Below are 72,089 nucleotides of genomic sequence, written 5' to 3' on the forward strand. Positions count from 1 at the left end.
ACAACATAGCGAGGAGACAACATTTGGATGACTTCTCACGGAGAAGAACGATCGAGAAACTGAGAGAAGGACGACGTGTGACGAGTGTAGCCCAGGTCTTTAATAGTGCTCAAAGCATTATTTCACTGGCATGGGGAGCATTCTGAACCACAAGCACTGCTGCCCGAAGGAGAGGAGGTGGTCGACCACGGTAAACTACAGCAGCAAATGACCGTTACATTGTGCTACAGGCAAGGAGTGACCCACATCAAACAACGACCTCAACTGCAAGCACATTTAACATGACTGCAAGGCTCGCAGTCACACGCTCCACAATGGCACGGTGAGGCTACAGGGTAGGTGTCTTTTCCAAACGACCAGTAGGCTGTGCCCTGTTGACAACCGCACATCGGCGACACGGTGTGCGATGGTGCCAAGAGCACAGGGACTGAACCAAGGAAGAGTGGGGTCGCGTGCTGTTCTCGGATGGGAGCAGATTCAGTTCGAGTAGTGGTTTTAGAGGGAGGTGGGAACGTGTAATGCTCCATTTGATATGGTGTGGGGATGCATAACGTGGCAGAGGCGTATTGATCCCTAGATCTCTAAACATGGTGCTCTCACGCGTCAACGTTATTGTGACACTGAACTCCTTTCCCACGTGTGTCTTTTCGTGGGTGCATTCGGCCCTGATTTCATTTTCATGAATGACAATGCGCAACTGCATCGAACAGCGCAGGTGGAGGAGCTCTTGGAACGAGAGAATATTCGGCAAATGGACTGGTCTGTTCACTCCCCCGACTTAAATCCCATCGGGCAGGTGTGAGCTGAGTTTGGGAGAAGTCGTGCAGCACGTCCGCATGAGCCAGCAGTTGTCAGCTGTTCTGGCGGTGGAGTGGAACGTCCTGTCACAACTCCCTACCGAGCGTGTGTGCAACACGTGACGACGTTGCAGTCCATGCGCTGCTGTATGTAGTGATCACACACCCTATTAAGAACGATGTCTTTCCTTTTGAAACGTTCAGTGGAAAATCAGAAATTGGGGCGACTTCTGTATAAGTATAGTCTTTGAATAAATGTATCGTTTCTTCTCCTCTCACTGCGAATTTCTTTCAGTTACCTTCTACCATACTGTAGCAGTTCTTTCTTTGTATGGACCAAGCTTCATCGGATTATGTTATTTGGCAGTGTCACATTGTGCAATAATTACTTTTGCTCTCAAGTTTTGCACACCACCGTATTTTTCCCCAATTCGATTCCTACCTTTTCATTAGCTACCCGATATTATTATGTTGATCATCAGTCCATAGACTAGTTTGATGCAGCTCTCTACGCCAGCCTATCCTGGGCGACCCTCTTCGTCTCTGCATAGCCACTGAAATTTGAACCTGCTTGCAATATTCATGCCTAGATCTCTTTCTACAGTTTTTAACTCTCCTCCGTCACCAAACTAACAAATCATTGATGATTCAAGATGTGTCCTGTCATTCTGTCCTATCTTTTAGTCCAGTTGTGCCATAAATATTTTCTCATCCGTTATTTCATCTACACACCTAATCTTCAACAATCATCCGTAGCACCATCTTGCTAAAGATTCCATTCTCTTCTTGTCCGAACTGTTTATCGTTTACGTTTAACTTAACTACAGGGCGACACTCCAGACAAATTCGAGGGGCATTCAATAAGTAATGCAACACATGTCCTTTCTCGACCAGTTTCGGTTGAAAAAATGCGGTATTTGATGTGAGACATCGTGGAATATTCCCGCTTCAGCCCAAATAGTTCCATGTAGTTCCGAAATGTAGCGGCGCTATGCGTAGCCTCCAAAATGCCATCTGTAACGAATTCGTGTTCCAAGCAGAGAGCTGTCACTGAGTTTCTTTTGATGGAAAACCTGAGCATCGCAGATATTCTTAGGCGCTTGTAGAATATCTATGGAGACCTGGCAGTGAACAAAATCACGGTGAGCCTTTGGGCGAGGCGTCTGTCATCATCGCAAGAAGATCGTGCATATCTGTCCGACCTCCTGCGTGCTGGCCGGCCACACAGCTGTGACTCCTGCAATGTTGAAAGGTGCGGACAGTCTCATTCGAGCTGATCGTCGGATGACAATCGAGACAGCTCGCTGCTAAACTGGACGTCTCTGTTGGTAGTGCTGACACACTCGTCCACCAACTGCGGTACTCAAAGTTGTGAGCCCGGTGGGATCCACCCTACAGCCAAAATCTCGCACCTTCCGATTTCCATCTGTTGGGCCAATGAAGAATGCAGTCAGCGGGAAACAGGACGTGAGTGATGGGGAGCTTATCGATGTAACACGACTTTGGCTCCGACGTCGATCTGTAGAATGGTGCCACGCGGGCATATATACTCTCCCAGTAACTGGTTTAAGGCCGTCGCATTGAACGAAACTAGGGTTTTGTAGCCAAGTCGGGAATAATATGGTGTATTGGAATTCTGAAAAAGCTAACCTGCTTTCAGAAAAAAAATCTGTTACATTACTTATTGAGCGCCTCTCGTACCTTCAGAAAAGAACTTTTAACACATACGTTTATATTCGGTGTTAAGAAATTTGTCTTTTTTAGAAACATTTTTCTTAGCAGTGACAGTCTGCTTTTCATATCCTCTCTGCTCCGGCCATCGTCAGTAATTAAGCTACCAAAATAGCAAAACTCATCTATTATTTTTACTTTCAGTTCCTCATTTCATAATCTAATTTCCTCGGGCCAACCTGATCTAATTCTAACACAGTCCATGAATGTTATTTCATCTGGTACAAGACAAAATCGTAAATAGTGTATGTGTGTCAATTAGTGCCTGAGAAAAAATCCGTAAATTATTGCTGTCATAACGAGCAGAGAAATATGAGCAAAAACGTCATGTCCATACCAGTCAATATACTAAAGCACCTGAAAAGAGCAGTAAACTATAAACAGAAAATGGTTGACAGAAAAAAAGTAACTGGTGCAGCAGCAAAATTGCAAAATTTTGTCCGCTACAAAAGTGTCGCAGTTTTGGATCTGAAGGGAACGCGGAACAACCAACAAAAAATAATTATAAATTTGTACCACTGCTAAAAGCGAAAATTTCATTTTGATTTAACATAAACCATTAGATTTCGTAGGAAAATGCTTGCCAGATCTACTTGCTACCGAAACAAGTCACTACAAAACATCACGTGAATCAGTTAAGAAAATCTAAATACCAAAACAGAAGACTGTAAAACCAAAACAAACAGAAAATGATTTTCAACACTATAAAAAACAAACAGTGCGAATCAGGGCAAGGCGGTAAACTTCTCAGAGCAACTCCTGTGCTTGATGAAATGACTGTGCCACCCGAAAGCCTTTCAACTTATTTCCCAATACCAATAGCAATATAAATTTGAAACTCTGTAGAATACCGCACCCCATTCTGTATCATGTTCAAAAAAGAGTTATCCAATTACAACAAGTACAAATCGTTCTTTCCGGCGAGTGTTTACTGACGGAGTGTGGTAGTTCTTTTTGAACGATGCGGCATTATTAACCACAAATTCAATGAGGGAATGTACAGGGTGTAAGTAAATTCCATCTCAGGCTTTGAGGACAGGTGCCTTACAACAAAACAAGAAGATGCGGCATTATTAACCACAAATTCAATGAGGGAATGTACAGGGTGTAAGTAAATTCCATCTCAGGCTTTGAGGACAGGTGCCTTACAACAAAACAAGAAGAAAATGTAGAAGGAAATGGGTTCTAATGTGCACATTTTAAGAGCTATGAGCACTTGCTCATCTTCGCTACTGTGAAACGTTCTTCTATTGAACAAGGAGGAGAAGGAGGAGGTGGAGGAGGAGGAGGAGGAGGGGAGGGGGATCTCATAGCTCTTAAGGTTTGCATTTTAGAGCCCACGTTTAATGGATTTTTTTCTTGTTTAGGTACATACTGCCTTCTCCCAAAGAATGAAAAGCAAGGAGCTTGCAGCAGTGCAGCAGTAGAGGAGATGTGTTTGACAGTATCGAAGGTGAGCAAGTGCTCATAACTCTTAAGGCATGCAGTTTGGAGCTCATGTTTACTACACATTTTTTTTCCTTGTTGGGTATAAGGAACCTGTCCTAAAAGTCTTTAAAGGGAATTAAGTTACACCCTGTATGTACAGCGATGGCATTGTGAGAATACCAAGACGCTTGAAAAATGGCTTGTAGGAAGTTAACGTGTTAAGGCAGTAGATCGTTGTGACTGCGCTTCTCTGTGATTAGAATATTCGTTTTGAATGCACAGAATTCCCCAAAATACGGTGCTGTAGGACATAATAAGATTGAAATGTGCAAAGTAAAAAGATAAATAAATAAAAAACTTTTGTATTTCAGTGTCACAATCAGTTATTTCTTATACTAAAGGTAGCAGCTTTTAGTTTTTATAGAAGATGGGACTGTGGTACTTCCAGGAGACTTTTTATTCACCTTCAGTACTAGGTATTCGAAAAGTTCGACTTCACAGAATGACTGATTAAATGGTGTAAAAATTTTGCTTCTGCAAGAGGTCCGTGTTTGAAACTTTACGCTCGATGTTTTGTTATAGTTAACCGTCAAACTGTTTCCCGTAATTCAAGATTTAATGTTGTCTATTACCTTAGTAGGCTGCTTTTCATAATAATACTTGTCACCTGCAAGCAGAAAAATTTCTGAATCGTCTACCATATTTAGGGACAGGTCGTTGAAATACATATAGGTTGGTCAAAAATGTTTGCAATGCTTGTAGACATGTTGAAGGCCAGGTTGTATTGAGACATAAATGTTTTGAACAAAAATTCGATACGTTGCGCCGTTTCCGAGTTATTTAGCATTGAAGGTCGCTAATCAGGTCGCTGCACTCGCAGATTCATGTTTCAGCTAACCAGTCGTTGAGAAACATCGCTCCTGGCAGGTCGCTCGAATGTGAGCGTGCGACGCAAGCGTTTCAGGCACTTCAGTTCATTGTTTGTTAACAATGAGGTACAGACAACCTTCTGTTTCCTATTATCTTGATGTGATATGAAATATTGTTCAGCCTTTTTCCTTATTTCCTTATGTTCCAGATTATATCAAAGTAATATTGCTTGATTCACACTGTCAAATGCTTTTCTAAAACAAACCAAAAACTTTTGCGAAAATCTTTCAGGAAATCTCAGGAAAGTTCACTCATGTCTAACATGACTCATTGTACATGTTGCTTAGAAACAACAGATAAAAATCTAAAGGAGCAATTTAAAGTTGAAGATTAAGTAGTTTATACTTAAGTGGAAAGCACGTGATAGGCTCTATCTCTTCTTCAATCACCAGAGTGCGAAAATGGAACGCATAGAAATAAGAGCTATTGGTGCAACAACAACTGAAACTTGTTAAAAAAAGGAACGTGAGAGAAACCTCTCGCGTCCCTCTCTGAATTCGCTGTTAAAATAGCCTCCACTATTTATGTACTGAAATTTTTACCAAGCGAATTGTCCTTTGCGATAGAAAAACGTCGCAGGTCACTTTTATCCCTACCTTGTTGAGGGAACAAAGCTTTTATCTGACACTCGGCATGATTTTTCTGCATCTCAGAAGAGTGTCGTTTCATCAGAAATTCTAAGGTGAGAGTATTGTCGTACGTATATGTTTAGATCACATATTTCTAGATTAGAAGCATATATTCCCTACACCAAGTCAAAACAATAAATAGAATTTTTAAAATGATCTGGATAATACCATCATGTGCAGAAAGAGAAAGCAAAAAGGCAAGTGTGTGTGAGAGACTGCGTGTGTGTAAAAATAACGTTTATTCCATATGCATGAGCGGCCGAAAGATACTGTAAAGGTCGTAAGTGATTAAGATGCGGGGAGACGGCGTAAATGTAGACTCAGCAGCAACCTCCATTGTATGACTGGAAATATCAGAGTTACATCAAATGAAGAGTCATCAGACGGAGTGGAAATGTGAAAGCAAGTACCAGTATGGCTCGTTGACGGTAAAGAGAGCAATATCATAAAGTGTGTTAGCTGAAACGGAGCAGAGTATCGGTGGGTTCGGGGAAATGGATTTTTCATGCCGCGAAATATCGGCTGTACATGGCAACCTGGTGCGACAGTGAAGCGTGAATGCTGATAGTAGGAAAATAGGGGTTTACGTAGCGATTGGTTAGTACTCCACCGAGCAATGAGATCGCAGTAAGGAATGATCGCCGTCTTACTCACTGTATCGTAATGTACCGTCCATCTTCGTACATACTGTTAAATAGGTACTGGAATTTTGGAACGGAGGTTGGCCTGTCTTCGTTGACGGCTGGATCACCGGCAGTTGTGGACGGTATTGTCAGTTCTGGGTCCGCTTCCATCGTCCAGAAAAAGCAGGCTGAACTGGGAGCGAGGAGTGCTGATTGGAAAAATTAAAATTGTCTATGTATGTATCATAACATCTTCACCTCTGATGAACGCCACATACATATTGGATACTTTTGTGACGGCAACAATCTGGCAGCAGGTATTCTTGAACAATAAAGCGAGCAAAATCAAAGTGAAATGTTGTGGAAAGCTATGAGGTTCAACATGTGAACTCCTCTAACATACGCTGAGGGCAATCTGAACAGCAACCACTATTTCAGGAAAGTGGTAGAGTCTGAGGTACTCTCCTTCAGGCAATTCCACACGCCATATTTCAGTTAGTCAATGTTCGGCCAGTGGAATGTCGTAGCCATCTCTGAAGAACGACAGCTATCACCGGTTCCCTGACGTGCGCGATAGTTCCATATATTGCCCATCATACATGCACTGACTCAGCTGGTTGGTAGTTTATTTGTCGTGCTCCTACAGGAGACAGTAGATGTTTTCCAGGGCCACATAAATAGCGGGGAGGTACTTTCCTCAGAAACGTACCTAGGTGTTCTTTGATTCCATGCTAAGCCATTTAGTTTATTTCAGTTTCATACAATGCATTAAAATGTGTCGAATACTACCAGAGCTATTAGTACTAAATGAAACAGGGAAAAAAGTGCAATAAACATGTGTCTGGCAGCACCTAATTTCATCCATTTTCACTTCTACGTAAGGAACCACAGAACCTTTTAAGATGCCCGTGTATTTTTTTTTCTTTAGTGAGGTATAAGAGAGAGAGAGAGAGAGAGAGAGAGAGAGAGAGAGATAGACAGACAGAAAAAGAGATTAAATTCCGCACATGTGAAATGAAATTTAATGGTGAGGCAGAATTCATCTACATTTACATCTACATCTACATCCATACTCCGCAAGCCACCTGGCGGTGTGTGGCGGAGGGTACCTTGAGTACCTCTATCGGTTCTCCCTTCTATTCCAGTCTCGTATTGTTCGTGGAAAGAAGGATTGTTGGTATGCCTCTGTGTGGGCTCTAATCTCTCTGATTTTATCCTCATGGTCTCTTCGCGAGATATACGTAGGAGGGAGCAATATACTGCTTGACTCTTCGGTGAAGGTATGTTCTCGAAACTTTGACAAAAGCCCGTACCGAGCTACTGAGCGTCTCTCCTGCAGAGTCTTCCACTGGAGTTTATCTATCATCTCCGTAACGCTTTCGCGATTACTAAATGATCCTGTAACGAAGCGCGCTGCTCTCCGTTGGATCTTCTCTATATCTTCTATCAACCCTATCTGGTACGGATCCCACACTGCTGAGCAGTATTCAAGCAGTGGGCGAACAAGCGTATTGTAACCTACTTCCTTTGTTTTCGGATTGCATTTCCTTAGGATTCTTCCAATGAATCTCAGTCTGGCATCTGCTTTACCGACGATCAACATTATATGATCGTTCCATTTTAAATCACTCCTAATGCGTACTCCCAGATAATTTATGGTATTAACTGCTTCCAGTTGCTGACCTGCTATTTTGTAGCTAAATGATAAAGGATCTACCTTTCTGTGTATTCGCAGCACATTACACTTGTCTACATTGAGATTCAATTGCCATTCCCTGCACCATGCGTCAATTCGCTGCAGATCCACCTGCATTTCAGTACAATTTTCCATTGTTACAACCTCTCGATACACCACAGCATCATCCGCAAAAAGCCTCAGTGAACTTCCGATGTCATCCACAAGGTCATTTACGTATATTGTGAATAGCAACGGTCCTATGACACTCCCCTGCGGCACACCTGAAATCACTCTTACTTCGGAAGACTTCTCTCCATTGAGAATGACATGCTGCGTCCTGTTATCTAGGAACTCCTCAATCCAATCACACAATTGGTCTGATAGTCCATATGCTCTTACTTTGTTCATTAAACGACTGTGGGGAACTATATCGAACGCCTTGCGGAAGTCAAGAAACACGGCATCTACCTGTGAACCCGTGTCTATGGCCCTCTGAGTCTCGTGGACGAATAGCGCGAGCTGGGTTTCACATGACCGTCTTTTTCGAAACCCATGCTGATTCCTACAGAGTAGATTTCTTGTCTCCAGAAAAGTCATTATACTCGAACACAATACGTGTTCCAAAATTCTACAACTGATCGACGTTAGAGATATAGGTCTATAGTTCTGCACATCTGCTCGACGTCCCTTCTTGAAAACGGGGATGACCTGTGCCCTTTTCGAATCCTTTGGAACGCTACGCCCTTCCAGAGACCTACGGTATACCGCTGCAAGAAGGGGGGCAAGTTCCTTCGCGTACTCTGTGTAAAATTGAACTGGTATCCCATCAGGTCCAGAGGCCTTTCCTCTTTTGAGCGATTTTAATTGTTTCTCTATCCCTCTGTCGTCTATTTCGATATCTACTATTTTGTCATCTGTGCGACAATCTAGAGAAGGAACTACAGTGCAATCTTCCTCTGTGAAACAACTTTGGAAAAAGACATTTAGTATTTCGGCCTTTAGTCTGTCATCCTCTGTTTCAGTACCATTTTGGTCACAGAGTGTCTGGACATTTTGTTTTGACCCACCTACCGCTTTGACATAAGACCAAAATTTCTTAGGATTTTCTGCCAAGTCAGTACATAGAACTTTACTTTCGAATTCATTGAACGCCTCTCGCGTAGCCCTCCTCACACTACATTTCGCTTCGCGTAATTTTTGTTTGTCTGCAAGGCTATGGCTATGTTTATGTTTGCTGTGAAGTTCCCTTTGCTTCCGCAGCAGTTTTCTAACTCGGTTGTTGTACCACGGTGGCTCTTTTCCATCTCTTACGATCTTGCTTGGCACATACTCATCTAACGCATTATGTACGACGGTTTTGAACTTTGTCCACTGATCCTCAACACTATCTGTACTTGAGACAAAACTTTTGTGTTGAGCCAACAGTTACTCTGAAATCTGCTTTTCGTCATTTTTTCTAAACAGAAAAATCTTCCTACCCTTTTTAATATTCCTATTTACGGCTGAAATCATCGATGCCGTAACCGCTTTATGATCGCTGATTCCCTGTTCTGCGTTAACTTTTTCAAATAGTTCGGGTCTGTTTGTCACCAGAAGGTCTAATATGTTATCGCCACGAGTCGGTTCTCTGTTTAACTGCTCAAGGTAGTTTTCAGATAAAGCACTTAAAAAAATTTCACTTAAAAAAATTTCACTGGATTCTTTGTCCCTGCCACCCGTTATGAACGTCTGAGTCTCCCAGTCTATATCCGGCAAATTAAAATCTCCACCCAGAACTATAACATGGTGGGGAAATCTACTCGAAATATTTTCCAAATTATCCTTCAGGTGCTCAGCCACAACAGCTGCTGAGCCAGGGGGCCTATAGAGACATCCAATTACCATGTCTGAGCCTGCTTTAACCGTGACCTTCACCCAAATCATTTCACATTTCGGATCTCCGTCAATTTCCTTCGATACTATTGCACTTCGTATCGCTATAAACACGCCTCCCCCGTCACTGTCCAGCCTGTCTCTGCGGTATACATTCCAATCTGAGTTTAGGATTTCATTACTGTTTACGTCTGGTTTCAGCCAACTTTCTGTCCCTAGTACTATATGGGCGTTGTGACCGTTTATTAATGAGAGCAGTTCTGGGACCTTTCTGTAGACGCTCCTGCAGTTTACTATTAGCACATTAATATTGTTATTCCCTGTTGCATTTTGCCTACTCCTACCTTGCCGCGTCTCAGGAGGCGTCTTGTCGGGCCTAGGGAGGGAAGTATCTAACCTAAAAAACCCCCATGTGCATTCCACACGTACTCCGCTACCCTTGTAGCCGCTTCCGGTGTGTAGTGCACGCCTGACCTATTCAGGGGGACCCTACATTTCTCCACCCGATAGCGGAGGTCGAGAAATTTGCACCCCAGATCTCCGCAGAATCGTCTGAGCCTCTGGTTTAAGCCTTCCACTCGGCTCCAAACCAAAGGACCGCAATCGGTTCTGGGAACGATACTACAAATAGTTAGCTCTGATTTCACCCCGCGAGCGAGGCTTTCCGCCTTCACCAATTCCGCCAACCGCCTGTACGAACTGAGGATGACCTCTGAACCCAGACAGCAGGAGTCATTGGTGCCGACATGAGCAACAATTTGCAGTCGGGTGCACCCAGTGCTCTCTATCGCCGCCGGTAGGGCCTCCTCCACATCTGGGATGAGACCCCCCGGCAAGCAGACAGAGTGAACATTGGCCTTCTTTGCCGACCTTCCCGCTATTTCCCTAAGGGGTTCCATCACCCGCCTAACGTTGGAGCTCCCAATAACTAATAAACCCTTCCCCCCGTGTGCCTGCTCGGACCTTGCTGAAGGAGCAGCCACATGTCCACTCACAGGCAGAGCGGGCGATGCCACACGGCCAGCCTCCACATTGACCCTCCGCCTCGTGCGCCGCGAACGCCACTGAACCCGCCACTCCCCTTGGGGAGAGGGTGGCCCAACCGCGCCCAGTACACGCGAAGATGTCTCGACAGCAGGGACAGTGGGTGAAGCATGTAACACCTGGGGTGTACCTTGCGACGCACCAGACTCCCCACTGCCGCTACACTCCGAGGCAGCAGCCTGAAGACGGCTGACCGCGGCCATCAACACGCTCAGCTGTTCGCGAACAGTGGCCAGCTCCTCCTGCGTCCGTACACAGCAGTCACACATCCTATCCATCCTAAGGAATCAATTTACTGAAGAGAGTTAATCAACCTTTAACTAGACTGCTAATTCACTAAAGGCGGCTGTTTATTCACTAAACCGTGGTTGCTAGGCACTTCTTGTAGAAAACAATGAAAATAGCACTACCTGTCTCTGGACTGTATTGAAAACAATCACTAGCACTACTGGCACTATGGTTGACTAAAGGGACTCTCTGACTGTGTTCAAAACAAATACGAAATCTATGGAACACTATTAATAGCACTCGACAATTAAAGCTTCCTAAAAGCAAATACACACGGAAGAAGAAGTGACAAGTAAGAAAAATACAGTTAATACTTAAATTAAGGTAGCTCGCTGCACAGCAGACGTGAAGCAGACGGCAGTTACGACGACACTGACACTATTTTAGTGCTTACGTATTTTTTATAAGTATTCAGAGTAGCCGCTGAGCTGCACGCAGACAGACACGGGTAGATGATGTGAAATTTGTTTCAGATTTCTGCTAAGTCAGGCAGGTTCAGACTTAATAAAGCTATCGACAAAAGCATCAGGCTGCTCTCCTTGCCACCACCTGCGTGCTGAGTTACATAATTGCTGACGCGAATGGCATCATCCTTGACGTAGGAAGCTCTCTGACTGGCTGTTTCGTTTTAATGGCTGGTAAAAAAGTAGGCTATGATTTGGAGATTAAAATGTGTATCGGTCTGTGTGTGTGTGTGTGTGTGTGTGTGTGTGTGTGTGTGTGTGTGTGCGCTTACTGTTTATATACATGGTGTGTGTGCTGTGTTTGCGCGTGCACACTTACTGTATGTATATATATCAGGCCCTTTCGATACTTTTGAACATGGCGCAGAATCCAAATCATTCGGATACTTTCGAACACCGTGGCTACATACCGAATGGCCTGTTTCATTTTAATGCCCATGAAAATATTGCACTGCGATTGTCTCTTTCGTTTCAATTCCAGTTTTCCAGTAAAATACTGCACTCTGATTAGTTGTTTCATTTTAATGGCCGGTAAAATGCCACAATAACGTCGTAGAAAGAAGACATGGCTCCTGACACCACAATGATGACGTCATAGACAGGCGCGGTGCTTTTAACGTCATGAGTAGGATGCACATCTGCACACGTGATGTCAAAAATGTAAACAAACGAGCACAGAGTCGCTATGGCGTTTTCACGACTTACAGCACAGTAAGAAGCATCCATTATTATATTTGTAGGCGATTTGCGGGTATGCAGAGTGACATATTTAGTACTCAGAGCTCCCATCTTTGACAGCAATAACGGCTCTAACACGCTGGGCACCGTGACGGCCAACGATTGAGTGGTCAAAATGGGTATGTTAATCCATGCTGCTTCCACTCTGTGCCAGAGTTGACAACTGGTGTCTTGGGAGTGTTTCTGTAGAGTATGTACCGATCGTATGAATCATTGGAGTGAGAACAGTAGCATTTGCTTAAAAAAATTGCCCGCCAAATTCGAGACGAATATACTCTACCCCAGGTCATAAAGTTTCCTTTGGCCCATGAAACGTAGGGCAAGAGAGAAAGCATATATTCTTTTCATTCCAGCTCCGTTGATGAAAGAAACAGTGAACTGGGGATATAACATCGATACAGAGTTCCTCCTTAACAGCTGTTTCGGAAGAAGAATGTAGGATGGGATACAGTCTTATACGTCTATATAGTTCGACCACTGTGCTTATCAGGAAAGGGAACGCAACGATCAGTCCCTGAAGACCACGCTATGCAGATCGGCTACCTGACCTGCGTGTCGTTTCGATGGGATGAGCGCTACATTCTGCCATCCATTATCGCTTACGAACCTTGGAGGCGCAGCTTCTCTCCCAAGCAGTGCTTCAGTTGGCATCACGAGGTTGAATGCTCCCCATCCCTGTTCTCCCACCGAAGAGAATCTCTGAAAATACTTCCTCTGCGTAGCAATCAGACATGATGACCGCTAAGCTGAGAAGGCGGACTGAGATTAGCTACGGATGAGCAATGTTTGCTTTGGTAACAAGGACTACGGGTAACATAAACAGTGTCTTTGCCTTACAAACAGTGCTAAAGAATTACCACTTGCCGTGCTAAAATCCTAAGGGGTTATTACGGCATGCGTAAAAAGGCTGCGCGCACGACACTGTGGCGGGTCAACACAGAAACACGCGACATACATGGCACACCAGTACACAGTCACTCGTAACGCTCCATGCGGGCAGAGCTTTTGGGTGTGGTGGCTGTGAGTGATAATTTCATGTGATTCGTACGCAGTATTAGAGTCATAAGAAGGCAGTATGGCACACAGGACTTACGGGGATGACATGGCTAGCGCCTGGACAGATAATAGATCAGCTGTAATCAGTCTTAAGTGTGCTGGGAGTTTTGTATCACTTGTATCTTTAGTGAAGATTCGAGGAGAGAGGATACATTCAAAGGGATAAAGACTAAGCAGAGGCATAGTTATCTCACACTAAATGCCCAAAGACATTCAAGTACTACAGAAGCTGGTTAGAGACTACACGACAGTCGCTGCGTTACACAACGTTCTTCAGGCTGTGTATCATAGGGTTGGAATCATTGCTCTGCGTAGCAGGATACCCTCCAAATGCGCTTCCAACATACAAGGGCACCGCATGTACCGGTGAATGTGATGTCTCGCCCACGGTGAGTATACACACGAAGAGTGGCGATGTTGTGTTCACGGGTGAGTCGAATATAACCAGGAGAATGATTCTGGTCACCTGTCCATCTGAAAAACCGCTGGGAGACGTCGTAGCCGGCCGCGGTGGTCTAGCGGTTCTAGGTGCTCAGTCCGGAGCCGTGCGACTGCTACGGTCGCAGGTTCGAATCCTGCCTCGGGCATGGGTGTGTGTAATGTCCTTAGGTTAGTTACGTTTAAGTAGTTCTAAGTTCTAGGGGACTCATGACCATAGATGTTAAGTCCCATAGTGCTCAGAGCCATTTGAACCATTTTGAGACGTCGTATTGCAAGGGGCAAATCTGGAGGGTAAGTACACTCGTCCTGCCTGGAACAGCATCCTCCACGACTACTCGAGTTTCCGAAGGATACTGTGAAGGCTGCGGTTTAGACAGATGACTTCCTGTAACGCTTTGTGAGCCGTTTTCGTGGTACGTTTGGATCTGCGTTGCACCTGCTGTATGATAATAGATGACTTGGGCGCTAGCCTCACTAAGAAAGAGACTCACAGGAATTCTTGTAAGAAATGATCTTCAGCGAGACAAGGAATTCTAGTGCAGCGAGAGCATGGCTCGTTCATGCTTGATTCGGTCTTACCTATATATTTTGCGGTATGAGATGATGATACATTTTGCGTTGTCATTATTTATTTATTTTCACGCTATATTATGCTTTTGCACTGTTTATTTATTTTCTTGGGTGCCTTGGGACCATCACAATCGAGTTACTCACCCATGAAACGATTCAGCGTATGCGTAATTCACAGTATGCGATAACAAGGCAGCTTCTATAGTAGACATATAAAAGAAACACAATATTGTGAAAGGATACTCAGATTAAGGTATAAAATTGTTATTTTACGGGGAATCCTTTTAACACAAATTTGAAAATTTGGTATTTATCATATACGTTCATCATTTCTGCTTAGCAACGAAGTATTGCACAGAGAAATGGACTGTGCTCATCCTACTCTTTCAACGTTTTTGAGAAAGACAGAGCTGGTCCCACTCAAGATAGATGCAAACCACTCCACCTTTTTTTCATAGGACATACGCTTGTTTAATCTTAAATCGACAAGTTCTGAACAGCATAACAACAAACTGAAATGCGGGCCAAAATCTCGATATTGGAGGAATTCGTGTGACGGTCAGAAATGATACCGTGCTCCACAGTGACGGACTTTCTTCGCTGTATCTTACCCTTGTTGAATCTCGATGAATTCTCTAGTGTTATCGGGATATGGAGAACGAGAGGGTTATTATTTTATTTTGCTTACATGTTTGTCGTGTGCCGCCCCGCCTGCAGTGGTATGAAATAACGATGAAAATACCTCGCATCTTCTTCTTGCAGTGGTTTAGACCAGGGCCGTCTGCTGAATGCCAAACAAAACTCGAGCATGATGTGCAAGCGCATGCAGGCCGAGGATCGGCATGTCTCAGCGTTGCTCGATCATTCTCGAAAGTACGCGGTGCAGAGCAACATTTCATTTAGAATTGCGGTGTGGCACATTTCGGTCAGCATTACCCTCTTCGATTCTGCAGACTCGTGGTGTCGGCGCTCTTTTCTCTTCACTATTTGTTCGTCGTCTGAAGGACGCCCACAGGTCCAGTAGCTGTCTACACGAAAAGAGGCAGTCTAACGATATATCGTCACAAGCCATTGAAACTGAATGGGAATGACAGAAGAGAGGAATGATACTCCTCAATACCTATTATGCAGTCACATAATCGATGGGTACTGCATATTTACTATGAAACTACATCAACAATATCACGCAGAAAGAATTTAAAGATTTAGTCGACAATACTGCGAGACCTCCGGCATTCTCGTAAACGTCGATCGCCGTTGCGCTTCGGCAGCCGAACGTGACTAGTCTATTCCAGTAGCAGATCTCTCCTCAGGGTAAGACGATAATTTATGAAGTTACGTAACGGATTTTGGATAAGCGATCTGGCATAAAAGGCTCTAATCAATATAGCAGCGTTTCCTTAACTATTGTCTAAATCTTTAGTGCGACATGGGATTTAAAATCTACGAAATTAGAGTCAAAGATTGCAGTCTGTAGAACTACTCCATAATCAACGTTGTAGTTTTCAAGAATTGATAACTGTGATTTACAATGCCGTCTCAATTAATATACGACAGCTCACATTAACAATGTTCGTTATGTGTTGACAAGACGTGGAGACGAGTAAGGATCTCAAGTAGCATTGCCGCGATCTTATCATATTTACAGACTCGCGAAGTTGTATGGTAGGCAAGCAGTGATGGCACGGCGAGGAACTAAAAGCGAATGAAGATAATGTTATTATTATGGAAGAACGACCATTCTGGAGGCCGCCGCGTCCAGCCGAACGAATGAATCGTTACGCCTATCTGTCCAGGGCATGTTGCTACAGCAAAGTTTTCTTACCGTGAGCTGCACTGACTGCTGTTGAACAGTAGTGCCTTAGGTGGACGTCCGCTACTGCCCGTTGTGTGGGTGTGCTTTGCTGATCCCTGCACCTACGATCTGATCGTTAGTCTGTTCTACTCTGCATCTCCCTGGATCGAATCTGTCTATTCCGAGTCCCCTAACAGAATCTCCTCTCTTCTGCTCCTTTTCAAGCGTCTGTCCTGTCTCCTGTTGTGCTGTCAACATTGGCCAATAGTATAAATTAATAAAGTCTCTTAGTCCCTCCTCTTCCAATTCCCTTCTTTATTTCTCTTCTCTGATCAAAACGTGGAACGTGCGTGTTCTTTCCGCCCACTAGAGAGAGCTTAGCGAGGAGTAAACTCATTGAGAAGCAATAGATACTGGCAGTAAAGATGTGCCAGAGAGGGAAAAATGGATGGAATTCTTTCAATGATAATGTCAGAATTCAAGTAATACCTGTTTAGTCAGTTTACGAGCTGCATTAGTAACTAGAGGATGAGGGAAATAAAAATAGCCGGGAGAACAGAGTTTTATGGTATAAAAAGCACAGCTTTAGAAGGGAAATACAGTACTAACCTGACTATAGTAGATGTTGACAACACTCATCACTGATGTTTTGGCACTTTTGGGCCATAGTCTGCGAATTGCTGAATGCGGATAGTAGCTGGACTGCTGGAATTGCTGCAATCTCATCCTAAATGTTCTGCTGTAGTTCTAGAAGACTGTGAGGGTTGTTGTGATATACCTTAGACTTGAAGGTTCCCCACACAATGTAACCGCACACTGACAGATCAGGTGAGCTGCGTGACCAGCTAGGGCAGCGATCAGACTGGCCTCTGTTAACAACTGTATCAGGCGTGAAGATTATGTGAACGTGCTCCAGGATTCGGCTGGCTGTATGGGCAGTTGCTCCATCTTGTTGGAAGTAACTGTAGGTTTTTTCCTCCTCTGTTAATGTTGCCACAAATTCACATCCAGTCGTATCCACTCGTCCTATATTTGAAGGATTCCAAGGAACATGTAAGATTTCGGTTACTTTATATCGATGGTATCCCAGCACACAATATTAGGAATCTACCAGATTGAGACACAATTCGTCCATCATTTGACTGAAATTCAGACATAGCGTGTCTACGTGTCTACGAAACGAATAATTGTTTTGAGGCAAATTCCAACGAATTTTATTCTCATGGAAAATTTTCGTCCTTCAACGTTCAGCTTCAGATGTGTAGCCAGACTCAAGGTGCTTCTGTTCTCCCATTTTGATGAAATACGTAATCTGTGAAGTACAGATATCATTCACGAACACTGTGTTAGACTCTAAGCAAAACCCTGATTGTGTGAAAGGCTGATGTTGACTGACTCAGAACTAAGCGTGATGGAGACATAACCTTAAGACCCAGCGCTAGTAAAAATGTATGCAATGGAATAATAAACGCTGTGAAAGATGGTGGCCCTAGCAGTGAATCTTAAGGAGAGGCATATACACTGTATCACTGAAAAATATTCAATATTTTCAGGGAGGCGTCGCCTGATTGAATCAAAGAAATTATTTAAATAAGCTCTTTAATTTACTACAGAAGAGGACGTGAACGAATAAGCATGTAAGTCATGGAACGATGAGAATATTATCTATGAGAAGCAGATAAGTGAACTATCGCTTGGCAAAGTTACTCGGTGGGGGTCAGAATTTGATTATAAACATATGCCTGAATTCGTGAAATTTAACTCGACCTGCCTACACAACAATTACAGTGATTATTTGTCTGACCAAAGAAATAAGGAAACCTATGCAACTGAGAATGCTCTGACGAATGTCGGGAAGGGAATTCTGAAATTCTAGTTCGTGATGGCCCTAACACGCCGAAGCTGCAAGCTATGCTACAATTATCAGCGGTGTGGTATAAGCAGACCGTGACACCATGTCTCGCTGCCATCAAGTACGTCACTAGAACCGCTCTGTTGAAGACTCGAAGATTGGACCCACTCTGCTAATGTAGTCTGACGTTCCAGTTGAGAGCAAAGCCTGCGGACCACTGAATCGTTCAGCCCCAAGTTCGAAGATAAAGTCCTCACTTCTAGTCAGTCTGCACCCTTATTCCTACCAAGAATCTCAGCAACCAATCGTCTTAAAGTTATATCGGTCGGCCAGTGGCGTTCTGTTTCCTAGTAACAAAATCTCCCTTCAGAAGATGGGAAACGATAAAAACCAGTAATCTCGATTTTCTCCGCACTTTTCCGAAAAAGCTTCATGTTGCATGTTACATTCTCTTGACGTCACATCAATTTCTCCAATCGGTGCCCTCTCAAGCTGCAGTTAGCCTCGCATCACTGGCCACGGGGAAGTCTAAAAAACAGTGCCCGAAGCTATCCGCCAACTCTCTGGTTTCTTTTTCACCTGTAATAAGTCAGAGCTGTTTCCTTTTTTTTTAAACGACCGGGAGATGTTTTTCTGAATGCTTTTTTCATATCATGGCCCGGACGACTGCCTCCTGCCAACAGAGTATTAGTTGGAACGAATACTTTCAGCTCTGTCGCCCTAAGTCGATATGTTCAATAAACTGCACATTGGGCCAGGCGGAAGTATGACGATAATTAAGGCGACTTTCTCCGTGACAACATGAGGGCAGCTTCTACCTGTCTGTCCCCTGATAGTAGTTTTGTGAAAGCTGTCTTATCTCGCCCCATTGGGGATCGGTTTTGGCATGCTACATTTGCAACTCTCCTATCCTGTTTCCTCAGTGCTTAAAATTCACCCAGAAAGATATTGAAATAGCAAGGAACAGGTTTAGTGAAAGCACGTTAAAGAAGGAACTGAAATCAGTGCACACATCAACTGTAATATCATTAATCAATTTGAAGTAGACCAAGTATAACTCAATTCGCATACGATCGAATTATTTTATCAAATATCCCGCTTGATCAGAAATTTTGCACAGGAGGTGTCACATTGAAGAAAGGTGGTGGAGGACAAAGAAGCAAAGTTCCCAGTAAATGGGGCAAGTTTATGTAGTTAACTCCTAATATCAATGGCTGAATAGAGGGTAACAAACACAAGGTATCATTTCCAACCCGAACATGGAAATAAGGGTCCCAAAGCAAACAAGACACATTCATCTACAGGGAAGCCACCTGACACATTCATCCTTATAGCTAGTCATGTTGCTGAGGGCAGTTGCTAGATTCTGCTCCTCATTCCCGGATCTACGGAGTAAGGGGGCGAGCGGAGTTTTAAACAGAGCGTAGCACACAATGCATGCCGTTCTATCGATTATTCATTTGATTTTGAAACTCATCCCAGTTGGTTTCTGAAAACATCCTAAGCTGATTTGTGAACGTAATCCTAAGTTGGATTTTGAACGTGTGCATAGTGTATGTGATTTCCCTGCCAAGGGAATTCCCGTTGCATCAAGAAGAAAATCTTTCGTGCAGACAAAAGGAGACGGGGCTACACGAGCTGAGCCCAATAAACACGAACGATTGAACGTCAACCGCCGATATTGCTGTTTGTTTATGTGGTTGATTGGGGGTGTGAATAGTCAGCGTCATCATAATTATTAATGAAATTCATAGTGTTGCGTTGTGTGCAGTCGATGGCTTTGGAATGCACAAATAGATTTAAACTTCCGTAGTGGAAGTAAACGATTAACAGGAATGGCAGGTAAGAAAGATTACGTAATATATTATCTTACCGTTGTAATAGTCCAGTAAAGTAGCCCCAAAAAGACATGAAATGTATCCAAGAAAATGAAATTTTGGCAGAAAACTACACTAGTAAACAGGCTAAAATAAAAAGTGCTTGTCTGATATTAATATAAAAGACATATACATATGCACATACGATCATGATTTTGTATGTAAGACCAATTCGTCAGGGTTGAAATATATGTTTGTTTATATTTGTAGGCAGTAAAGGGCAAATGATGAATACACCAAGGAAAAAACTTTATAGGGCTCAAAACAGAAAAAGAGCTAAAGATAAAACCGAAGAAGTTAATAAATCGGCTTCTAAGACGGAAAGATGGCTTTATGAAGTAGGCACATCATTAAGCTCCACTGATACTTACGATACTACTATTTCAGGTATTTCGGGTAATTCCTGTAATTTGGAGATTCAAAATAATGCTCCCAAACAGTCGAAGCTACAAGGTTCAGATGAAGCTAAAAAATCTTCATCGTCGGTATTATCTCAGCAGGAAAATCTCGCTAAGGTAATATCAAATGACCTATTGCACTCGAGTAACAATGACAAAATTGTAGATCTAATGCATCCAGGCATATGGCCGGACAACGAAAGAATTACAGCTGAACAAAAATCATTCTTCAGCAAACAAACTGCATTAATAAACGATAAACAAACAAATAACAAGACGTTATGTCCACTGAAGGGAACGATACGCATTTGAAACATCACATGTGGTTCGGAACAAAGGCAGATAACGAAAACTAAAAAAATTCTGACTTATTTATTCTAAAACAAGAAATGCAACTTGCTGTACAGCTTGCAAGCTGTACGACAGCACTTCTTCATCAGCCTCGTGAACAAAGGGTACCATTAACTGGAAAAAGGCTTCAGAAGATTATATGAGCATAAGCACCACAAACACGTAAAGAACGTTTTATCAAATAAAAAACCCGTCTGCAGCAAATGAAATCGTGTCAGGGCATCCATCGTGACAGCGAGCGATTAATTCACTCTGAGAAAGGAAAATGGAGACATATTCTACCTGTACTAATGGACGCAGTCACGTATCTTGCCACCAACTGTCTCTCTTTTAGAGGTTCTAAAGCGACACTCAGTGATCTCATTGTAAATTTTCCTCATCCAAGACAAAGAAATTTCCTTGATTTGATAACACTGCTCGCCAAATACAATCGTACTCTCAAGTACCACATAGACACCTAAAAAAGGGACAATTATGCTATTTGTCGAAGACAATGCAGAATGAAATCATCGGTGTAATGGCAAACCAAGTTCGAAATACCATTATGAATGCGTTCAAGAAGACCAACTATTTCACCGTCATGTTCGACTGCACTTCAGATGTACCGTATGTCATATAGAACAACTGAATCAGGTGATTCGTTATATAAAAATAACAGAAACTTCATGTGAGATAAAGGAAAGCCTTATGATCTTATAGAAGTTCACGTAAGGACTGGGGAATATGCCACACAGCAATTCTAGGAAAACTAGAAGCTGATAGTTTGATTGTGAAGAATGTCGTCGACAGTCTTACGATAACGGATCTAACATGGCCGGTATATACAAAGGAGTTCAGTCCAGAGTTATGGAAATGAAAGAGCTGGCAGAGTTTGTGCCATGTCTTTCAGTTTCGTGTGTGTGCGTTCAGTGTCGTCATGTGTCAGAAGCAGTTAGGCTATGTGGGCTTGTACAAATTCTTTATTGTTTCTTTGTTTGATCCACTACTCGTGGAAAATAGTGCAAAAGTGTACAAAAACAAACATAAAAAATGTAGTCGAACAAGATGGTGTGCTGAACACCAAGCTATTACAGCTCCATTAAAAATTTACCGGAAGTTGTCAAAGCTCTGGAAGAAATTGCAGAACTTTTCCTTGCCGCAGAATCTAGGTACCAAGCTGCTCATATACTACACGCGGCGATGAATTTTAAATTTGTCCTCAACAATTCGGGCTAGTATTCTTCCAGAGATTAGTAGAGTGAACGTCGAAATACAGAAAGAGGACGTTATTATCTCGAGTTCTGTGACACTACTGCAAAGTCTTACAAATCTCACAAGTCAAACTTCTTACAAGAAATGAGAAAAACCATTCATTGTATCAAAGAAGCTACACCTGTAACAAAGTGGTGGGAAATCGAGACAGTCTTCAAAAGCAAACGAACTTCCAGAAAGAAAAGGCAACATGATGAAATCTGTGAGGTGGAATCATTAACATTAGGTCCAGTTGTGCTATTTTACAAAGATATAAAAGTAGAATTTGACAAAATTTTCACACAAATTGGAACAAGGGTAGACAGTGCAAAGAAAAATTCGCCTTCCTCAGTATCCACGCGTTTTTCAATATATAGACTGAGGATCTACAGAAAAATTCAGCCGATCTAGCATGAAAATATTCGAAAGACTTGAATGCAGTTGATTTTTGACAGAAACTCGCCGTATTCAGAAAGCGAAATTAACGAAAAATCAAGAAAATTCGACCTGTTTACAATATATGTGCAAGAATGACTTGCAAGAAGTATTTCCTAATGCTAACATAGCTTAGAGGACATATTGCACATTATCGACGACATCTGCCAGCTGTGAGTGAAGCTTCAGTAGGCGCAAAATAATGAAAATTAGAGAAGGTTGCGCCAGGAAAGTCAAGGCCGGCACACGCTGCAATCCGTCAGCAGCCTAGGCGTCAAGAATAACCGAGGGAGCGGAAATCTTCTGCCAAATCGCCGCCATCCTGTACTGAGCTGCGAGAAGAGAAAATAATAAAGAGCACTGAGTATTTCCAGACTGTTTGTCTGGTGCCTCCAGGCGTCCGTCCAACCACAACCGGCTACTGACCCTCCACAATGGCGTCTACAAATGGGTACCAGTAGGCATCGACCTCCACACAACGAACTGTAAGTTGGGGAATATGCATTTTATCATTGAAAATTATTAAACATGATCAGGGATGCAAAAATGATTAAAGTGTTCCCTTTAGTTTAAAAAGACATAACAGGCAAGCAAATAATCAAGAATATAAATAACTCATGGAATCATGAGAATTACAAACATGGAATATTAACTACGAGAAGTCGACAGGTGAACTATCGATTCCCAAATGAACTGCGTCGGGGTCGGAATTAGCTCATAATCGTGCAGGTATACCTATTCTCGAGAAATTTTACTCGACCTGCCTACATGTCAATTACAATGATTGTCTGACCAGAGAAATTAAGAAGCTCATGCAACTGAGAATGTGCTAATGAATGTGTGAAATTGAACTCAACACGATTATGCACTTCTAGCTCACGATGGTCCTAACATGTCGAAGCTGAAAGTTATGGTCACCATTATGAGCAGTGCGATATGAGTGACACCGTATCTGGCAGCCATCAACAACTTTGCTGGAAACGCTCTATCAGGGACTGGAAAACTGGAGCCACTCTGATAATGGAGTCTGCAATTTCAGTTGAGAACGAAGTCTGCGGCGTACCGTTGTGTTCAGCCCCAAGTTCAGAGACGAAGTCCTCATTTCTGGTCGATAAAGAACTGACTGCACCTTTCATCCCACTACAATCTCGACAACCAGTCATTTTATAGTTATATCGGTCTGCCGACGACGTAATTGTTTCCCAGTCACAGAATCTACCTCTAGGAGAGGCGAAACGTTAATATCAATAATCTCGATATGCTCCTCACTTTTCTAAAAGAAAAACTTTGAACTCCGGTTTACATCCTCGTGACATCACATCAATTTCACCAATCTGTTCCTTCTCAAGTAGCAGCTAACCTCGCATCTCAGAGCAACTCTGTAACAAGTCAGAGCTGTTTTTCTGTGCTCCTTGGACCGCCTGGAGATGTTTATCAGCTGACTGCACTTTTCTTAGCATGTCCCAGACGTCTACCTCCAGCCACCAGAGTTCTGTCATCTGGAAGGAATGCTTTTATTTTAGCGGTCCTAAGTGGATACAAGCAATAAACTGTACAGTAGGCTGAGCTTCAGTATGAACCTAGCCATGTCAGTTTCCCGAAGACAACACAAGGGCTGCTTCCACCTTTCCATCCCCCGCTAACAGTACTGTGATGGTCGCATTTCCTCACCCATAGGAGTCGGTCTCAGCGTGCCACAGTGCGTGACTCTCCTGTCCTGTTTTCCATCGCTTCTCAGCTTTAAAGCTTACCCAGAAAGCAAGTGAAATAGCCAGAAACAGGTTAAGTTAAAGAATGTTAAAAATGGATAAGAAATCAGTGAATACAATCACCCTATCTAGCTCAGCTCGCGTGTGGTTCAATTATTTGATCAAATACGAATGAAAAGAAACGAGCCATACGGCTTGCCGCTTTTCAGCTAACGCATATTCTGTATGAAATATACGAATAATGCAAGTATCTCTAACAGGAAGACGAAAGGGATCAGAGTGGGCTACTTCGTGAAACTCATGAAAGGTCGTTATGGCTGCGTAATTGAGTGACAAGACAGTACTGCAGACTTTGGCTTCATAAACACAACCCGGAAAACTCTTTCAAGTGATACAGGGAAGATAGCGATGAAGTTACAATGTACACAACAAAGTGATAACCTGCATCTGCTGAAAAAGTCGTCCTCGCTACTGAAAACATTCCATGGTCGACATAATGGAATAACTCTTGTTCCCAGTAACTTGTTGTGTACTCTGTCTTATTCCACGATTTTTTATGGTAAAAAATGAAAATTTCTGGCGGTATAAGGTCTTGAAGGATTAATGCTTGCCAGACACATGATTTTAAACTGCTTCTGTTTATTTAACTAAGTTAGTAGTCCTACACAGAATAAGAAAACACAATCGACTGTGATATGTCTACTTTGGATTTTTTTTTGCAGGTTGCTTAAGTCGTTAATGTATGTAAGTGAAGTAGAAACTGAAGAGCAGCTGGCCGTAGTGTCATAGCCGCTTTTCTCAGTGTAGAACGCACATGAGCAGTATAAAAGATAGTGTGGCAAAATTTTATGTGCCATGCTAATGCTTACTTATAGACTGCCACTCTTCACTTTGGAACGGTTACCATGAGCTTAGGATTTTACCGTAAAGTACAAATTATTTATCTAACAAATAAATATTCATTTACGATCATAAGTTCCTAATCTCAAAGTATGTTCTACCACTTGTATAAAGTTACCCCTATGGATGTAGTACGCCCTGTACATGGACAAAACGTTCTACATGTTTGTATGTACTCTGTTGTACGCTTGGCTATATACCAGTAAAAATTTTCTCGGTGTGAATAAGGCTTCGCAAAACTACGTACGCTACGAAGCCGTCTCGAAATAACTCCGTATCAATTATTTCAATCTGTATGTAACTGCTTGAGGCGTGCTTGGTAAAATTTAGGTGTAATTTTCCACCTAAATTATACCTTTCTTTCGAAGGCATGTTATCTGCGCATATTAAAACAGTGCAGTTAGAATAAAATGATGCAGTTGCTTTTATCATGAATTTTGTTATTCTGTCCATTTTGTCTTTATTGTATGTGTGGTGGTATTGCACGGCACTGAAACACGTAAGATCACCATGTATAGCTTCGAGATAATAGCTTCGTTAATAGTGTGACAGATAGATTAATATCAGCTGGCGTATAACAATGGCTTCCGGAGGAGAGTCGATGAATGAGCAGGGGATGTTTGTTAGGGAAAAAAAATGCGAAGAAGTGAGTTTAAATGAATACATCCTCCGTCCGTGAAAGAACCGCGAGGCGGTATTCTCTCATGCATTTAACGGCCACCAAATTTCTCACTGGCTTAAAAAGTCGTCGGACGATGTCGGTGGGCGGCGTTAAAGGAATACATCTTTCGCCCGAAAATATATCCCGCCAGTGCAGCTACACAGGCTTCTTGAATTTCCGGTAAGGCCCTGCGGAAGACGCCTTTTGTGTTATACGTAGTGTAAATACGTTTTACAAGACAAATATAAACGAGCTGTCCCGGGGAGCTGTGGGCAACACCCGCGATTACTCATTAGGAGCGTCCAATATGTCTGCCGCCTGTGTGGCCCTTATTAATGGACCTGTCCTCGCGACATCTCGCTTCTGCGCATGCGCAGATGTTATCCGGACGCTGGCGCGTCTTGCCGGATTGTAGCTTCGTGAAGAATAGACCCCGCGTTACACTTTCTCCGGCCGTTCATAAATTATACAGTCGCCAGATCGCGTTGCCCTGCGCCCCTGAAACTGTCCGTTCTGTCTATGCAAATAATATTTGGATTGCCCGATATGTTGCCATTCGTGTTGCGTTTTCGACGACTCATAAATTGCTTTATCGGACGATCGGGCGCCGCTACCGGTTTAATCGTGGCGGCCGGCAATAAGAACGTGACCGAGCGCCTCACACACGACGAGTCCCGCCGGACTCGACCATTAGCTCCCTGGGCGCCCGCACACGGGAATACTCGGCCGCGATCGGGAACAACTTGCTCCATTAAAAGTTGTGCGCCCGGTCTCGCGCTATTTTTAACCGAATTAATTGCGTTTATTGGCCGAGCTGGACGCGAAAATTACGCCTTCGCGAAGTTATCGGGAGCACTGCACTTAATTAGAAAAACAAATTTAATATTCAAATTAGAACGGACGAAATTAAATGGAAAGGATAATCATCGCGACTAATTGATTCCTAAGAGGAGTACTTCGCTTATTTAACCGTTCACTATTGACACTTAAAAAAGCGTTTGCATTTCGCGAACATTAAACGGTATAGTGCGAAGCTCAGCGCTTCTTCGCTATGAGTGTAACATTGTGTTACATGACACATATATGGTTTGGCTGTGTCACTCTCAGCATGAATTTCCTAAATTCACTTGAAGTTACTCTTAAATTTGCTTGTGTCTGTGTGTGAGACTTATTGGACATCCTGCCTATTTGTGAGCAATACGTCATATTTATTTATGCTGAAGGTTAGCATACATATCCTGTACCACGTGTCGATCCTGTGCATGTCTTCCTGTGTTTTGTTACAGTTTTCGAGTGATGCGGTACCCATTATACAACAGTACCATCCGCAAAAAGTCTCATGGAAATTCCGACATTATTCACTAGGTCATCTGTATATAGGGTGATACCGTGATGATGTCACAAACTTTCAGGGACGATGGAGAAGGGTAAAAAAGTGTGAATGTGTCAATTTGACGTAAGGGACCCTGGTCCGGAAACGACCGAACCGAAAGTTATAAGCGAAAATCGTTCTGATATCTCTGACAGTGGTCCTCTTCTGCTGCAAGCTCATTGCTTTCTATATTCTGGGAGGAGTCAGTACAGGCAAAAACAATAAATAAATATATCCAGGAAACGTAGGCTCCAAAATGCATAACTTTAGAGGTATGAGCACTTGTTCTGCAAATTAGATGTGTTTCACAGTAGCAAAGACGAACAAGTGTTCATAGCTCTAAAGTTACGCACTTTACAGCCCGTTTTTATTGGACTTCTTTTGTTTGGTTCTTACTTCTTCCTTTCGAAATATGGATAGTAAAGAGCTTGCAGTAGATGAGATCTACTGTCAGAGATATTAGAATGATTTCCATTCATAGATTTCGATTCGGTCGCTTCCGGGAAAGGTCCTGTAATCTAACCCTCGTTAAGTTACTTTTCTCCATCATCCTTGAAAGTTTGTAACATCGTCACGCAAACACTCTGTACATTGTGAAAAGTAATAGTCCTGTAATACTCCCTTTGAGTACGTACGAGAAGTTGCTTTTACGTGCGAAGATTTCTCTCTGTTATGAACAACATGCTGTGTTCTATTTGCTATAAATTCACACATTTGGTCTGATATTCTGTACGCTCTTATTTTTTCAGTAGGCAGAAGTGTGGAACTGTATCTAATGGCTTCCGGAAGTCAAGGAAACCGTGATCAACCGGGGTGCTGGTATCTACTCCTTTTGGGTTCCATCGACGAATAGAGCGAGCTGGGTTTCGCACGATCGTTGTTTTCAGAATCCATGTCGATTCCTACAGAGGAGATTTTGGCCCTCTAGAAGTTTTATAACGCGAGAGCGTAAAATATATTCAAAAAATCTACAACGACTGACGTCAAAGATACATGCCTATAGCTTTGTGCCTTCCGTCTATGACCCTTCCTAAAAACGGGAATGACCTGCGGTATTTTCCAATCACTTGGAACGCTTCATTTCTCGAGCGACTTACAATACACATCATCTACGTCTACATCTGCATGGATACTCTGCAAATCACATTTAAGTGTCTGGCAGAGGGTTCATCGAACCACCTTCACAATTCTCTGTTATTCCAATCTCGTATAGCGCGCGAAAAGGACGAATACCTACATATTTCCGTACGAGCTCTGATTTCCATTATTTTGTCTTGGTGATAGTTTCTCCCTATGTAGGTCGGTGTCAACAAAATATTTTTGCATTCGGAGGAGGAAGTTGGTGATTGGAATTTCGTGAGAAGATTGCTCCGCAATGAAGAACGCCTTTGTTTTAATGATGTCCGTCCCAAATCCTGTATCATTTCAGTGACACTCTCTCCCCTATTTCTCGATGATACAAAACGTGCTGCCCTTCTTTGAACTTGTTCGATGCACTCCGTCAATCCTATCTGGTAAGGATCCCCCAGTATTCTAAAACAGGACTGACATGCGTAGTGTAGGCAGTCTCCTTAGTAGATCTGTTACATTTCCTAAGTGTCCTGCCAATAAAACACAGTCATTGGCTAGCCTTAGCCACAACATTTCCTATGTATTCCTTCCAATTTAAATTGTTCATAATTGTAATTCCTAGATATTAAGTTGAATTTAGGGCCTTTAGTTTTGACTGATTTATCGAGTAACCGAAGTTTAACGGATTCCTTTTAGCACTCTTGTGGATGACCTCCCACTTTTCGTTATTTAGGTTCAATTGCCAATTTTCGCACCATACAGATATCTTTTGTAAATCTTTTTGCAATTTGTTTTGAACTTCTGATGACTTTACTAGTCGATAAACGTCAGTGTCATCTGCAAACAACATAAGACGGCTGCTCAGATTGTCTCCCAAGTCTTTTATTTCGATAAGAAACAGCAAAGGGCCTATAACACTACCTTGCGGAACGCCAGATATCACTTCTTTCTTACTCAAAGACTTTCCGTCAGTTACTACGAACTGTGACCTCTCTGACTGGAAATCACGAATCCGTCACATAATTGAGATGAAGTTCCATAAGCACGCAATTTCACTACAAGCCGCTTGTGTGCTACACTGTCAAAAGCCTTCCGGAAATCCAGAAACACGGAATCAATTTGAAATCCCTTGTCAACAACACTCAACACTTCATGCGATTAAAGACTTAGTTGTGTTTCACAAGAACGATGTTTTATAAATCCGTGTTGACTATGTGTCAATAGACCGTTTTCTTCGATGTAATTTACAATGTTCGAACACAATATATGTTCCAAAATCCTGTTGCATCTCGACGTTAAATATATGGGCCTGCAATTTAGTGGATTACTCCTACTACCTTTCTTGAATATTGGCGTGACCTGTGCAGCTTTCCAGTCTGGGGACGGATCTTTCGTAGAGCGAAAGGTTGTATATGATTGTTAAGTATGGAGCTACTGCATCAGCATTCTTTGCTAGAAGACGAGGAAGAAGAGTCCTATTGGTATCCGATCAGGTCAAGTGGCCTTTCCCCTGCTGAGAGATTTTAGATGCTTTCCGTGGCCAATTATTTATATTTCTGTCTTCTGACGTTCGTGTTTCCTCATGGAAACAGTTTTGGGAAAAGAATCTTTTATTTCAGCTTCCTCCATTTCTATGTCATAGCAACCACAGAGTGTCTGGACAGATGGATGGACACGTTTACTGATGTAACATAAGATGAACACTGCTTAGGAATTTCTATCACATCGGCAGAGAGGTATTACTTTCGAATGCACTGAACACTTCACTCATGGAACTTCTTATGCTAATGTTGGCCTCGCTCTGTTTTCGTCTGTCTGTGAGGTTTTCGCTCCGTTTCAATTTGCATTGAAGCTCTTCTTGATTCCGTAGCTGCTTGCTAACGCAGCTGTCCAACCAAGGCGGGTCTTCCCCATCCCTGACAACTTTGCTCATACCTTTCTGAGGCGTATTGTACAATACTATTAACCACTGTCCACTCATGCTCAACATTTTCCGTCCTTGGGATGGGTTTCTCACGTTACCGCTCAAATAGTCTGAAATGTGTTTTTTCTGCTTTGCTAAGCTGAAATGTCATCGTATCTTTCTTTACATTCCTGTTTACAGCCATATTAAGTGATGCTGTAACGGTCTTATGGCACGGTTTCCCCGTTCCACGCTCAGTCAAAAAGTTCAGAACTGTTGGTGACCAGGAGCTCACATGAATGAGTCAGTTCTCTGTTTAGCTGTTCAAGGTAATTTTCGGATAAGACATTTAGGACAATTTCACGTGATTCCCTGTCTCTACTGTCGGCCTTGATCACTTGAGTCTCCCAGTCTATAGCTGTTAAGTTGAAATCTCCACGTAAGTCTATAACGGGACCAGGAGATTTACGTGAAACCCTGCCAAGTTTCGCCACGAATGTCCCGCCACTACTGCTTCTGAAGTAGGGGATTTGCAAAAGCATCCGATGACCAGGCTTGACCCACCTTCTTCATACAAATTATTTCATATTCTAAATCTGTACTAACCTCGCCAGATACTATCGTATTTTTTATGTCAATAAATACGCCTCCACAAGCGGCGATCAATTTACGTTTGGATATACATTCTAATCCTAATTTAGAATTTCGTTGATATGAACATCTGCTTTCAACCAGCTTCTTGTCCGTAGTAAGACGTGGAAAATATTGCTGTTTATATGCGAGAATAGTTCTGGGACCTCTAGATAGACGCTGCTGCAGTTAACTAACTTTCTTCTTTTCAGAATGTTAGGGTTCACATCAATTAGTTCTCTGTCACAGGCAAAATGGCTGTCAGAGTATATTAGTGTTGTCGTTTTTACTGTTGTTAACAGGCCTTCTGGTGTATGTCAAGTGTGTGAACAGGACCGGATGTTGAGTGATCACTGCGAAGGACATGGAGATGCCACATACTAGTGTGAGACAGCGTTATCAGCTCCTTATAGGGAATGAAAGGGGTCTGGTTGTGAGCCTCCATTTGGCCGGCTGGTCGTATCGTGCAATATTCAGATCTGTGGAACATTCGGATGTGACAGTGGGCCAATGTGGGGTTCATGGAAACGTGAGGATAGATATAATCGTCGTTTAGGATCCGGTCGACTACTTCTGACCACCGTATTGTGTACCAGCCACATCATGCAAATTCACATCTGCGCCTGCCATCTGGGAAAAGTAACATACTCACTGCAACATTCTGTGTGATCCCGTGCCATTTGTCGAAAGCAGCCGGCCCAGGGAATTACCGTCACATCGTAGGCTGCAAACGTGTCCTCTTTTGGATATTTAACTTTTTTGTCAACCATTGTAGTCCGTGGTTGTGACGTCTCCTACACATTTTGTCTGATGGGACCCAGAATTTCTCTCAAAATAGTTATTTCTCTGGCCTCACGTTTTTCCCGTTATACCATCATTGTTCATTGTAAGCGTCACCCTCACTTTAGTGTCTTTGTTCGAATTACACTGAAGTAGTGTCTAATTGAGATGTTTACGGATAACGGTCTCGTATTTTAGATGTCTAGTTAGTTGGTAGGCCATTACCAGTTTGTTGACGCGTGACGCGAAGGTCTGTTTTTCTGATAGTTTAGTCTCTATCCATTCACTTAATTATTTAAACTTTTTTGCTTTTTCCTAATCCATCCTCTAGTATTCTTGTCGCTGATTCTATGTTTGACATAAAGTGCGTCTTCTCAAAGGTGACTTGAAGACCAGCCTTGGCTGCCCGCAACTTCGGTTGGTGTCCACCTGGGTATGTCAGTGGTCGTCATAGAAGGTTGCCATGCGGAGGACCCGTGTTCGATTCCCGGTACTACCAAGCATTTTTCCTTGGTGGGAGGACTGTTACGGGGTGCACTAAGCCTCGTGATGGCAACTGTGGTGCTACGTGACCGACTGGTAGTGGTTCCACGGTTTTAAAAGCTTACAAAACGGTCGGGAGAGTGGTGTGCGGACCACATGCGCCTCCGTACCACATCCGCGTGACGCAGCAAGGCAGAGGATCACTAAGCGGCCAGTAGACATCTCTTGGGCCTTTACTATCTGGCAAACAGCCCCTAATATTCGGTTGGCTAACATGTTTCGCTGCTATGTATATAGGGCTTGATGAGATCACTAGATCATTTTCAAAGGCTAGACAGTCGATTGCAAGATTCATATACGTGTAGCCTAGTTTTAACCCATTTTTTAACCCTAAACTGCTTATTTTTTTCCGCCATTCTCGGATGATCTATTCTAAAAGAGCAGAAGAGATAGTCCCTCTACATGTCTCACACCTGTCCTCTGAACTTCACTTTGCTGGTGGTTTTGGTCAGGGTTTTCTGGACAGCAGCTTCCGTCTGGTTATCTAAGCCAAATTCTTCAAGGATCTGAAATAGCGTTTTCGATCAATTGAGTCGTCCGCCATACTGAAATCGTCGATTTTCCAGTTCCTGAGTTTCAAATATGAAAAAATCGACTTCGGATTCATAATCTCCTCGGCACATGATCGTCCCTTCCTGAATCCCCCTTGGTGCTATACTAACCAACTGTGGATCGATGTCTCCTTCCGCCGTAGGCTTTGAGCCTTTGAGAGGAGCTTGCAAATTGGTAGTAGGAAATAAATGTCACGATAGTTGTACACATCTGTTCTGTCCCCATCGCTATGTATTTGAGAAATTATGGCAAAGGTCCACTCACTTGGAAGGTTTTCAATTTCTCATATCTCTTGAATAACTGCAATAAGTTTATTGATTGCCTTATCCCTTGCTTGCTCTCACAATTCAGCAATTACACCCAGTGACTTTTTGTTCTTCAGTGCTTGGATGATCTTCCCAATCTCTTCCTTCGTATGTGGAGACGAAAGTGCGTGGATGTTTGGATTGCTTTCATAAACGAATACGGTCTCTCTAGTCTCGCAGTTGAGGGGATATTTAGAATAACTTGCTAGAATCTGACAATTATCTCGTCACTGAGGGCATTTTTCTCTTCGGAATCGTTGAACTGAAAGTTGGGGGATTGCTTTGTTCAGACTGTGTTTCAAGTTTTAAAAGAAGTTACGTGTGCCGTTTCTCTGAAGTCTTGCTCAGTCTATACCAACAGATTTTCCTAACGGACGCTTCAACCTAAGGATGATCTTTTATTCAGGTTTTCACGCTTTTAGGAAGCTGACCCTGTTCACTTCATTTTTCTGGCGATTTCGTTCCTGCCAAGTTCTTGCCTTAGCCGTACTGCTGCATCTCATTCAGTACCACACCAAGCATACTTTCTTGATTTCGTAATTGGTACAATCTCCTTAGCTGCTCTGACTCCACTACGCAACACAATTAAAGGGTCACTTTCCCGAAGCCTCGTAATTGTCGCCTATTGATACGCAGAAGTTTGAAATTTGGATAAGAGGTGCCTAAAATCTTCCTCTGCAAAGGTACGAAAGCGTGGCGCCCTGCGCGGTCAACTTTGGGCTCGACGACGTTTCAAACAGCAAGATGTCTACCCCTGCTTTAAAAAGACTAGAGCTCAGAAATTAACGAGAAGCGTAATGTGTGTTAATGTTGCTACATTGGCACCAAAATTCACCGGAATCCTGCCCAACGCCACCGTAGACGAGTCACACAATGGGAAAGTCGTCGCACCTCCTCTTACCCACATTTCATCCCTCCATTTGACGCCTCTGCGGTTGACGAGGCCAGAACCACAAAGTCCAGCATTGAAATCAAGCTGTTTTCTTAAAGGGGGCCGAGGATAACATTCCAGACACACAGCTGCTCAGAATTGGCACGAAATGGCCTCTGGGGGTGGCACAAAGATCATCGACGAAATCACACCTTTTCTTAGGGCGTTTGTAACGCCGGAAATTCACTTCCTCCTATTTCCATCTATTGCACTATAATTTCTTTCCTTTATTTTGTTACCTGAAGATATGACGTTTCTGTGTCTTTGTATATTGTAATTGTTTATTGTATATATATGCATTTATGTCGATGTATAATTGGTTTGTTTTGTGAATATTATTTGTATTTATACGCTGGGTCTGGCCTAGGGAAAAATATGCTATCGAACGAATACATCGATAGGTCGTGTAGAGAACCAAAGTGTTTAGGATCTTTGGCAGTGTTAACTCTGTCGCGTGGAGCGCGGGCAGACGAGAGCCTGGCTGGGGTGGTGCAGTGGAGCAGGTGTGCTGTGTGACGCTCCCGCGAGTTGCCGCGCTTTCGGGGTTGGGCAGCATGTAATTGCGCTCGACTTGCTATGATAGTTTCTGACACGGTGTCGCGGACGGGAAGCATTAGCTGGCGCACATCAAGAGCCCGATTCTCCTGGTGACCGTGTCGAGAAGAAGGCGCGCCAACATCCAGCTTCTGCAACAGCGACGGCCGACAATGAGTGACTGTCGCCACCTCCTCGATCGATGGCTTAAAACCTTCAATCAACCAACAAGGAAGACTGGAAGCACGTAAAGTTTTAGAACTGTATGGCAGACCTCAGCTTTTCAAACTGTTCCATTTTCATAACTAAATTACAGCAACGTAGCATGAACCATTGTTGCTCATTGTCCCAATTGCATTACCAAGCAGGGTCCCTTCCTTTTCCGAAATGAACCCGAGTGTCGTTGAAATTCAAACGCCAGCATCATTCGATTTCACTGCTTTAATTTCAAAGTTCAGTTAAGGTATTCACAGCTGGCTACAATATTTAGATTACACAAGCACAAATTAAGATGCGAGTATTGTTACTGTATTTTAGCTTACCTGTGACTGCAGCTCAGCTTGGTACGTACTAAATTTTACTATTGTTAATTGTTCAGAATCGTTTAATTCAAGTTCAAAGTTAAATCTCTCATTTCTAAATTGCGTAGATTCAAGTAGCTTTTGAAATGATTGTTGAGGTAGCCCAAGACTAACCGTATTTTACTGAATTTCGATGTGCTTCAGAAAGAAAGCTCACTATTAACTTCAGTCACTAAATTAACTTTCGATTTTCCGGTTTTATTAATTCTTTTGCTGAACTAAGTCAGAGTGTAGCGAAATTTATTACTTCTGACAAACTTTCAGTTTTCACACTACACGTGTCAACCTTCAGTTGCCACGCTTCTGGTGCTAATTATATGTGTAATAACCTTTCTTTTTCAGTTACTATAGTAATTGTTCATAGGACTGGCGACCGTAATTTCCCCCAAATCTCAAATATCTAATTACCGCTAGTTAATTGTTAACGTAACGGCCACACATTTACTTTCTTTATTAACTTTACCTCTTTTCAAAATTAATTTCCACCAGTTTCATTTGCATTTTTCCTTTCATTTAGATGTAACCCTTTCCGCCCTCTTTACCGACAGATTAACTTCGGTGACGATTGCTTTTCCCAAATTTCCATTAGGTACACGCGATTTAATTTTTCACTGTCATTAAGGTCGACAAGTGAGGGGGAGGTTACACGTTGATTTTGACAGATTTCGCGGTCAAAAACGACAGCTCGCAGTGCAGTGCGAAGAGTAATCTTTGACAATCCTGACACGCTCGGACGATTTTAACTTTCTCTAACGACATCGTGCGCCTGCAACGCCATTTAAAATGATCACACCCATTTGCAGCGTAGCGCGAACGTAGTTTTTGTTCTGGTTACATGATGCAACCATTAGGGACCGTTCGAAACCATTTGACGAAATTTGAACCTGACCGGAGCAGCAAAGGACGTTTATACTTTGTCAGTCCTCTTGTTTCGTGCTCTCCTACGGTATGATCTCGGAGAGACGGGGGGGGGGGGGGGGGGGGGGATGCATAACAGTGATATATGCGTGAATAAAATGACAAAAGGCCTCTAGAAGACCACCCAGTTCGGCACCGCTCTGTCCCGTTAAAAATGTACCTATTGTAATCTCTCTTTGTAGGCGTTAACGCAACTTCCTAAAATAGATTCTAACGAGCTCTGTCGACTCACGTGGTACGTCTCGGGATTGGTTGCAGTTAGCCATTTCTTTGAAATGTTGAATTGCATCTTCCCTTCTGGAAGCTGCGAAAGTTACCATCACTATAATTCCTAACTTCACTTGCTCTTGTTCACCTTCCGACCAAGACTCATTCAAGAAAGTGAACTTAAAATATCTATATTTTAAATTCCCCTCAGATTACTTTCATTCCTGCGGCTGTTACCTCACAAAAATGCACAAAACTAAATTTGTTCTTAATATGTGTGACCACGGATCGGCATTGACTTCTTAAACTGTTCTATCCAAATTTTTGGATATAAACAGTTCTAAGCATCCGAAAATGAAATGTATTCTTCCGTTGAAACAAAGTGTTTATTGACTTAACCCTCATAATCGTCTTAATATACTACTGCTAAGTCAGCAGCTGCATTTATAGGCGGGATTAATGTGTGGGCATGCTTCTGGTATGGCAAAATCTGTCTATTGGGTCTCGTAATTCTCTATCTTAAGGCCTCGTCTGTGCTTCATTGTCTTTTCCATTACTTTCCGAGTTGTCACTCCTGTCCTTTTCTCTATACAATCAGGTCAACTCTTCCCGATTCCGCTGAGTAATATGGGGCTGTGTTTCCTTGAATTGCAGTAATTCGGTGCAACGGTTCTGTTGGTTGTTTTTGTGGTCTTCAGTCCAAAGACTGGTCTGATGCAGCTCTCCATGCTTCTCTATCTTGAGCAAGCCTCTTCATCTCCTAGTAGCAATTGCAACCTACATCCTTCTGAATCTGCTTACTGTATTCGTCTCTTGGTCTCTACGATTTTTATCCCCCACGCTTCCCTCCAGTACTATATTGGTGATCTGTTGATGTCACAGAATGCGTTCTACCAACTGATCCCTTCTTCTAGTCAGTTTCTGACACAAATTTATTTTCTCTCCAATTGTATTCAGTACCTCATCATTAGTTAAGTGATGTAACCAGCTAATTTTCAGCATTCTTCTGTAGCACCACGTTTCATAAGCTTCTAGTTTCGTCTTGTCTAAACTGTTTATCGTCCAGGTTTCACATCCATATATGCCTACACTCCATAAAATTACTTTCAGAAAAGACTCCCTGACTCTTAACTCTATACTCGATGTTAACAAATTTCTCTTTTTCATAATCGCTTTTCTTGCCATCGCCAATCTACATTTTATACCCTCACTACTTCGACCATCATCAGTAACATTCTTGCCAAAACGGTAAAATTCATGTACTACTTTCAGTGCCTCATTTCTTAATCTACTTCCCTCAGCAGTACCTGATTTCATTCGACTACATTCCATCATCCTCGTTTTGCTTTTGTTGATGTTCGTCTTATATCCTCCGTTCAAGGCAATGTCCATTCCGTTCATCTGCTCTTCCAAGTCGTTTGATGTCTCTGACAGAATTACAGTGTCATCACGCAAACCTCAAAGCTCTTATTTCTTCTCCCAGGACTTTAATTCCTGCTCCAGATTTTTCTTTTGTTTCCTTTACTGCTTGCGCAATATACAGATTGAATGACATCGGGGATAGGCTACAGCTCTGTCTCACTCCCTTCTCAACCACTGTTTTTCTTTCATGCTCCTCGACTCTTATAACTGCTATCTGGTTTCTGTACAAACTGCAAATAGCCTTTCACTCCCTGTATTTTAACCCTGCCACCTTTAAAATCTGAAAGAGAGTATTCCAGTTGACATGGTCAAAAGCTTTCTCTGTGTCTACAAATTCTATAAACGTAGGTTTGTCTTTCCTTAACTTATCTTCTGTGAAAAGTCATAGGGTTAGTATTGTCTCTCGTGATCCCTCATTTCACCGGAATCCAAACTGATCTTCCCCGAGAGGTCGGCTTCTACCTGTTTCTTCATTCTTCTGTAAAGAATTCGTGTTAGTATTAGTGACTTACTAAACTGATAGTTCGGTAATTTTCGCAAATGTCGCCACCTTCTTTCTTTGGGATTGGAATACTCGTACTGTTCTTGAAGTCTGAGGGTATCTCGCTTGTCTCATACATCTTTTTCACCAGATGAATGAGTTTCGACAAGGTGGTGGTGGTGGTGGTTAGTGTTTAGCGTCCCGTCGACAACGAGGTCATTAGAGACGGAGCGCAAGCTCGGGTAAGGGAAGGATTGGGAAGGAAATCGGCCGTGCCCTTTCAAAGGAACCATCCCGGCATTTGCCTGAAACGATTTAGGGAAATCACGGAAAACCTAAATCAGGATGGCCGGAGACGGGATTGAACCGTCGTCCTCCCGAATGCGAGTCCAGTGTGCTAACCACTGCGCCACCTCGCTCGGTTTTCGACAAGGCTGGCTCTCTCAAGACTATCAGTAGTTTACGGAATGTTGTCTACTCGCGGGATCTTGTTTCGACTTGGATCTTCCAGTATTCTGTCAAATTCTTTACGCAGAACCGTATCTCCCATCTCATCTTCATCTATGTCCTCCTCCATTACCATAATATTACCCTCAAGTACATCTCCCATATATATACCCTCTATATACTTCTTCCACCTTTCTGCTTTCCCTTCTTTGCTTAGGACTGGTTTCCCATCTGAGCTCTTGATATTGATACAGGTGGTTCTCTTTTCTCGAAAGGTCTCTTTAGTTTTCCTTAGGTGGCATCTTAGGCATTGATGGCCTTTTTCGTGTTATATTACCTGAAATGTTGCAGACTTAATCATTCAAAAAGGCGCAAAGATAAGTAAACCTTTTTAACTGATTTGTGTGGCTTTGTTACTAATTTGTTGGAGTGCTGTAGAACCTTCGTTATCCAATCCTGTTACCTGACCCTGGGGAATAGCTGTGTAATAGTGGCAGGGAGAAATTGTCTTTGCGGTGTACTGCACCAGGAGCCGTATCATGAACTCACAATGTCGGCCTTCCCTAACAACAGTGGCAGCTTGGCCTCCACAGCAGTAGCGACGAGGCCTTTACAAAACTGGTGACTATGGTTTACAAAATGTTGGACACCAGTTTTGTTTCTCCTGATAACGACATCCTCTTGAGTAGTCCCCGCCTGGAGATCCGAATGGGGGACTGTTTTACCTCTGAAATATTTCACCCAAGCGAATGCCATCATAATTTCAAGATTTAGAAGAGCTGCATGCCCTGGGTAAAAATTAAGACTGTAGTTTCTCTTTGGTTTCAGCCGTTCGCAGTACCAGAGCAGCAATGCCGTTTTAGTTGATATTACGAGACCATACTCTTGCCCCTGCAGCTATTGAAAGTGCTGCTGACCCTCTTCAGGAACCACATGTTTGTCTGGCCTCTCAACAGAAACCCCTCCGTTGTGGTTGCACTTACGGTACGGCTATCTCTATTGCTGAGGCACGCAAGCCTCCCCACCAAAGGCAAGGTCCATGATTTCTGGGGATCGGTGGTTGGGGGAGGGGTAAGGGTCGGACAGTTCTATCAACTGTCAAATCACTACCCATAGACAGCTGTTCTACGGATGTGGTGTAAACTTTGAATCGCGCATTCATCTTGCTCACTGCTTCTTTCTATAACTTTATGACTTTATACTTTTCTTAACAAATTTCACTTTCTCCGTGACTTCTACTTTCCACACATTTATTATTTCAATACTTTTCTCATTCTGCTTCGATTTTTCCTCAACTTTTGGCCTGTATTTCGGAGTTTATCATCACTCTTGGCGAACTGCCATACTAAAAAGTTTGTAAATCAAATGCTGCTGGATTTTGAGGCTTCGGTTCACGCTTTACGACACTCTGCGCCACTGTTTCATGAGTGGTGGCTTCGGATGCTTCCACTGCCTGTGAAATTACGAGAACACCCTAGCCCATGGATTCAGTTTCCAAGGTTTCCCGGCTACACTGCATATTAATCTGCTCGTCTTCTACATTTACTCCACGCTGTGAGATTTATCTCCACGATTCGCTAAAATTAACCTGCTGAGTACTTTCCTGATGAATCAACATACTCAACCCACTATTTAATGTTTATAATCAAACCGATAATTTTCTCTCGATCTCGCTCTCAGTTGGCAGACTTCTCGATCATGTACGTTTTTAACACTAACCTTGAATATTCCTAACACTTGAAAATAAAACTACAACCTCTGGTCTAAATTCGATAAACCGACGTACGCAGCATAGTTAGTACGTCCATTACACAGAATATACTCATAAAGAGCCCCTCAAAAAGTTCAACGAAGATTTTCAAACTAGAAAATGATGGACTGATACAAACCACTTTTCCTTGCTAACAGAAAGTACATTGGTTCGTTATACACCAGCAACTTAACGATGTTTTAGAAGAGTTAGTTGAATTATTATGAAGCCTGCAATACCGAGTCTTTATTCGCTGTACTCGTCATTAAAGTTGAAGGCAAAATTTTGACTGAAATCTCATAAAGCTCTGACTGCTAAGTCAAGAAATCGCAAGTGATCGAAAACCTGTACAGTTCCCTGTGTGATGTTACAGCTGAGCCATCGACAATACGCCTGTGTATGTCAGAAGAACCTGTGCCAGCTGATCTTACCAATGAACAGACCGCTCCCCATCGGATCACGTGAATTTAATTACAGGTGTCATGCAATGTATACGTTAATGATTTGAAATTATTAAACAGGGGCGACCCTAGCGCACTTGAAACATGGGTGCTGTAACTCATCAGATTATAAAATTAGTGGGTTCATCAAATTGCTGAATGAAAGAATTGTCACTGTAATACCTCACTGGTTACAAGTCTCTGTAGACTTCAAATTAAACACAAGTACACCAAGAAAGGAAACCGTTAGGTTTGTTGAGTATTAACGGAAGTTACAATGGAATTACAATAAGCTCACCGGAAAGAAAAATTATTCATCCCTAGAGTAATCATTACAGGAGTAATATAATGCCGTGTAATTCTGCGCCGGCCGCGGTGGTCTAGCGGTTCTAGGCGCTCAGTCTGGAACTGCGCGACTGCTACGGTCGCAGGTTCGAATCCTGCCTCGGGCATGGATGTTTGTGATGTCCTTAGGTTAGTTAGGTTTAAGTAGTTCTAAGTTCTAGGGGACTGATGACCACAGATGTTAAGTCCCATAGTGCTCAGAGCCATTTGAACCATTTTTTGTAATTCTGCCCCTGGACTTGACAGCTGCCTCCATTCGGTTAGGCAGTGAGTCCCCAAAGTTGTGCAAGTACTTCTTATCCAGGTTAAGCCAATTGCTGAGCATTTTATTGCGCAATTCCACCAAATTGTGGAGATGCTGATGATGGCATTTTACTCGTAGTTCCAGCACGTCTCACAGATTTTCTGTTGGGTCCAAGTCAGGGGATTTTGCAGGCCAGTAAGATATAATAGGTTGGGGGAGAGTTTAAGAAAAGTAGTCACATGTTCTTCCAGTTCGATGAGCTTTCCTGCTGTCATCTTTTTGTGCCTGTGTGAGCAATCGCCTCTTGCGAGGTGACCGACTCCTATGTTCATTGCATCCAGCTCCCATCGCAATATTCTCTCTCTAACAGGTTGGGAAGGCTCTTCATTCACGGGCTGCAGCAATTGCTGTCGGATTTGATAGCGATTTTGAGTCACCAACCGTGAAACGCGTCTCCAGTCCTTCTCAGTCAGGCTCTTTTTCCAATAGCAACTCTTACGTCGTGTTTCATGGTTACGTGTATTACACCACTGCTTGTAGGCACGTTGACCATTCCGCCATGAAACGCAAAAAAAATCTGGCAACTGAACACACTGTACGGCTTTGGGCACTGCCGAACACAATTCCCCCTTTCAGCCACTCTGTCACGTCCTTACATTTACCCAAGTTTTCGTACAATATCAGCTTGAAACATAAATGTCTCACTGATCGCTACTGCCTTATGCTCACGTAGAGGCAGTGCGCATGTGTTTGTGTACGTGAATCGATCGCTGCACAATCTGTAAAGGTTCAGCGCGTCATCTGTGCGTGCACACCGAGGTGACTAATACTTTGGCAGTGAGCTTGTTATTACCCTCACAAAGATCGGATAATCAGTTTGTGGTGAAGACTTGGGGAGACAACTAAGTCCATGGAAGTCACACAGTGATTGCTACGTATTAATAAAAGAGGAAAGAAATATCTGCAGAAAGAATGATGCATGCACATACTATCATTATTGGGCACATTTTGAGCTCACAATTGCTAATAAACGTACTTGAATTAAATATATGAACGTCCTAAAGTCAATCTCAAATCTTCGCGTGCTTCCTGGAACTTGGTTTGTGAAAGCTACTGTCGCTCACCATACTTAGCGTTACTAGCGTCTGCCAGTGGCTGCCGAAGTGCTGCGAACTTCGGAATGAGTCAAATTGCTCTGAGCACTATGGGACTTAACTTCTAAGGTCATAAGTCCCCTAGAACTTAGAACTACTTAAACCTAAATAACCTAAGGACATCACACACACCCATGCCCGTGGCAGGATTCGAACCTGCGACCGTAGCGGTCGCGCAGTTCTAGACTGTAGCGCCTAGAACCGCTCGGCCACCCCGGCCGGCGCGAACTTCGGAATCATCTTGCCTGCCCCGAAGGCTGCTCACCCTCGGACCCTGTAATCGAAGTCTCTCTCTTAGCTGAAGCGTCCTCTGTCGAGCCTCGGATGGAAGTCGTTCTACAGAGTGCTCTCAGCAAGAAGCTGAATTATTCGTCTTACTTTTTGACTGTGAGCCTTGCGCATAATTGTGGTCATTAGAGATAGTGATTCTTTCAAGTAGTGACCAATCAGATCCGTTTTTAATAAGGCATCAGTCTTCCGTCTACACTCAGTTTTAATATAATTAACCAATTATAGGGGTATTTTATTGCAGGAGCTCAGAAACAGGCAATCCTTGACTCCCGCTGTCTTTATTATTTCATGTTACAGCCAATAAGGCCTTCTACATGTACAAAAAAGCGAGTTCTGTTCTCCCAACCAGGATTTATTTATATCTGCTGATGGTATTTGCTTTTATTGTTTGCTAGCATCGTCTACAACAACTGCAGTAACTTGGCGCCAGCGTGATGGTTGTGGGTGCCGCACTTTCAAGCACAAAAGACCCGGATGATCTCATTTCATTTCACCTTACACGTCTTATCTTTGAACAGCCTGTGCTCAGTGGTTCCCATAACATAGGTTTCCTGCAGGGAGCAAGGCATTAGGATAGTGCGCACCCCGTCGCTGCGAGCTCACGATATTCGGGAGGACGACGATTCAAACCCGCGTCCGGCCATCCTGACTTCGGTTTTCGGTAATTTCACTGAATGGCTTAAGGCATTTGTCAGGTTGGTTCCTTCTAAACGGTATGGTCAGTTTCCTTCTTCATCCGTCCCTGATCCGAGCTTGTGCTCCGTCTCTAATGACCTCGTTGTCGACGATATCATAAGTACTAATCTCCACCTCCTTCCTCTTACGTGACGACGCCCCTCCCTGGTGCCGGTGGACATGCCATGTTAAAATTACATAATATCTTTCCGTTATTTAGGACGCAAACACAGGCGGCACCTGTCCTGCGCAGCTTTGCTCACACACAATATACCTAGCCCAGTCCTTCAACGTGGCTTCTGCTTTGCCCCGCCGTGGCAGTCCTCGTCTTTTTAAAACGACTGCGGCCGCCTAATGAACTGACACTGGCTCTCCACCATGTTCTGCTAGCAACTGCTCACCATGCATTCAATAGGATTCCCAACTACTGCTTTAAACAATCTTCCAGAATAAGTAATTAGTGAGGAATTTTAGTAGATATGGAAAACACTTACGTTAACTTTAGCCATTGTGTATTGTGAATTGAACCGGGGACTTAGAAACGACGGAGAGGCTTCGTCCCCGCCGTAGCCCTCAGTGGTTCACAACCCCACAACAGTCTCCAGAAGTCCACTGTCCACTCAACCCACCCCGCCGACCCACACCGAACCCGGGGTTATTATGCGGTTCGGCTCCAAGTGGACACATCCCCCGTCGCTCGTTCCCCTGCCCCAGGAAAGTCTGATACCAGACGAGTGTAACCCCGTGGTAGAATAATTATGGTGTACGCGTACGTGAAGACAGTGTTTGCGCAGCAATCGCCAACACAGTGTAACTGAGTCGGAATAAGGGGAACCAGCCTGCATTCGCCGAGGCAGATGAAAAACCGACTTAAAAACCATCCTCAGACTGGCCGGCACACCGGATGTCGACACTAACCCGCCTGGCGGATTCGTTCTGGGGACCAGCACACCTTCCCGCTCGGGAAGCAGCTCATGAGACCGCGAAGCTAGCCGGACGGGCAACTTTAACCATACTCGTACCCTGACTTCTAGCTGGGAACTAATTTAGAGTAGGTAGGTTTATCAGTTCACTGCCGTTTGATTATTGTACACAGCAATTTTGACAGAAACAGTCGCATAACATCAGCTGATTCAGAGAGGTACTATCAGTGAGTCTTTGCTCACTCTATCCATAAATGGGTCGGGAAAAACTTCAAAATATAGTATACTAAGAAGTACCGTCACAGTGACCTTTGGAGTATAGATAGACATGTGCATGGGAGTGTGACGGGGTAGTAGGGAGAGCACGTGTGGCTAAATCCATACCGCAGAAATGGAACCCATTTGAAATTCTTGGTAAATATACGGAAAGTAAAAAGATGGCTGTTACAATGATACCAACTGAAATAAATAGATGGATCTGATAGCTTGCCAACAACAGTACTGGTCTACAAGACTGGATACTGGCTCGAAACTTTTTCCATGGTCTACATCTTTTTCTACAAGCACACGTAGATTAGATTACATTAGATTTATACTAGTTCCATGGATCATGAATACGTTATTTCGTAATGATGTGGAACGAGTCAAATTTTCCAATACATGACATAATTAAGTTAATTTAACAACATACTTAAGTTAATATAACAACTTTTTTGTTTTTTGTGTGTTTATTTTATTTTATTTATCTTATTTATTTATTTTTTAATATTTTTTTGTTTTTTTCTTTTTTTTCTTAATTTATATCTAAAAGTTCCTCTACGGAGTAGAAGGAGTTGTCATTCAGAAATTCTTTTAATTTCTTCTTAAATACTTGTCGGTTATCTGTCAGACTTTTGATAATATTTGGTAAGTGACCAAAGACTTTAGTGCCAGTATAATTCACCCCTTTCTGTGCCAAAGTTAGATTTAATCTTGAATAGTGAAGATCATCCGTTCTCCTAGTATTGTAGTTATGCACACTGCTATTACTTTTGAATTGCGTTTGGTTGTTAATAACAAATTTCATAAGAGAGTATATATACTGAGAAGCTACTGTGAATATCCCTAGATCCTTAAATAAATGTCTGCAGGATGATCTTAGGTGGACTCCAGCTATTATTCTGATTACACGCTTTTATGCAATAAATACTTTATTCCTCAGTGATGAATTACCCCAAAATATGATGTCATATGAAAGTAATGAGTGAAAATAGGCGTAGTAAGCTAATTTACTAAGATGTTTATCACCAAAATTTGCAATGACCCTTATTGCATAAGTAGCTGAACTCAAACGTTTCAGCAGATCATCAATGTGTTTCTTCCAATTTAATCGCTCATCAATGGACACACCTAAAAATTTGTAATATTCTACCTTAGCTATATGCTTCTGATTAAGGTCTATATTTATTAATGGCATCATATCATTCACTGTACGGAACTGTATGTACTGTGTCTTATCAAAATTCAGTGAGAGTCCATTTACAAGGAACCACTTAGTAATTTTCTGAAAGACAGTATTGACAATTTCATCAGTTAATTCTTGTTTGTCAGGTGTGATTACTATAATTGTATCATCAGCAAAGAGAACTAACTTTGCCTCTTCATGAATATAGAATGGCAAGTCATTAATATATATTAAGAACAACAAAGGACCCAAGACTGACCCTTGTGGAACCCCATTCTTGATAGTTTCCCAGTTTGAGGAATGTGCTGATCTTTGCATATTATGAGAACTACTTATTTCAACTTTCTGCACTCTTCCAGTTAGGTACGAATTAAACCATTTGTGCACTGTCCCACTCATGCCACAATACTTGAGCTTGTCTAGCAGAATTTCATGATTTACACAATCAAGCCTTTGAGAGATCACAAAAAAATCCCTATGGGTGGTGTTCGATTATTCAGATCAGTCAAAATTTGGTTGGTGAAAGCATATATGGCATTTTCTGTTGAAAAACCTTTCTGGAAACCAAAGTGACATTTTGTTAGTACTTCATTTTTACAGATATGTGAAGCTACTCTTGAATACATTACTTTCTCAAAAATTTTGGATAAAGCTGTTAGAAGGGAGATTGGACGGTAATTGTTGACATCAGATCTATTCCCCTTTTTATCCAAAGGTATAACAATAGCATATTTCAGTCTATCAGGGAAAATGCCCTGTTCCAGAGAGCTATTACACAGGTGGCTGAGAATCTTACTTATCTGTCGAGAACAAGCTTTTAGTATTTTGCTGGAAATGCCATCAATTCCATGTGAGTTTTTGCTTTTAAGCAAGTTTATTATTTTCCTAATTTCAGAGGGAGAAGTGGGTGAGATTTTCAATTGTATCAAATTGCGTAGGTATGGCCTCTTCCATTAACAGCCTAGCATCTTCTAATGAACACCTGAATCCTACTATATCCACAACATTTAGAAAATGATTATTAAAAATATTTTCAACTTCTGACTTTTTGTTCGTAAAGTTTTCATTCAATTTGATGGTAATACTGTCTTCCTGTGCTCTTGGTTGACCTGTTTCTCTTTTAATAATATTCCAAATTGTTTTAATTTTATTATCAGAGTTGCTGATTTCAGACATGATACACATACATCTGGATTTTTTAATAACTTTTCTTAATATAACACAGTAGTTTTTATAATGTTTGATAGTTTCTGGGTCACTACTCTTTCTTGCTGTCAGATACATTTCCCTTTTCCAGTTACAAGATATTTTTATACCCTTAGTAAGCCATGGTTTGTTACAAGGTTTCTTATGAGTATATTTAACTATATTCTTGGGGAAGCAGTTTTCAAATGCATTTACAAAAATGTCATGAAATAAATTATATTTTAAATTGGCATCAGGTTCACGGTACACCTCACCCCAGTCTAACTGCTGTAGGCTTTCCCTGAAATTTGCAATTGTTAAATCGTTGACTGAATGTACTACTTGGGAGGACTGTTTAGAATTGCTGAATGGAGCTATGTCATATATTGTAACTAGCTGTGCACCATGATCAGAAAGACCATTCTCAACAGGCTGAGCATTTATCTGGTTAAACTTATCTTGTTCTATAAAGAAGTTATCTATCAGTGAGCTGCTATCTTTTACCACCCAAGTAGGAAAATCAATAACGAGTGTCAAATTGAAAGAACCGGGTAATACTTCAAGGTCATCTTTCCTATTACCCTCTTTCAGAGAATCTACATTGAAGTCCCCACAAATAATAATTTGCTTCCCCCTGTCTGACAGATAGCACAACAAGGAGTCCAAATTTTTCAGAAATAGATGAAAATTTCCTGATGGGGACCTATATACAGTTACAATTATAAATGTGCCTTTATTTAATTTAAGCTCACAGGCACATGCTTCTTTATGTTTCTCTACACAAAACTTTTTTGTTTCTATACTTTTTGCACAATGATAACTTTTGACATATATGGAAACTCCTCCTTTCTCCATATTTTCTCTTATTACATGTGCAGAGAGCTTATATCCACTTACATTTACCTTATCCATATCAGTAACAGTGTGATCCTCAGACAGGCATAGTATATCTATTTCATCCTCAGCTTCTAAATCTTCTAAACAAACCAGAAGCTCATCTATTTTATTCTTTAAACTCCCAATATTTTGATGAAATATACTTACATTATTTTTAATTATACTTTTATAAGAACCTTTCCTTATTCTAACATTTGCAGTACTCTCCTGTCTGAGTTTCTCATTGTGCTTAGGCCTAGTTCCTATACCAGTGGCACATGGTGTTCAGAGAGGCAGATTATGTCAACTGGGTTGGGTGACTTTAATTTATCAATGCAATTACCTAGGACTGAGATACAACTTGGTGGAGATAAAATTTCTGGTGATTGGTGAAAATTTATAATTGACAGCTGTGATTGGTGATCCAATGTGCGAGAATTGTGCTGTTTAATTTCTGTCCTAAATTGAAGATTTGTTTCAATCCTGACCTCTCGTAGAACTTGACACCTTTCTGTCTTACCTATCCTAAAAAAGGTGCTGCTCCAACACCTGTAACCACTGGTATTTTACCATTCATGACAGTGCCTCCCCGCCTTAAATTTCCTGCTATTATCCCAGCCAGTTTCCCCCTCCCTTTCCTGTTGAGATATAGGCCGTGCCTGGTATAGTCCCACCTACTGAGAGAATCAACAGGAACCACACCAATATGAGCCCCCGCACCCGACCAAAGCAGCCGTTCCAACTCCAAATTAACTCTCTCAACAGAAGAGTTCAAATGAAGCCGGTCATGGCGTCTCAGGACAGATACAAACTCAACATTGGTGTGTCTCGATGCCGACGCAATCTTTACTGTACCCAGGATCTCTGTCGATGCTGTTCCCTGGCCCTCCCACAATAACCACGGTGTCTTCCCTGGTAAATCCTTTACAGAGTGAACCTAAATCCTCTGTCACCTGATCCAGACTAGCACTTGGTTTGACAAAATTTGTGATCTGGTATTCTGGTAATGTACGGTACAACTGAAAAGGTAAGTACACCAGCTGGCCAATTTCACATAAGAATTTTATCTCCCAGAACAATTATATTTAGATTAAAGTTCAGTCTTGATCACGTTATGTCTGTTTTAATGAGTAACCGGTTTCGGTTTTTTCTATAAAACCATCATCAGACGCATTGGCTCCCTTCGGTTGGTAGGTGGAGCTCTCCTTGCTGCTGTGCAGTTGACTGCACAGCAGCAAGGAGAGCTCCACCTACCAACCCAAGGGAGCCAATGGGTCTGATGATGGTTTTATAGAAAAAACCGAAACCGGTTACTCATTAAAACAGACATAACGTGATCAAGACTGAACTTTAATCTAAATATAACAATTAATTGATCACTGTATTCCAAAAATGTTTACCAAAATCCCAGAACAATGTTCAGATTAGCAGGTACTAAAAGTCGAAGTCAGGCGCCAATTTTGCAGCATTGCATTAAAAAAGACTGTAATTCGTCACAAAATTGTGGTTTATTGCAAGAAATCTGGAGAAGAAAACACAGATCGAAAACTGAAACAAAGGATTGTGATAATATCCTGGCACTAATTATTCTTCAAGATATTTTTTTTATGCTAACAGTACCGAGTGATTTGGGGTTCATTCAGATATTCTTTACATGTATTTTCTACTTCTAAGAAATAGTGAATACAGTTTTGGTTTGTTTTGGTCCACGACAATGACAGTGCAATCGACGTAATATGTACATCGTGGCAAGGAACTAAATGAAGTATTATCTTGTAAAGACCATTCCATGTTAACAGACGATACTTGGTTATCAAGTCTGATGCTATACCAGTTTCCAACAAACACATCGCTTCGTGCGAGTAACTTAAACAATGACAGCTGACGATGTACCTTTGACAATCCTGTTTCACCCGGCTTGCTACTGATCTTAAATCGACTATCACCATTTTCTGCGCCGGCCGGAATGTCCGTGAGGTTCTAGGCGCTACAGTCTGGATCCGAGCGGCCGTTACGGTCGCAGGTTCGAATCCTGCCTCGGGCATGGATGTGTGTGATGTCCTTAGGTTAGTTAGGTTTAATTAGTTCTAAGTTCTAGGCGACTGATGACCTCAGAAGTTAAGTCGCATAGTGCTTAGAGCCATTTGAACCATTCTCTGCTCGTACATTTGCTTAAGTAAATAAGCTCTTCTTCATTTGCATTTTTAAAAGGCGTAGAAATATCTTCCATTCATAATCCTTCATATAAAGATAAATTTTCAGTAAAGCACCTAGTCAATCGATGAAATATGTACTTTTGCACAAGCTGACAAATGAAAGTGGTAGCTCGGAGAGTGGAGGCGAAGCGCCAGTGAGCGAAAGAGCAGCAGCCGAGGAAACGTCAAGACTGTATTGTGAAGGACCGGCGTCTGAATGTGTCAGTGTGCCTGCCATTGTAAGTGTGTCAAATAAAACGTCACGTCATGTCGTAGGAAAGGAGTCAGGCACGGGAAAGCTCTCTGCCAGATGGTCCGCTATTGACAAGAAACTCACCAGGCACCATGTTTCGAAAAAGATAATGGATTGTTCCGAAAGCAACATGACTTTTGGGTAGGTCGCTTGGCATCGTCTCCCTGCACCGCGGCGACAACTCCCTCCTTTAATATTTGATATCTCTCAATATTTAATATTTGCCACAGATAAAACGGAACGGTGCTTGTCGAGATAAAGGCAAGGAAGCGAGACTAAGGGAAACAACAGCAGAAGGCAATCAAAAGGGAGAGTACCAACTCTTCAGGTGGCAGCTGGAACTGCGCACATATCTTCGGTGCACATAATAGATAGTGACGAACTACATTCAAGATAAAACTGAAAAAAGTATGTTTCATGAAGAATCAATTGCAAGAAGATAAGCGGAAAGTACAGTAATTGGACGAATGCTGAAAATACCGTTGCCATTATCGCTATCAACATCGTATTCATTATCATTACAACCTCCACCACCGCCATCATAATCATCATCATTATCATCATAATCAGAGGTAACGACAAAAAGCCGTGACTGATGCTCTCTTGCATAATTTCGTGGAGAGTGCTACTAATTTTTATCGTACTAAGGTTCTTCTAGAGAATCAATGTTGCTGTTGCACCCCCTTTGCAAACTACCCATTTATCGTCACAAAATTAATTATTAAAGAGGAAAAATAAACGTTACACTACTGCACGTACAGGACAAAGGCCTTGGTGGGTTCCTCGGGAAAATGAGATTGGTATTGCGCAGAAGTCAAAAGAAGGAGCGAATGTCAACGCAAGAATTTAGGACGAAGTCAGTGCTTCCATAAAGGCGCGCTATGCCCCATAAATAAAAATTATGCATTTAGTTTCCTTAAAGTATTCCAGAATCATAGTAAAATACACCTGGCAATTACTGTAATGTGGACAATTACACAAGCAAGTCATTAATATAAAATGGAAAGTTGACACTGAGATCAGTTCCACGTTGGCAATTATTTGCCCTATGACGGGCCAAAATGAGCATAACGCGTCACGTAACAAAGATGTCGCACCACCTTACTTACTGATCAATGTTTAACTGAGTACTAATGAAAACCATTTTTCTTTCAATTATGTGAGTTGTAATTTTTGTATGTATCACAAATTATGAAAATTTTATTACAATTTAGCAGAAGCTTACGCGAGAGGCAGGAGTTCTCTGCTTGTCACAACTGACGAATGAGGCGTAAAATTAGATTACAAGCCGTGGATGCTAATGAACGTACACGCCATCGACGCTGGCCTCTATCAAATCAACGAACGAACGACATTGTTGAAACGTGCAAATAACGTGTTTCCTTTGGTTTTTTAATAGTTTGCACCCAGGATAATAATGGTTTTATTAGGAAAGCAGAGTTCTTGGTTTCGAGTCGATTGAGTGTGTTGGACGGCGAAATATGGTCATGTAGTTGGTAACGGACTAATTTTCTTTAGGATAAATTGGGTATACGTTGTTGTGTTCACCAGTTCATTTACTTATATTGTTTTCGGGTTTAGTTTCTCCAAGTTCCGGGGAGAATAGGTGAAACTATTATTTATCACAGTAATACTCAATCCGAGTAAAGGATCACCATGCAAGAGAAAAAATAGTGATCATTAGTCGATCGTGAAGTAACTACGTCCCGATTTGGAGAAATGTTTAAGGTAAAATTGTTTGATCGGTAGTTGTATCGATCGCTATCCGGAATTAGGAGCTATCCTCAGGAATTTGGAGATTTTTGGTAAGAGTTAAGGACGACACACAAACCTATGCCCGAGGGAGGACTTGAACCTCCGACGGGGGTGGGAGGGGGGGGGGGGGGCGCGGACCGTGACTAGATGTCTCAGACGGCGCGGCTACACCGCGTGGCTATCTATCCTTAGTCCGCAACGTGTCCAATGAGAACGATGTTTTCTTTTCTTTCTTCCTTTACCTTGGTGGTAGGTTGTTTTGAGTGCAAGAAGAGATTCAGTTACATTTGAATGATGAATTGAATTCTACTGTTAATGTATAAAGTTAATAGTGTTGAAGACAACTTACAAACAGTTTTTGTTACCCGATTCGCGAATTAATGCTCTGGATTTGAATGAAGCAAGTAACACCATTACTTCGAGTATCCACAACGTATAGTAAACAGTATATTTGCGATAATTATTTGTAGCGAGAAGCCAACGCCTGAAAAGAAATAGATTTGCTTAAGCGTCTGATAAATAGAATAAAACTGGCGGTAACAACTAGTGTTTTGTTTCAGGAAAGACCAAGAGTATTTCATTTGGGGAACACTGAGATATTGGAAGGCAACGAGCGTATGGAAGGAAGGAAAAAATAAAAAAGAACATACTCTTGTTCAGCATAAAAGTGAAAGTAAAATAAGTGTTGGGTAAATTATTGTTATAGTTGCCCAAAGTAGATTTGAAATTTGATTATAAAAGAAAATTAATAGAAAGTGTATCTTGCTTCCCTCTAAAAAGCCTATAACGAAACCGTGGTACCTACCATAGTAATTATTTAACTGAGTGGAAAATGTACTTTGGATGTCACCGCATCCCGCGTCTCTGTCTCCAAATGCCTCTATCTCGCCATTCTTCTTCACCCTCTTCCATTCTCCTTCTCTCCATCGCTTCTTGGATACCTCTTAGCCACACTTTCCATGGTCTTCCCCTTTTTATCTTTCCAGGAGGTTGGCATGAAATTACTTTGTTGGCCATCTGGCTTTATCCATTCTTTTGATATTCCCAAGCCATCCTATCTGTCTTTCCTCTATTTTATCTGTAATACTGTAATGAGTCTGTGTCCTTTCTCATATTTGCGTACTTCTAACTCGGTCAGGTCGGGAAATTCTACAGGATCTTCTCAAGTGGTCTGTTTCTAAGGCCCCTAAATCTCTCTTTATTTCTTCCTGTGAGTTCCCAGCACTCACGCTCAAGGGTTTTTATTGGTTACAGGACAGATTTGAATAAATCTATTGTAGCCATTGAACTCATTTTTTGAGGACCAAAGTACAGGATTTAATTTCTATCTAGCCGTCCTTCCCTGCCTCATCTATTGTTGGATTTCTCTGACACATCTTCCATCACGTTATAGGATACATTGAACTCTTTATACACTTTAATAAGATATCCGTCAAGTCTAGGTGAGTTCCCTCTTCTCCGCAACATGGATGTTCCGTCGTCTCGAATTTAATTTTCAAACCCCACTTTTTATACTCTTCCCAGAGCTTCCTGAGCATGTAAGATATATGCTCTTCATTGTTTGCTGCAACGACTTGATCATCAGCGTAGAAAAGTGTGTGCATACACAGGTCCCTACTTCAATCTCCCTGCTCATGCACTTTCTATGCCACAGATTCAGTGCCTCCTGTACATCCATCTTGAAGAGTGTGGCAGACAGACAGCAGCCTTGCTTCAGTCCCTTAGTTTTTCTGAAGGCGTCTCCAAGAATTTTTTCCCTACTTTAATGACACATTCTGCTAATTTGTAGTGGATTATGATGCTTCTTACATAAAGTTTTGAGAGTTCCGATGACAATAGCACCTCGAACAGTAGCATTAGTGGCACTGTGTCATGTGATTTCCTAAGATCTACGAAAACCAAATGACAGCTTAGATTCCTTTCCAATCTCTTCTCCATGATCTGTCTTAGGGTAAAGATATTATCCACACATGACTTGCTGTTTCTATAGCCACTTTATTCTTCCACTACATTTAGCAACTTCTCCATTCTTGATTTTAAAATTATCCCGTACAGCCTGCTAGTTGTACTCGTGACACTCAGGCCACGATAACTGCTACATACTTTCATTCTTCCTTTTTTATGTATGGGTCTTAGATACGCTAAGTACCACTCTGCTGGAATTTCCTCCCCATCCCACATACATTTATTAAATAACTTACTTAGATATTCATACAGAATGCTTGGGCCATATTTCACTAATTCTCTTGGTACATTTCCAGGCCTCTATGATTTCCCAATTTCCTTTTATGTAGCCGCCTTCTGTACCTCCTTCGCATTATTTTTTCTACCTCTTCATCCTCCTGGTTCTTTTTTATTCCCCCCTTTATTTCGTTACACTCCGTCCTTTCTTCTGTTAACAGGCCACTACAACGCTTCTCCCACTCTACCAGACTGATAATCGACAGGTTTGCTCTTTCTTTTACTTTTTTCCTCAGCCTTGGAATCATTTCCATGTTGCATCCACTTTTGTGCCCTTATGCATCGATCGACTTCTTAGCACTTATCCTCACAGGTTTCAATTTTCCTTTTGCAGATGTCCTTTTTCGCTTCTCTATTCATTCTAACATACAAGGCTCAACCATTATCGTCCGCAGCTTGTGGTATAGTGGCAGTGTCGCCTTGCGCGTCGAGCGAGCAGTTCGTAGCTCAACTTCCGCTTGTGCCGCAGCGCCGCTTGTGTCGAAGCTACTCAGTCTTGTTGGTGTATCGGCCGCAGTCACATCGTAATTGCGTAGCGGAGTTTGTTGTCGTTTTTCTCTTGGCGGCGGTGTTTTCTGCCCGTGCCATGGTGTCTGTCGAGTCTCCTAAGTCTGTTCCTCGTCGAGCTAAGCGATGTTGAGGCAACAATACCCCCTACTCCTCGCGAATTTCCACCGCTAACGGGAGGGGACGACGACTCCTGCAGTGCAAGTCAAACGTCGGTTTCAGTTTTGACAAAAGTGCGCGTCGTGTTCAGCCCGGCTCTTTAGAAATTCACGATTGGTTGGCTGATGTTACCCGTGTTTCACCTGATCAGGTAGATATTTCTTACTTTGATTTTGATTTGTATGCGTTCTTTGTTAAGTTTTATGATCCCATTCAAGTAGAATGGCTTCCCTCTCTGGTTGGTTCTGAAGTGTTGTTTACGCATCGAGATGGTTCCGTTAGTCAAGTTCTCCTTGAAAATGCGGCACTCGAGTGTACTCCAGTTGGAGTTCATAACGTTCCTCCTGAAGTGGACTATTCATTTCTTAAAACAGCGTTGCTTTCGTTTGGAGTAATACGCCGTATCCGATGGGAACTCTGGTCAGCACAACAACGCTTCCAGCGTTATAATGGGATCCGGACTGTGGACATGTGCGTTAAAAGGAATATTCCTTCCCACTTAACTGTTCGTGGTTACCGGATACATGTTACGTATGCAGGGCAAGAAGGAACCTTTTTTTACTGTAACGAAATCGGTCATCTCATATCCGATTGTTCGCGCCGTACTACTGTTCTGAAGTCTTATCAAAAATGTTTTCTTTTAACACTATCAGACATAGTGTCTTCGCAGTCTACTGACAGTCAGTCTCCAGCTTTAAGTTATGTTGGGGGAACATTACCCCCTACTTCTCGCGAATCTCCACCGCTACCGGCGCGTCCCAGTGCGGCCTCTGTCCATGAGGGGACGGCGACTCCTGCAGCGCAAGTCAAACGCTGGCGGACTGAGAACGGTACAGATTTCGAGAGTACCCATCTCCAGTCTCGTTCTTCTGATGCGACGTTGACAGAGCGTGCACCATCTGGCGGTAATGAGTTGTCTACTGCCGTTAATTGTGATTCCAGTATTACCAGAGATGATGTAGCTGCTTCTGTTGATGTTGAAATGTGTGTTGTATCTGCGTCCCCCACTTCACCTGTAGACGCGACGGTTCCCGTGAGTTCAGATGTTCCCGCAGAGACGTTGGCCGCTGGCCAGTCTTTGCAGTGCTCCTGTGAGATACCACCCTTCCTCCACGCTGAGACGGTGGGGCAACGGGATTCTACGGGTTCTCATCCTGATGATCAGGTGATGCAATCCGACACCGGAACAGCATTACCTGTCTCTTCTGTACCTGATGTTGCTGTAAGTTGTTCTGAGTTGTGCTCCCCGATTTCCGATCAGAGCAGTGGCGATGGCTCCTCTATCAAATCGGAGCTTGACGTGCCCCCAGCCCTTCCACATCAAGAGTGTATGTTTTCACGGAGTGGTGTGGAACAGCGTTTTCAACCTGCACGTGCAGCGGCGTGTCGAGAAAAGAAAAACGAGGATTCCTCTGATTCCGGAGGGGAGGATTAGAATAATACCTTCTTTCCACCGCCTCCGGTCGTTGAGGAGAGAAGGGCGTGATGAGTGCTTTTTCCTTAGTGTTGTTTCATTGACCTTACATGTGCTAACGGGTGCAGGCATATACGTTTCTCACCCTCAATGTTAATAGGATAAATTACCAATTAAGGCTTGCTGCGTTGCGCCAGGTTATTTACGATTCCCAAGCCGATGTCGTATGTTTACATGAGGTATTATTTGATTTGTATTGTCCACCTGGATACTCTATGTTTTTCAATGTTGCGCCTGATAATTCTGCCGGTATGGCTTTGCTTTATCGAGAGGGAATCCCACTGACGGACTTCGAAACGCTAGATGATGGTCGCGGTATAGGCTGTAGTTTTTATGACCTCGCCTTAATTTTTCTTTAGGCTCCGTCTGGATCCGGTCGTTCATCTGACGGTGCGCGGTTTTATGAGGAAGAAGTTGTTTACGTACCCCGATGGAACCCCGGAACCGGCGCAAGGTTTTGTTGGGGGGCGAGTTTAACTGCGTCTTACGTCGTGTAGATCAGACCCCCAGTTGTACATATTGTTGTGAACTTAATGGTATGGTCTTTGCATCTCCGAGATGCTTGGGTTTGCAGATATCGTACATTGGTGCGGTTTACGTTTTTTGCAGCTGCTTCAAGTAGCCGATTGGACCGCTTTTATTTATTTGCCCCCCTCTGTAGTCAGCTTCTATCGATTGATGTAATTCCTGCCAGTTTCACTGATCACTGTGCTGTTTCTATGAATTGTAACCACATCCCGCAGCGGGTCCATCTTTCGCGCCCTTTGTGGAAGCTAAACACTTTACATCTCACGGACCCCTCTCTGGAAGGCACCATCGCAGACGTATGGTGGCGGACAATGCAGTCCCAGGCGCGTTATCCCTCAATTCTCGAATGGTGGGTTACCTGTGCTAAACTTCGGATTCTAAATACACTCAAGCATTTTAGCGCTTAAAAATCGTCTGAAATAAGATGAACTAGGGAATTTTATTATGCTGTCCTTCACGATATTTACGATAATGCTCGTAATGCCCCCTTCAGAGCCGTAGACGTCCACCGTGTGAAGGCAATACTTCTACAACCCAAACGTAGGCAAATGGATGGTGTCCGATTACGTTCCCAGTCGTTTTCAGTCTTACAGGATGAGTTGGCTTCTCTCTGTCATCTTCTTCGGCTTCACAAGCTTTCTCAAAGGACGTGTCTCACTACCATTCGTTTTCTAAATAGGCGTGAGTCGTCCTCCCATTCTGATATCATGCGTGAACGTTACCTGTACTTCCCCGAACTTTATACTGAAGTGGATTCAGATGGTCTACCGTCTGTTGATTTTACCTCCCTCCTTGATAGTGTTGTTACGCCAGCTCTCCAGGAACAGTTTTTCTCTGTATTCCATCGCGATGATATAGACCCTACTTGATATTGTGGCTCGTTTTCCCCTCCCACAAATCACCTGGCTTCGATGGCCTTCCCAAAGAATTTTATATTCTATTTTTGCCCCTAATAGGAGATACAATAACTTTTATGGTAAATGAAGTATTCCACAGAGGCCTTATCCCGCCCTGCTTTAAGGTTGCTAAAATTGTCCTGATCCCCAAGAAGCAGGGACGTTTGCGTGTGGATCAGGTCCGCCCGATAATCCTCTTCAACTATGATTATAAAATAGTGGCGCGACTGGTAAATAGCAGACTATCGGTGTTGTTGGCTACCATCATCACGATCCATGGAAGTTGTCTTCTGGGCCGTACTCTCCTGACCCCCGATGCTGAATGTCATGATCTCATTTCGATTGCTTCCATCATTCCCGTGCCAAGCGCTTTGCTTTTCATTGAGTTTTACCAAGCGTTCGACCACGTTCATCACGGATTTCTTATGCGAGTGTTGACGACTGTTGGTTTTAACAATGCTGCATGATGGCTGTTTAGCTCTCTAATTACTGGTATTCGGGCGTCCATTGACGTAAATGGCTGTCTTACTTCGCCTATCGTGGTGTGTGAGGGCGTCCTTCAAGGGAGTCTGTAGTAACCAAAACCAATCGCGGGAACGCCTTGGGCTGCGGATCGGAGTCGCCAGGCGGGGAAGCCGCCAGCGGTGAAGCACGCATCACCCGATAAACACGATGAGTCGGATGACAGACCAACGACATCGACCGACACAACAAGGAAGAGATAAGCAATGGAGGCTTGTAGAAACCACAGCACCAAATACCAACAGTAAATCCACACGGAACCAGAGCCAGGCAAATGTCAACAACGAGCAACGACCAGAACGTAGTACCGCCGAGATAGAGACGCAATCCAGAGCGAGTACCAGACTAACTGGACTAGGGCAGAGCGGGTCCCCATATACGAAACCGGAGGGAGCGGCAATTGGCCGCTGTCTGCACGTGGTGTAGCGAAGGCGCCCTCGCTGCGCGAGAGCCGCTGCGCGGAATAGCCGCCGCGGAGGCGGAGCCCTCTATGGGCTGACCACGTCCATTTGTTCTGGCGCGTGTTTGACTTCCGCGGCGGGAGGTACTAGAGAGTCCATTATCTATGTCGCTCTACGTTCTGTTTCTGGAACTGTTATTGCGATCTATAACTGCTCGTTTGGGAGGCTGGTCGCTGTTCGGAGGAAGGTTTACCGTTCGTGCATATGCTGATGACATTATGGTTCTTCTCCGTACCCATGATGATATACCGCTGCTGAAGGAAGTTTTGGATGTTTTTTGTCGTCTTACGAGAGCGCGGGTTAATGACCAGATATGTCGCATACTCAGTTTGCGAGGATTTGACACTGTTGAAATTCCATGGGCTTTGGTCACCCGTTATCAATCGTTAGGTGTTTTAATCGACAGTTGTCCGCTACAGATGGCTACGACAAACTGGAAGTCTGTCACGGATAAGATTCAGAGTGCAATCATTGAACACGAGCGTAGCTCTCTCTCAATTCTTCATAAGGTCCGGGCCGTGGGAACGTATGTATTAAGTAAGGCTTATTTTATTGCACAAATCTTTCCACTTCCTGCGATTATGTACCGCAAGTTCCAAAGTTTAACTGGCAGGTTTATCTGGCGCAACTCTATCTTTCGCGTGCGCTATGGGGTAAAGGCGCGCATCCGTCTGCTGGGAGGTATTGGCTTCCCTGACATTCTAGTTAAGGCTTCTGCCTTATTCATCCGTCTCACCGTTTTAACATGTCTACGCGCCCCCCAGTGACTTACAGCTCGCCTTCAGGACTGTATCCGACGGGCGAGTTTAACACCTCCAGTAGATATTGGTAGGATTAATTATAAACTAAGGCACGTTAAGGAATTTTTTCTTGAAGTCAGTTATTTAGGAGTAAATATCCTTTCCGAAGCGAATCTCTCCCTATACATTCTGTTATGCCGCTGGCCACTACCTCATAGTATTCCCTCTGTGGAAGCCCTGTCATCAGAAACGAACTGGGAGACTGTTTGGTCTAACGTTAGCCTCCGGATTTTACCGATGGAAGTGGCGTCCTCGTGGTACCAAGTTGTTCATGTTATTGTACCTACCAACGCGTGACTTTTTCGTATTGGCCTCAGTGTGGCGGATCGCTGCAATCGTTGCCATGAAACTGATGCATTATATCATCGGTTGATCTCCTGCATACATGGTCGTTGGATATGGCTTCGCCGACAACTGGCTTTTCTTCTCAGGACGTCGGAGGCAGCTATCTCGGGGGAGATTCTCGTACGTCCCGATTCAACCTTCTTTCCCCGATGGAAGTACAATGCCATCATGTGGCTTGTTGGACATTATGTCTACTACGTGACTGTGAGTGGATATGACGCATATCCCAATATATGGCCACAGCCAATTGGACGTGGCTCCAGATGCCAAGTTATCGAGAACTTATTTCTAATATACTGTATCTTGTTTTTCATCGACGAGGAGTTGGATGAGTTGAAATCCGTCCTTTTTTTGTGTGGACACTCTTGTTTGGCTTTCATTGCTACACGATGTAGAAGTGACGGAGGAAAAAGGCGTGGGTACGTTACAATTCACGCAATATTCCTTTCTATACGTTTTTCTGATTTAACTTTTTCGTTTTTATCGAAATGACTTCTTTTGTTTTATTTTTAATTGACTGTCTTAAATAAGTGCAAAAAAAAAAAAAAAAGCCGTGGGTCGTGCGCGGATAGCCAAATGGTAAGGCGACTGCTTGCGATAAGCCGTAAATCCGAGTTCGAGGCCCCGGTTTCGATTCCTGGCCGGGATGGGAATTTTTCTCTGCCCTGGAACTGGATGTTTGTGTCGTCCTCATCATTTCATCACCATAATTCGCTACAGTGGCTATATTGGACTGTGTAAACATTGGACTGCGTAAAAATCGGGACTTTGTACGTGCGCTGATGACGGTGCAGTTGAGCGCCCCACAAACCACACTCATCATCTACCATGTTCGTCCCGTGTTCTCAACCAATTATTATAGAATATCTTTTTTAGGTTCACTTTACTTCAATGCTTTGAGTCCATCATTGTAGGCGCCGCTTTTTTCTTCTTGCTGGCTCAGTGCATCAAATGCTGCTTTATGTATGCATTTTTTAATTCCTTGGTACATACGCTCCATCGTTTCTTCTTCTAAGTACCTCAGTTTGTTTGAGAACCGTAATTTATAAAGAAATTGTACAGAACTTTGTTTCAAAGCTATGTAAGTTGTACTTTATAGCATCCACTGTACTCGTTGAGATATTTGCATCTTTAATTTGTCTTTGCCCTTGGATGCTACTATCATCTTTGTACCTAACAGGAAGTGGTATAAGCCACATTATGCACACCGATGGATTCTAGCATCATTTGTTCTTATGCTGGAATTTTTATTTTGAATCATATAGACTATTATTGACTTGATATTTCTGGAATGTATACTTGTGGATGTGCTAGTGGGGATTGGATATAGGAAAGATGGGACGTTGTGAGACACTCTCCGTCCAGTCATGGCCGGCTTGGGAGACAGTGCCAGCAGCTACGCTGCCGCCGGTATAATCCTTCACTTCTTTGAAACAAGCAAACGCTCTTCCCCCACAGTGCTACCGTAAGGCGGTGTCTCCTGACAAGAGGAGCCTTATGTGAGGAGTAATTTAATTCCTTTAAAATGGGAAAAGTAATTACACTATCAGATGTTTGTTGAAAATCAGCAGGTAAAAAGAAAGACCTTCTATGTTATAGTATCACTTCATAACCTGAATTATGGCTTCCGCCTGCCAGAGCGCAACTTTGTAAATAACAATCGTTGGGTTGTTAGCGTTCCGTGATTTTTAACACACTTGTGTATTCCGTGACTTTAATAATGATTTTTTTTCTGATGGTAGACTTGACTGCGGAAGGATGTATTTTCAAAGGGGGTGTACTTCTATTGTTAAAAAAGGAACAACAGCCGCCATTGCTGCCGGCCGCGGTGGCCGAGCGGTTCTAGGCGCTTCAATCCGGATTCGCGTGACTGCTACGGTCGCAGTTTCGAATCCTGCCTCGGGCATGGATGTGTGCGATGTCCTTAGGTTAGTTAGGTTTAAGTAGTTCTAAGTTCTAGAGGACTGATGACCTCAGATGTTAAGTCCCAGAGTGCTCAGAGCCATTTGAACCGCCATGGCTGCGAGATATAAGAAAATATTTAATTTTTGTCAGTATACGCTCTTGTAAGCAGCTGAATGTTGGCTGTAATAGTTGGGCGCTGAGAGGAATGTTTTTATGAAATAATTATTGTTATCTTAAAAGGTAAAATGTGTCTTATTTCTGAAAAGAATATTATGCTCATCTTTCCTCTCCTAGTAATTACGATTCAAAGTGCAAGCAAGCGGAAGACTTAGGATTTTGAGTGCTAGGCAGTACTGCGCGATTCTTGTTTAATAACACGGTCTTTTGGAATGAACAGATTCTCTTTTGTGAAAAGCGAAAATTTGTGGAACTTGCCCTACCGACGCAAACTATCGTAGTTGTTCAGAATTTTATCCGTCTGAGTTGCTCTTCAATAACAGCGTCAAGAATTTTTCAGAGCTACATTACGACGCAGATCTTGAGAAGCTGTTTCTTACGCCGGCTGTTAAGAAGAACTTTAACCTTAGGTGCTCTCTATTGCACTCCGGAGACGACGCGCATTACTGAAAAATTAATAATTTACTCTTTATCAGGCAAAAAGAGAGTAATTAAGATCCACAGCACTAAATATTTTATTTTTGATGAAAAGGTCAATTTCTATTTTCATATTTAAAAGTAGCACCAAAGGACAAATTTATTTAGCTCATTTAATACTAGGAAGGAAAGAGGACCTGGTAAGAGTAGGGAACAGTAGTTACAGTTAATTTTGCAGCGGAAAGTTTCGAGGCTGCCTGTCTGTTTGTTCTTTATACTCTTATCAGGAATGCTTAATAATTTTTCTAGTGGTCAAGGGAGGGTCATTAGAATGTAAATTAAAAAGTAATCTTGCAAATTACTAAAAACTACCTAGCAGAAATCGTATGTAGAAAGTATACTCTCTGATTAGAATAACGTCGCAGGATTGTAGCTACGTTTTACTGACACGGGAACGATGATAAGCCAAAAAGGAACTTTCTTAGTAACTGATGGACAGACGAAATATTATTTAATTAACATTAATGGAGAAGTCTTAACTTAACACTGAGTAAAAGACGTTTGTAGATAGTGAATATACATGGAGCTCATAATTAACCTTCCGCCACTTCATAAAGCCCCAATGAAAAACGAGTGATATTAAGACAATGAAGCTTTGTGGAACCATTTGTGAGGACTTGGGGAAGAGAAATAACTAATGAACCATTGAAAGAAACTCATTTTAAGTTTTACATGAGATTTCAAGATTTGTTAACTACGTACTATATTTACGTTCCAGGTTACAAATGACACTCATTGTGGCAATCATCTTCATCCACGACAGCCTGGAGCCGCATTATAGATTGCTCTAGTACTGCCCGAAACATCTCAGTTGGGATGTTGGCCACCTCCTTCGCTCTGCTCGTCTTCAACCTCCAACGTGTGTTAGTGTCCCACTGATAAATCTTGTCCTCCAGGTAACCCCACGGCCAGAAATTACACGGGTTCAAATCTGGTGATCTTAGTGGTGACACTAGTTGGTAAGGATCGGCCAATGAGTAATCGAGTGCCCTGACCAGCATCAAAACAAAGTGTTCAGTTTCTAGTGCTGTGAAATGTGGCAATTATAAGAAGAGGAACGGCATCAAAAATGGAACAGAAATATAATATGTAGAAAATTGTCCACACAACCTACCACTGAAGATGCCCTGCAGATAATAAAGGCGAAATACGTATGGCACGAAAACTGTGTTTCATTCAGTGGAAGTCAGACGGTCCAGAAAGTAAAAATTGTCAATATGCGTTAACATTACACACAACTGAGAAAGACAGTACTACAAAAGTTGAAGATGTTTTATTGCTAATTTAGGTATATAGTCATTAATATGGATTGAACTGGGAATATCGCAGATGTGAACCATAGGCGATTTATCATTTCTTATTGTGTTTCCAGTAGGATTTTTGTAGCATACTACCTCTGTGTATCCTGTATTACATTTTCCTCTTGTTTACTCGTGTCGGTTGGAATTTGTCCTTTGTTAAGCTTATGTAACTTCTTACTCTGGTGTGACATAAACTAATGTGCAGTCTGAACTGTCAAAACAAACTTTAGTACAACATTTTCAGTGGAACGATGTCTTCATTCGCGAAAGGCAGTAACACACGAGTCGGAAACTAGTACGCAGCACTAATCATAATCAGACAAACAGGAAGTCCAGAGAAAGGCTACTAGATGTTGCTGTATCAGTTCCAAGAAACCGGATGGAGTGTGATGTAGAGCTCCATACAGTGCTGGAGAGCGACTGTCAGTTGTCACGCTGCCGCGCTCGGGTACTTAATGGCGTTACCCAGAACTGCCACGCCATGTTAACGCCTGACCAGATTGTGTGCGCTGCGCGCGGGGAAAATCGTATGCCGTCGACTTGGACACCACTAGGTCGTCCGAGTTGATTTTTGCGTCGTGTAACACTAAAATAGGAACACGCGAGGCAGTACGGATCCTACGATTTATTTAATAAGATAGACTAAAGAAAGACAAACCCACATTTACGACATTTGTAGATTTGGAAAAAGCGTTAGGCAATGATGATTGGAACATACTGGAATTCTGGAGTGATGACACATAAATTACAGAGCACGTAAGATTATAAATCACACGGAAACTAGACTACCGTCATTGTATACCAAGAACATTAAACCTGGAGTGGTCGTGTGGCGTCTCACAAACGGCAGGGCGCGGGGTAACCGCGTGGTCTTAGGCGCCTTGTCACAGTCTTCGCGGCTCCCCCCGTCGGAGGTTCGAGTCCTCCCTCGTGCATGGGTGTGTGTGTTGGCCTTAGCGTAAGTTAGTTTAAGTTAGATTAAGTAGCGTAAGCTTAGGGACCGATGACCTCAGCAGTTTGGTCCCATAAGATCTTACCACCACAAACGGCAGGCACACTTCATTTACTCACTGTTGTTCATCAGATACATTGGCGGACTAGGGGTGACATCTGCCTTCCACTTAACTAAATGCAGACATACTTAGCTCATCAATGTCGCGCTAATTGCAGTATAGTGTTGGAGGGAAGAGGTTGTTTCCCAGTCTGCATAGCTGGAATCTACCAGACGCCACGTGACCTGTGCCGTTACTAACGGTAAATATTTAATTTATTTAATCTACTAACTTTTAACATTTTCGTTAGTAATAGCTGTTGCTAACAGTTATTTACTTATCGACAGATGCAATATGACTTTACACAAGACCTACTTCAATGTGGAAAATGCATGTGACATGGAAATTGTAATCTAGCCGTTGGAGGAAGATGATCAATCAGCTGATAACTTCGGTATTTATACTGATGTAGAAGAAGACGGTGTGGAAACAAGAGAACAAAATACCGATACTGAGCAAGACGCAGACTCGAGTGATAGTGAAAGTGATAATATTGTTGACGAATGTTTTGTGGGAAGGAACGATTCTACAAATTGGTCAAAAGTGTGTCCCCCCCCAAAAAAATCTTCGAACTCGGCGACAAAACATTGCCAGTCATTTACCGGGGATGAAAGGAGCCGCGAAGAATGCAAGAAAACCAGTGAAATGTAGGGAATGCTTTTTCGCCAGTGGGATGCTCTCTAGCACTGTTGAGTACACCAACAAGACGATAAATGAATTACAGGGACATTATTCCATAGAAAGGGATGCTCATTTGGCGGGCGCCACCTAAAAATAAAACTGTTAGGAGTATTGTAATTATGTGCTGCGAGAAAAGACGGCCATACAAACATGAGCCTTCAGTAAAATGGTAATTGAATTATGTCGTCTGACAATGAGTGAAAGACGATTTAAGTTCTTCTGACACTGTTTGAAGGGATACCAGAGACGACAGAAAGAAGGTTGATAATTTAGTTCCTATACGTGAAATATTTTCTTCCATTGCGGAAAATTGTAAAAATGCTAATTTAGTTATGGAGAACTGCACTACTGATCAAGGGCTAGAAGCTTTCAGTGGCAAATGTTTCTTCAGGCAGTACATCCCTACAAACCAGGTAAATACGGGCTAAAGGTATTCGTTTTGGTGGATGGTAGTGTGTAATATACCGCCAATCTGGAAATATACGCTGGTAAAAAGCCTGCAGGGCCATTTGCGATCAGTGACAAAGCAACAGATGTTGTGAAACGTCTCTCTTCTGAGATATCAGGGAGTAATTAACCATAGACAATTCCTCCTTAAAATTAACTGATGACTTACTTCAGAAGAATCTTACCCTGGTTGAAACTATGTGGAAGAATAAATCTGAAATTCCCCAGAGTTTGCGTAAACAAAGAACTGACATGCAGGAAAAACATTTTCTGACTTTCAAAATAACTGAAATCTGATGTCATATGTCGCTAAGAAAAACAAGGCGGTTTTGATGCTCTCCACAATGCATCATGATAATGCAGTTGATGCTGCAAGTGGTGAAAAGAAAAAGCCAGAAATGACAGCCTTTTATAATGCTACCAAATCAAGAGTCGATATCGTCAATCAGCTGTAATACTTGTAACGTATCTAGAAAGACCAACAGATGGCGTACGGTGGTTTTTCTTATAGGACAATCAACATTGCAGCCATAAATGCACAAATAATATACTATGCAAATAATGCTGATGCTAACTCTAGGTGCTCGGAGTTTCTAAAACGTCTAGCGCCTAATCTTACTGAAGATGATTTGCGTCGACGTTCTCAGTGTTCAGCATTGTCAAGAGATCTCAGACGGAACATCAGTGTCTTTTCCAGATGAAGGCGCCGTCCAACACACGGAAGAGGATCGAGGAGACAAAGATGCTGTGAATGTGGTCGTTCTAAAAACCTATACACCAAGTACAGATATCGCAGCTGTAAGAAATTTCTATGTCTAGAACATGCACAGCAAGCATGCGCTGACTGTTAATTGTACGCCGGCCGAAGTGGCCGTGAGGTTAAAGGCGCTGCAGTCTGGAACCGCAAGACCGCTACGGTCGCAGGTTCGAATCCTGCCTCGGGCATGGATGTTTGTGATGTCCTTAGGTTACTTAGGTTTAACTAGTTCTAAGTTCTAGGGGACTAATGACCTCAGAAGTTGAGTCCCATAGTGCTCAGAGCCATTTGAGCGATTTGTTAATTGTACAGCTAACTGAATGTAATATTTCTGTTATAATCTGCGTCATGAATTAAGTAGTTGTGCTTTAGTCTAAGGACTATAGTAAAATCTTCTGAAAAGTGTGTGGTATTGGTTTTTCATCTTTTTGATGAATGAGATCACAAATTGCGTAATGTGAGAATCAGCAGCTTTGTGGTGTATATTTATATCTAAAAATCAGAAAAGTAAAATATATTCCATTGGTCAGAATGTGCAGATCTCTTTCATTTTACTTAATTAGTACTGTTACACTTACAAATTTTAACTGATCGAACGAAATATACATTGTTACCGCAAGAATAATGTCGGCGTCGATGAGACGTCACGTGACGTGACTATGAAACAATATCCCACGCGATCACTGCAGGATTAACCGGAAGTGGTGTATGAAAGTGAGTGACACAAGTTTTTAGCCTACACCATGGTATTCAGTCTGTACATTGACCAAACAGCAAAGGAAACTAAAGAGAAATTTTAAAGGGCATTAAAGTTCAGGGAGGATAAATTACTACTTTAAGGTTAATCGATGACATTATAATTCTGTCAGAGGCAGCAAAGGAATTGGAAGATTATATGCATCATACAGCTATTGTTTCGGAGATAGGCTATTTGATGAATATCAACAAAAGCGACAAAAGGGTGATGAAGTTTAGTCGATTTTTATAGAAGGTTATACAGAGGGAATTAGATTAGATCATAAGACTGTATAGAAAGTAGCTGTGTTTCGATATTTGAGAAGCAAAGTCACTGACTGTACTTGAAGCAAAGGAGATATAAAATGCAAACTGGCAATAGCAAGGAAATCATTTCTGGACAAGAGAAATATGTACACGTTTAATAAAAATTTAACTGGTCGTAAGTACTTTCTGATGGTGTTTATCAGGAGTGCAGTCTCATATGGAAGTGAAACGTGAGCAATAAACACTATTGACAATAGAGGTGTAGAAACGTTTGAAATGTTGTTGTAGAAGAACGGTGAAGCTACAATGGGTTGACTGTGTAATCACTGGAACTTCTTGGCTAAAAGAAGGAATTGGTTTATAGGACATACGGCATAGTTAACTTCGTAATGAAGGGAAATTCAGGGGTTAAAACTAACTGTTGTCTAGTATTTTAACTTAAGATTTCAGTATTTGGAAATTGTTTGAAGACGTTTGCAGCCACGCCCATTTAATTACGCAACTGACGAATTAATGTGGCAGCAACAGTTAACCTTGGAAATATAAAGTGCAACGAATCACTGATTGTTAAACACCATTTGAAATGATTAAATCAAAGAATAATTACTTAGGCTACAGGATAAATTGTAAAGAACACAGCTAAGTACCTTTAGAGTAAATGAAGTCTTTCTGATAGGAATCGTTCACACCGTGATCATGTTGGTATTGTTTGCATAAATTGTAAAACCTACATACAATTATTAAAACCACGGATAAATAATTTCCTTGCATACGAAATGGAGGTCATTGCTTGAGTATTTGATAAGAGGTGATTTGAAGGGACTTATGATTAGCTGCCATGACTACCTTTTGCGACTGCAAGTCACATAATATAAAAACCTGCTGCTTTGTGGAAGGTGTGAAACATTTGGAAAGAATGGCACAGCTAAACGGGAAATAGGAGCTTATTATCGTCTGCTCCAGGCCTTTACGCGCTTAAACACACACTAGAGAAAAACAACGGCAATCTCTGGAGAAAGTTGTTATATTGACACAAAATTTGTTAAAATTTCACTGTATTAAAGAAATATCTATAGTAGGACAGTCAAGTGCATATTGAGTGTCATTAATAAACTCTTAAACTCTGTGTGGTCCCCTTAAGTCAGTTTGAAAATGTTACAGATAAAGAAATTAACCTTAATCTTAAACACAAAAAATTTGAAAAGATATTTTATCAAAGCTATTGCCATCCCTTGGAAAAATCATGATAATACGTTTGCCCAGTATCCACACACGTATTATTAAGTTCATACAAGAAACAAACACTAACAAAGCACGAAATTGGTTACACTGAGGAATGAGATAAAAAATAACGGTTTCCAGGTATCGAACTGACTCGCTACCAGTTGAGACAGCACTCGTATGTATAGCATGAGTATGGATGGCGATGAATTGAGTGGCTATCTAGGCCTACATGGGCACAAGACTCGACTCAAACCCATTTACAAAAGCAAAGTATATATATATATATATATATATATATATATATATATATATATATATATATATATATATATATATAGTGAGAGAGAGAGAGAGAGAGAGAGAATGAAAGCAATTGACTATACATAAAAGTGATCTGAGAAACGGAAATGGGTTCAAATGGCTCTGAGCACTATGGGACTTAACTTCTATGGTCATCAGTCCCCTAGAACTACTTAAACCTAACTAACCTAAGGACAGCACACAACACCCAGCCATCACGAGGCAGAGAAAATCCCTGACCCCGCCGGGAATCGAACCCGGGAACCCGGGCGTGGGAAGCGAGAACGCTACCGCACGACCACGAGATGCGGGCGAGAAACGGAAATCCTCATCCCAAGTGAAGCCTCAGATTCTAATAACAACACGTTACCTAAGCCAAAAACATGTATCGATTTCATCAGCAGCAGCCACAACTCTGTCCACGTCTGTTCATCTCAATACGAAAACGCCAACGCAAATGCCGACAGAACGACGACCAAATGGAGGATGGTGAACCAAGGACTCACGCAAATTGCAGAAATTTAACTGTTGTGAATCGAGCTCATCCAACCCAGCATCTGACTGGCTGAATATTCACGTCAACGATCCTGTGAAGTTCCTCGTCATTCCGCATACTATTAGTGCACTTATTTTTCTTCATCCTTGCGGAACACGTCATCTTCGGTCATCTTCTTTTCCAATATTACCACAGAACATGATTCACATCCATACAGTGCTGAGTATCAGACGTTTATTCTCAGAAATTTCTTCTTCAAATTAAGGCCTATGTTTGGTATTAGTAAACTTGCTTGAGCAAGGAATGCCTTCTTCTCCTTTGCTAATCTGCGTCTTACATCCTAATTGCTTCGTCTGTCATGCATTATGTTCCTTCTGAGATAGCAGAATTCCTTTACTTTGCCTACATCGTTGTCCCTTATTCGGATGTTAAGTTTATACCTAATCTCTATTCTGCTACTCCTCATTGCTTTCGTCTTTCTTTGGATTACTCTTAGCTCGTATTCTGTGCCCATTAGACAATTATTAAATAGATCCTGGAATTCTTCCTCGTCCTTATAATTTGAAATTAAAATTATCAGAATTTTGGCAAACCTAGGAGAGGCCTTTATTATTATGATGAGTGAAAGCAAATAGCACTATTATTTACTTGCGGAATGTGTAGATTTTCGGGTGTGTTAATACTCTACCGTATATTTGATAGGAACACAACTGCAGTTTTCACCCGAATTTTAATGTTCACTGTTGCACTACCTCTTTCCGATGTCTGTGCTGCTGGAAGCACTAGTATATCAAATAACCAAAATATTTTTACTGCGTGGACTGATTTTAAGTGAACAGCTGGAATACTTTTCCAATTCAATTTTCTGGTGATTTATGTCAGAGGCAAATAACGTTCAGTGGGCTAGAATGTTACGAGAGGAATTTATAAACACTGTGGAACTCTGTTACAGCCTGTAAGAGGAGTTTAAATTTCACTATACACAATGTTTTGTGACGGAAAGACTGTGAGTAGTGTGTGTATGCTATTTCTGCGGGTTCATAAACTTCCAGTGTTTGTTGCGACTTGGTGACAGCCACTCGCTACAAAGCTTTGTCCAAAGCCCGGCGAATTCCTATTCTGTGAGACAGCGCAGTATTTCGGTAGCCTTTAGACGGTGGATCATTTAATCTACGTATGGAATTTCTTCACGTTTATAATGCTTTTACAAGAAGTATTAGGTATGTATGGTAATGACGACTGATTAAAGAACTAAGGCATGTAATTTGCGATTAATGTACGTAAGTACAGATCTCCAGTCTTTTGGAAAGGTGATGAGTAGTTCTTTGAATTCACTTACGTTTACGTAAGTGGTGGCGAAATTACGTTTGTGCCCTACGTTCCTACACTGCTTGACAAAAAAGTGGAGCGCTCAAAAGGGGAGAAGGAAACGAAATGAAACATCGTGAGTTGAGATAGTACGCGATGTTACTGGAGAGATTACAAAATCGACTCAAATTTATAAAGAACTTGACGGCATGAGCCCACTTATCAGCTTGACGTATCAGCTTCTCTGACCTGGATCTACGTACTGATTTGCTTGGGAAGGGTGTAATAAACACTTTGTGTCCTCTGTGTCCTTTGCTGAGGCAAGATGACGCACAGTTGTTGTATCTGATCCTTGATATCCTAGGTACTTGCACTTGGACGGAGTTGACTTCCGAGCTGGTCTCACGCGTGTTCTGTCAGAGACATACTTGGGGATCTTGCTGGTCACGAGGGTACCTCAGCATCATGCAGACATTTCGTAGACACACGTGTATGTGTGGACTAGCATTGTAGTGCTGAATAATGGTACCACGATACTGCCGCATCAGTGGTAACACATGAGGGCGGAGGATATACGTACCGTTAAGCTGCCAGAATCTCCTCATCCTCTACCAGTTGTGATCTGAAGTCAACCCCGATGGCTTCCCACATTATTACAGCAGGTGTAACACCAACGTGCGTCTGCAAAACAATGGAAGATTGCGACTTTTCACCAGATCGCAGTCATACTCGCCGACTAAGGTCACCCGGCACAGTGGAGATCCGCAATTTGTCGCTGAACGCTATGCAACACCATTCATCAATAGTATATGCTTCGTGGCGACGCCACCTCTCCAGATGCATCCGTTTGTGTTCTGGTGTTAACGGCAGCCTATGCGTGGAATGGCAATTTTGTCGTCTGGTTAACTTCTAGTCTTCAACCAATGGTGGGGAATGACGCAGAATGCTGTAGTGAGTCCATTATTCGTTCTCAAACGGCAGGAGCAGATGTGAAGAGGTTACGATGTGCTTGGTGCACAACACGGTCTACCGCAACCTTGAGGACGAGTATGCCTGCCCTCACGTTCCTATGCTGTCCAATAGCGGGCCGTTGTCACATCCGAACGCCTCATAAAACTGAATACTGCACGATTCGTCCAGTCCGCCAAATGGAGATCCAAAACGAGATCCGTTTCAAACTCTGTCTGGTGCTGATGCCACGGTTTCACATAAGTACGTGGCATCTTCGCACACTTCACAGTGACCCCTCCTCACCCTTATTCCGTCCCTTATATACGCAACCAGGTCTGGTAACAATACTGAGCAGTAACAGCTCTATATACTCT

The sequence above is a fragment of the Schistocerca serialis genome, chromosome 3 (genome assembly GCF_023864345.2).
Source record: "Schistocerca serialis cubense isolate TAMUIC-IGC-003099 chromosome 3, iqSchSeri2.2, whole genome shotgun sequence".
In the NCBI taxonomy this organism is placed as follows: Eukaryota; Metazoa; Arthropoda; class Insecta; order Orthoptera; family Acrididae; genus Schistocerca; species Schistocerca serialis.